At 47.7% G+C, this 72,089-nt stretch overlaps 2 protein-coding genes, 2 long non-coding RNA genes and 1 pseudogene across 4 annotated transcripts in view; 1 reads left to right on the forward strand and 4 right to left on the reverse strand.

The window, feature by feature from the left end:
* LOC120644986 overlaps positions 1-492 on the reverse strand; it is a 1,341-nt gene extending 849 nt beyond the window's left edge. Inside the window, exon 1 of the long non-coding RNA XR_005664035.1 lies at positions 1-492. This exon is cut by the window's left edge and continues 362 nt beyond it. This is a non-coding gene — a long non-coding RNA (uncharacterized LOC120644986).
* Positions 493-18,413: 17,921 nt separating this feature from the next.
* LOC120645871 lies at positions 18,414-21,529 on the reverse strand (annotated as a pseudogene).
* A 612-nt stretch (positions 21,530-22,141) lies between these two features.
* On the reverse strand, positions 22,142-23,180 carry LOC120645002. The gene is made up of 2 exons (XM_039921746.1): positions 22,970-23,180; positions 22,142-22,881 (listed from the first exon to the last, which is right to left on the reverse strand). Exon 2 carries the CDS (start codon positions 22,820-22,822, stop codon positions 22,259-22,261), a length of 564 nt encoding a protein of 187 aa, XP_039777680.1. The 5' UTR covers positions 22,823-22,881; positions 22,970-23,180; the 3' UTR covers positions 22,142-22,258.
* A 1,004-nt stretch (positions 23,181-24,184) lies between these two features.
* On the reverse strand, positions 24,185-26,277 carry LOC120645010. The gene is made up of 3 exons (XR_005664042.1): positions 26,203-26,277; positions 24,688-25,166; positions 24,185-24,607 (listed from the first exon to the last, which is right to left on the reverse strand). It is a non-coding gene; the product is annotated as an uncharacterized LOC120645010 (long non-coding RNA).
* Positions 26,278-30,437: 4,160 nt separating this feature from the next.
* On the forward strand, positions 30,438-31,105 carry LOC120645006 (dirigent protein 23-like). Its single transcript, XM_039921749.1, has one exon. It carries the CDS (start codon positions 30,438-30,440, stop codon positions 31,050-31,052), a length of 615 nt encoding a protein of 204 aa, XP_039777683.1. The 3' UTR covers positions 31,053-31,105.
* Positions 31,106-72,089: the final 40,984 nt, after the last annotated feature.

A 72,089-nucleotide genomic window follows, 5' to 3' on the forward strand; every position in this document is an offset into this window, starting at 1 on the left:
TATGATACTTCGAGCAACTAGATCCAAAACAGCGTATATACTCTTGCCTTTAGTAAATAAAATCTATTATGCAAGTAGCACTATACTTTGCACTTGACTTGTAATTAAACAACAGAGGCAAAAAATTGACAGGCTCCAAGACAAACAGAAAGTTACATCTCTTGTAGGTGGCCAGAATTAATCAAATGAATCTGAAACAATTTTTAGAAACAATTAAATCTTTTGAAACAAAAGAAGCAATTGAATTAAAATAGAAGGAAGTAAATTCCAATAGTTAAATATGTACCTGTGATCTTGCATCTCGTATCCACTATTGCCTGCAAGGAAAGAGAATATAAAAGCAGAACCTCCTTTTGTGAAAATTGCAGTTACAGACATCTAACGTTGATGGCAATATATCAGGCACATCTCAACAGTACTGCAGATGTTTATTCACCTATAGATGTAAACCAGAGGATAAGAATCTGTATAAGGATCACATGCAGAAGAACTTGGGTTGGCCCCGTGGAAAAATCGTGGATAGGGTTAGACACCTTCTCGTGGGTTTCCAAATGGCCCAGGGCCGATTTCCATGTGGGCTTTCAGCACTGGGAAAAGGCCGGGATTCCTGCTTCCGAACTAGAATATTTTTCATGGCACAATTAACAAAATGCACACCCTCTCAAAAAAAAAATTTAACGAAATGCACTATTAGTACAATGAATGGTTGGTCCTTTGCTTTCAATAGGGAGGCTGCAGGAACTATAGAAAGAATTAACCCTAAAAAATAAAGGTAAAAATTAAAGCTAACGAAATACAATCGGCGCATAGTGGTTACGCCGAGGTCAGCACCTCGTTAACAATTTCTTGTACTTTATTATTAATTATATTTCTCATCCCATCTCTAAGTTTTAGAAAGTTCATATCTATCTTTAATATTTCATTTTGGGTTAGATTTTCCCCTTAACTCACATCGAATGGTTAGTGGGTCACACTTACCTTTTAACTAAATATATGTGTACGTGTAGAACCTAGCAGTGCATGTCAATCCCACATAATCAAATGGCAATGGAAGCCACCCCGCATATGGGCTGCGCCGCGCATACTAACTGTGGCAGTACGGCCCTAATTAATCCGGCTCAAGTGCGCTAACCATCATCTTAAAGACAATCCCGGCTAACACGCACTTCAAACGGAGTAATTCGACAGTGCTGTCGGGTAAAGTCCCGAAGAATCCACCTAAGCGTCGATCGAACCCAAAGCTTACATGTAACCCACACGAAGGTGGGTCCAGAGAGTACAACATTTCACAAATATATTACATTACCGGGTCTTAACTTAATTATTACAAACCAAGTTCGAAGTCTTTGAAAGGTACTTGAAATTCGAAATGAAAGTAGTTCAGAGTTCATTGCAGCGGAAAATAAAACGAGTTCTAAACGACGATACATGATGTCATGATGAAGCCCGTTCATGACATCACTCGGCATTGCCATCGTTGGCCGGAGTCGTATCCCACTCCACCGACCAACCAGGGGGCAAGGTACACGGCCAAGTCAAGCTAGCAATCATGTCCTCAAAAGTATTACCTGAAACAAAAATTTAGCCACAAGCAAGGCTGAGTATACTAATACTCCGCAAGGCTTACCCGACTAGGATATAACGAACCCTCTAACTAGACATGCAAGGCTTTTGGCTTGAGGGGTTTGTCTTTGCCAAATAGCAGTGAGTCCTTATTTTCCGATTTTAGCTTTCAAGTTCTATTATGATTAACCATTCTACATTAGCATCTATCCTAAAGCATACATGGTGGAAAACAATTATTTTTCATCAATCAACCAAATTTCTCATCATCATCGTTCCACTTCTTACTCTATGTGGCAAAAGGGTTAAGCAGTCTCAATATCCGTGAGAGACGGACGATTCGAATCGAATTTGTTAACCTGGCCAGGCAGACCTAAACACACGCATGGGAAATGCAGTCCCCACGCGACTTTTCCCCTTTTTCCCCGGGCATGAAACAGGCCCACCGTCCTAGGGTGCCCTGCACCCGTGCGTGACCATAGACCAGACAGTGGGGAGTATGTTCCACGGCCGGTTCCATCAGGTACTTAAGCTTACCGATTACCATATTCTCGGCATGTGGTTAGTACGTTCAAACGCTTAACCACCACTACCACACACCGCGGCCTTATCCATTTTGACTAAACAGACGGGGTATCACCAGTACAACCACCCCGCCCGTAATCCTTATATTGCAGTGTGTAGTAAGCATTCAACTCCTATGAGCTCGCGAGTGACAGGCAATCACTCGACTTCTACCGAACCATTAGCCTAGCCAACTAGCGACCTACACATACTAGTGTTCAAGCATAGGTACCTAGGATCATGCAACTAAGGTTCCAAACAATTCCTGCAACTTAAATGCACAAATAAACAGGAATATAAATAGTGGCATAAACTCAAATAGGTAGAACATGCTCCGGGGCTTGCCTTCCTGAGCGTAGCTAGCTGTGGGCTCTTCCGAAACTCGGTTCGGGTCTTCAGTGACTTCAGTTAGGTTCACTTGAGCTTCACGCGGCTCACTCTCGGACTCCGGCACCAACTCGTACGTACCGTCAGGGAGAGTAGTCGAATCTATATGAAATGCATATGCGTGAGTTAATTTAGTGATACGATTTAATCAATTCTTCACTAAAGAGCCGAAATTCAACGCAACTCAAGATGATTTATAAAATATTATGCTACATTGTTTGGGCAACCATTTATAGAGTAATAATCATTATACTGACTCCCTAAAGTAACTCGGATGGGTTGTCTCTTTTATCCCTATGCAGCAAAAGAAAGATTTTTCTTATTTATTGCTAGGTTAAGCATGTCCTTATCCTAAATAATGTTAAACATAGATTCTGGGGTTGAAATTTTTATGCAAGATACATCTCTGAGTAAATTGCCTACTGTGAAATTTTTAGCCCAATTCATGCAGCCTATTAATCACGAAAAATAAAATAAACAGCTACTGCTAGAAACAAAGATGAATTTTGCAGGTCAAAATATACAAGTACTGGTAATGAAATTTTAACTGAGTGTTTTATACATAAATATGAGCCTTCCATAAATTTTTCACAATTAAATAAGCATTTTACAGGGCATGAAAAATAGCACAAAGTAATGCTGCATGGATCGAAATTAAATTCTATAGGCTGTTATACTAAGTTCCAGAGCCTCATATTTTACCAGCATGGTTATGAACCCAATTTCATCCCCTAGAAAAATTATCAGATTTTTCTATGCAAATAAACTATTTTTCTTGATTTAGTGTAAACATCTATACTATTAATTAGTTGGACAGGTTCCACCCATCTAGAATTTCTCAAAATTTTTGTACAGCAACAAAACATCAAGTTAAGGGTACTGTAAAAGTTTGAGCTCAGTAAACCAAGTTAAACAGTAGGTACAAACAAACTATTTTAAACAAGGCATAAAGCGAGATTTAAATAAACTGATATCTAGGCATGTCAAAAGTCTATGAAACTTTTACACAAGGTTATACATCTAATATGTAACCTACCGACCAAAAATGGCTAGCAACTCATGCTTGTAACTTGAGATCTAATATAAAGTACATTTTCTTTGTATTTTAAATGAAATAAAAACCATTGAGCAAATGAAAAAGTCCATGTAACAAAAGTTGTAGGTCTCTTCTCAAAGATTCCAGAACAGTTGAGTTTGAATTTTTCTGATTTTTCTACGATTTTTAAACGAATTTACAAGTTTACTGGAAAAATTAGAAAACATAAACTCAGATTTGCAAAGGGATCCCTGGACTTCTCACAGAACCCCCTGGAAACCCAAAACTATTTGCGCAGGGGTCCCTGGCCGGAGTTGGGGACAGAGGCGGCGGCGGTGGGGGTTTTCCCGGCGAGGAGGGGCTCGCCGGCGGCTGGGATGGGGCCCAGGGGAGAGAGCTCACCGAGCTCTACCTAAGGATGGGTGATGCGGTCGACGGGGGCGGCCGGAGCAGGGTCGGCGGCGGCGCCCAGGGAGCGGCGGCGGCGGCTGCAGCGGACGACGGCGCTCCGGTGTGGGAGGAGGGGCAAGAGCCGGCCGGGGAGCTTCACGGCGCCATGAGGAAGCTAGCTCCGGGGTCGATTGGAGTCGGGGAAGGGCGGGGAAGGGGCTCCGCGGCGAGGGGGGTGCTCGACGGCGGCAATGGCGTGGGCGGCGGCGTTCCGCGGCACTGGGAGGCTCTGGGTGAAAATGGGCGGGCCTGGGAGTTGCCTGGGGGTGAATCGAAGCTAGCTGGGTGCTCGATAGGGGTGGAGGAGGGCTGAGCCGGGCTCTCCGCGAGAGCCGTGGCTTGGCGGCGGAAAATGGGGGCGCGGCGGCGCTGCGCGGTGGCGCGGCGGCGCTGGCCGTTCTGGGCGAAGGGGTGGGGCTTAGGCGTGGGGAATGGGGCGTGGGCGAGCGGGCACACGCGCGGCGCGAGCTAAAAGGGGGAGTGAGGGCGTGAGGAGGGGCTGGGCGCAGAAGAGGCAGCGGCGGCGGTGCGCGCGGCCTGGCGGTGGCGTGCTCGCCAGGCGGCCTTCAAGGCGGGTCAGGGCGCAGCAAGCGGGCCGGTGGCGTGGGTAGCGACGCAGTGAAGGCGAGGCGATGATGGCGGGGTGGCGTGCGGGCGGCAGGTGCACGGCCGGCCCGTTTGGGCGCTACGGCGGCGAGGGCGGCGCGTCGCCGAGCGCTTGGCGCGGCGCGCGCGTCAACGGGCAGGGCGGTGCGAGGACGGCGTCCAGGCGCGTGCGCACTCGAGCGGGGAGGGGGTCAGCGGCGCGCGCCCAGGCAGCAGGGCAGCGAGCGGGAGCGTGCAGCGGCGCAGCGAGCGGCAGCGGCGCGCTGAGCGCTCGGGGCAGGGGAGGGTCAGCGAGGAAGAGAGAGAGAGGAGAGAGAGATGAGTGGAGAGAGAAATTTAAAAGCCCACGGTTTGACTTAGCAAAAACTCAAATTTTTCAATTGAAACTCAAAAATTTTTGAACACGAAAGTTGTTCAAAATTAAATTTCCTACAACTTTCCTTTCAGGCAAAACTTCATTTGAGCGATGGTTTGGAAGTTCAAAATTTGAATTCAAGTTTAATGATCCCGCTTGTTTTTTGGGGTTAATTCAAATTTTCATGTTAGAACTTGAAAAACTTTGAACACGAAAGTAGTTTGTTTTGTCCAACTCTACGACTTTTGTTTTGGGCAAGAGTTCATTTGAGCAAAAGTGTGAGGGTTGACTTTTTGGCGTGTTTAAACTGAATTTCGGCTTTGCAGTAATTGAGAAATTGGGGGAGGGTTTAACGTGTCATCGCATGTGAATTGCCTGTTTAATATAGTGTTAAACACCGGAGGTGTTACAGCCTACCCCCCTTAAAAGAATCTCGTCCCGAGATTCAGATAAGTAACTAAGCGAGGGAAAAGATGTACCTCCAGTTGAATTCAGAAAACCGGGGAAATTTTGATTTAGGTAGCTTTCAGTTTCCCAGGTAGCTTCCTCTTCGGTATGGTGACTCCATTGAATCTTGTACATTCTAACTGCTTTTCTTCGAGTGGCCCTTTCCTTTTGATCAAGAACCTTGATAGGATGCTCGACATAAGCGAGATCTGGTTCCACCGATATTTCTGTTTGTTCAATGATCTCGGTGGGAACCCGAACACATTTCTTGAGTTGAGAAACATGGAAAACATCATGTACTGCTGCCAGTCGAGGAGGAAGTCGTAATCTATAGGCCACGGGTCCACAAATCTCAGTGATTTCATAAGGGCCAACATATCGGGGAGCTAATTTGCCCTTCACGCCGAATCTCTGTACACCCTTGGTTGGCGAGACTCGAAGATAGACATGATTACCCACTTCGAATTGCAACGGGTCTCTCCTTTTATCAAAATAACTCTTTTGCCTAGACTGGGCGGCCTTTAAATTCTCTTGTATTACCCTTACTTTCTCTTCTGCCTCCGTTACGAGATCGGGTCCGAATGCCACTCGTTCTCCGACTTGCGACCAGCTCAAAGGGGTACGACACCGTCGACCATATAAGGCCTCAAATGGTGCCATTTTCAAACTCTCTTGATAACTATTGTTATATGAGAACTCCGCTAGAGCTAGACATTTGTCCCAACTCTTGTCATAATGAAGGACGCAAGCTCTCAACATGTCTTCTAGGATTTGGTTCACCCTCTCAGTTTGTCCATCAGTTTGGGGGTGATAAGCTGAACTTCGAATCAATTTTGTCCCAAGAGATGCTTGTAACTGTTCCCAAAAGCGTGCAACGAACTGTGTTCCACGATCAGAAATGATTGTCTTGGGTACCCCATGCAAGCAAACAATGCGATCGAGATAGATCTCAGCATACTTCTTGGCAGTGTAAGTAGTATGTACTGGAATAAAATGTGCCGTCTTGGTGAGTCTATCCACGATAACCCAAATGGAATCATGTCTCTGGGATGTGTTGGGTAATCCAACAATGAAGTCCATACTTATATCTTCCCATTTCCACGATGGAATAGGCAGAGGTTGAAGCAAACCGGCTACTCTCAAGTGACTGGCTTTGACTCTCTGGCAGGTGTCACATTCCGAGACATATTTAGCAATTTCCCTTTTCATCCTAGTCCACCAGAAATTTTGCCTAAGATCTTGGTACATCTTGGTACTGCCTGGGTGAATAGAAAATTTGGAAAGATGTGCCTCATCGAGAATTTGCTTCCGAAGATCATGATTTTTCGGAACAACTAAACGACTTTCGAACCATAGGACTCCCTTATGGTCCTGACGAAAACACTTATACTTCCTTTCTCCTTGAGAGAGTTTCTGTTTAATGATCCCAACACCTTTATCATGTAATTGGGCCATAATGATTTGATCATGAAGGGTTGGTTCAACTGAAATGTGATTTAAGGTACCTTGGGGAATCATTTCCAACTGGAGCTTCCTCATCTCATGACAGAGGGTTTCCGAATAGGATTCCACGGATAGGCAATGGCAATGAGCTTTGCGACTGAGTGCATCTGCTACAACATTAGCCTTGCCTGGGTGATAGTGCACCTCAAGATCATAGTCCTTGATTAATTCTAACCACCGTCTTTGTCTCATATTTAGATCAGCTTGAGTGAAGATATATTTGAGACTTTTGTGATCGGTGTAGATATTGCAATGAGCGCCCATAAGATAATGCCTCCATATCTTTAGAGCGTGAATGACAGCTGCTAATTCAAGGTCGTGAGTTGGATAATTCTGCTCATGAGGTCGAAGAGCTCGTGACGCATAAGCGATAACTCTATTGTCTTGCATGAGCACGCAACCAAGACCCGTACCCGACGCGTCACAATACACGTCAAAGGACTTGGTGTTATCGGGTTGAGCTAGGACAGGTGCAGTAGTCAGCTGCTCCCTTAGGGTGTGGAAAGCCTTTTCACATCTTTCATCCCACACAAACTTTACCCCTTTCTTCAATAGTTCAGTCATTGGCTTAGCAATTCTGGAGAAATCTGGAATGAATCGGCGATAATATCCGGCTAAACCAAGGAAACTGCGAATCTGATGAACGGAGGTAGGAGGTTTCCAGTCCATCACTTCTTGCACTTTGCTAGGATCCACGGCTATGCCTTCGCTGGAAATAGTGTGGCCCAAGAATTTCACACTATCTAGCCAGAATTCACATTTGGAGAATTTAGCATAGAGCTGATGGTCCCGAAGACGTTGGAGAACAATGCGCAGGTGCTTAGCATGGTCTTCCTCATTCTTGGAATAAATAAGGATGTCATCAATGAAAACCACGACGAACTTGTCGAGCTCAGGCATGAATACCGAGTTCATGAGATACATGAAATAGGCAGGTGCATTTGTGAGACCAAAAGACATGACTAAATACTCATAGAGTCCATACCGTGTGGAGAATGCGGTTTTAGGAATATCACATGGACGAATTTTAATCTGATGATAGCCGGAGCGAAGATCAATCTTTGAGAAAATCCTAGCTCCAGCCAGTTGATCGAAGAGAACATCAATGCGGGGAAGGGGATATTTGTTTTTGATTGTCACCGCATTGAGAGGTCGGTAGTCCACACACAACCTCAAACTATCATCCTTTTTCTTTACAAAGAGGGCTGGACAACCCCAAGGTGATGCACTGGGGCGAATGAAGCCTTTGTCCAGAAGTTCTTGAAGTTGGATTTTTAACTCGGCCAACTCTTTAGGTGGCATTCTATATGGCCTCTTTGAGATAGGGGCAGTGCCTGGTTGTAGTTCAATAATAAACTCAATCTCTCTATCTGGTGGCATTCCTGGCAAGTCATCCAGGAATACATCGGCGTACTCGCATACCACAGGAATTTCTTCTAGGCTGGATGTGCTCATGGTAAATGCACAAGAATTGACACACTCTCGGAAGGGTAAATAGAGAGTAGTGGTTCCATATTTTGGCGAATTTAATTCGACCGCCCTGGCGGGAATATCTATTATAACCCCATGCTGAGTCATCCAATTCATCCCCAAGATGATATCTATACCCTGAAGTGGTAGGAGTATAAGGTCGGTGTTGATGGTCAGGCTACCCAACTTGATTGGCACAAGCCGTGTTATTTGATTCGAAGCGATTTTACCCCCTGGGGTTGATATCATGTACGACCCTTTTGTGTGAGTAAAATCCAAACCCATTTTCGCACCAAATTTTGCACCAATGAAACTATGCGATGCACCAGAATCAAATAATATAACTGCAGGCTTGTTGTGGATAGGAAATGTACCCGTCATCACTGGTGCGCTCTCAGGAAGTTCTGCAAGAGTGGTGAAATTGATACGCCCTTGCTTGACCTGAACAGTTTGCCTTCTGCCCTTGTTCTTGTTGTTTTGATTTAAGCCTTGGCCCGGGTTTTGTCGCCTGGGTTGCGGGCACTCACGGGCGAAATGAGTTGAGCTCCCACAATTGAAACAACGATTTCCCTCACTTGGACGAGCTGGCGGTGGAGCAGTTGGCCGTGGACCAGTTAACTGAGGAATAGGGAAACGTGCAACACTTTGCTGCAGTGGAGGCCTGATAACCCAACGCCCTGGCTGAGGGGCTTTCTGAGGAATCTGGGGTGCAACATTCTGTACTATGCGATATCTCTGTGGCTGCGCACTAGAGGGTCCAGCTGGCGCTTTCCTCTTTTTCTCAGCACGGTGAGTCATGATACAGTCTTCTTGAGTGAGTGCGAGATTTACCAGCTCATTGTATGTGTCGACCCTAATGGGGTTTAGTCGTTCCTTGAGCTTGGTGTTTAAGCCTCTACGAAAACGATCACGCTTCTTAACATCTGTGTCAGCATGATAGCCCGCGTACTGACAGAGATTGTTGAAAGCTTGGGCATACTGGAGAACTGTACGTGTCCCTTGAGTAAGAGCCAGGAACTCATTCAGCTTCCTGTCCATGAGTCCTTCTGGAATATGGTGGCCCCTGAATGCAGCCTTGAATTCATCCCAAGTGACAACTTGATCAGCTGGGAGCATGCCAAGGTAGTTATCCCACCAAAGACGTGCCGAACCGCGAAGCTGTTGCGCAGCAAAACGGGCCTTGTTTTGCTCTGAGCATGGTGCCAGAAGTAGGGAAAACTTGGACTCAATTGTGCGAATCCAAGCATCCGCATCTAGTGGCTCTTCGGTCTTGTTGAACAGAGGGGGCTGAGTTGCCACGAATTCCGGGTAACCAGCAGCTTGAGGTTGATGAACATTGGGTCCACCCCGTTGCTGTTGCTGTTGTTGCTGCCCCTGGACGAGTTGACGGAGTAACTCGGTTTGGGCGGCCAGATATTCCGCAAAGTTGGGGGGCGGTGGTGGCGGTCGCTGCGAACTGCTACCATTTGCGTCCCCGAAACCCTCAGGGTTGCCACGTGTCGCTCCCACCATCTGGAATGGCAATTTCACTCATTAGTAGGATGACATATGACAAACCCCAAGAACAGAAGGGTAAGCGCGGAAAAGTAGAACTGAAAGGAGCACGTAACAATAGGGACAGCAACGCTGTTTGTTACAAGAGAATTCATAACTTGCACTCTGTTCATCGAAATGCGCCCAAATTTTTACAGCAGATAGATAATTTATCATACTACAACTTTGGTATTCAACTCCAAAGCTGAATCGACAGTTAAGGTGGGCGAAAAATTTAATTTCTACTGCTCTGTCCAGTCTGTTTTTCAGCAGGCCGAGGTGTAATGCTCGGGCCATAAATTTTGACACACAGGTCTAAAAATGCTGAAATTTGGTGAGCACTTAGATCAGGAAATTCCCCACCACTTTGGTATTCAACACATAGCCCAGAAATACAAGGAAACATGGATAAAAATTCAGACAAGTTTCTGCAGCGATAGACTCCACTGCAATTAAACCATTACAATCATGCATCAAGTTCTTAGCTTCCGCCTAAACGATTAAGATACTTTTACATAGGAGTGGTACTCTTTGACAAAAGCGAGGTACTCAACTCTTAGTTAGCCTATTACATCACCATCCAAAGTTAGGCTACCCTACAGAGGAGAATGCGCGAACGACTACTTAAGACATCATCTAAAAGTCGTCTAGGTTGTTGACGGAAGACTCGCTCCTCACTGGAGAGTGAGCTCCCGGAAGTGGTGGCAGGGGCACTCCAGACATAGTGTCAAGTCCTGAGATACCCTGAACCTCCTGGGGCTCCTCCTCCATGGCCTCGGGCTGGGCCTGCTGAGCCTCCAACATCTCAATGTGATCAAAGGCAGCATTCAACTGAACGTGCTGGGCGGTGAACTGCTGCTCCAGAAGTGCAAAGTCAGCATCCCTATTGTCCAAGAGGACATCACGCTCCTCAATCAGACCCTCCAGTTCGCCCACATGGGCATCAAGATCCCTGATCTGCTCATTCTTAGCAATCACTATCTCATGGCTGGTCCGTGCAGAAGCAATGATCTGGGTCATGGCCTTGGCCTGTAAAGTCTGCAAGCGGTAGAGTGCATTCATGCACTTCACTGACATGGAGATAGTCTCTGCAGCTCGGTTCTGCTGGAGGTACCCAGTGTGTCCGACCCGACTAAGCCAGTTAGGGTCATTGGGCTGTTCTGCTGGGAAGAGGCCAATAGGAGCTAGTGTGACAGCTGCGTAATTCTTCTCACAAAACTTGTTGAGTGCTGTCATGGCTGCAACTTCCCAAGTGTCAACCAGACGGTGTCCAACTACCTCCAGCTCCAAGGAAGCCCAGTGATCTGGAAAAGGGTGGGGAGCATGAGTCATGCGCACGCGACAGCGCGCAACTCCCATCTCATGGAACTCCTCGCCCACGTAGCGCGGGGGACTGGGATATCCAGCATCGCGCATCACCTCCCAAAGAATGGAGGGAAAACCCTGCCAGTGTGTGCACTCGGAGTGTGCACGCCCCTCCTCATCAAACACCAGGAGAGCAGGGGCAGCCATCTGTACAGAAGATGTACACAAGTGAGTGATGGCTAAAACAGATTTTTGGTAGTGCACAAAAACGAGTATAACTGAAAGCATGGAGCTCTAAAAATTCTCAAAATTTACAGGGACATTCCTTAGGTTGTTAGAAACAACTTTTCTAGTCAACTCAAGAGCTAGATCAGAGCCTAAGAAGGTCTTATCCTTATAGTTTGCTTTGCTGTCAGCCCAAAATTTTCAGTGACCAGAGAGCTAGTAAACTGAGTGCTGAGGTCAAACCACTAAGCCTAAAATCACCAAATTTTTACAGAAGCTTGGTGAGTAAATTGGGCACAAGTTTTGTGTTGAACACATCTGCAGAAAACATTTCTATGACGGCCTAAAAATTCGTGCAACACAGGTGCTCAAAGCTGACAGAAAAACAGGGTGTCGAAGTTTCTAGTGTACCCTATGGTATACAAGTTGGAAAATTCTCAAATTTAAACAGAAGCTAGTAGACAAGTTTTGGAGCAAAATTATCCACTGGCGCTTCTACCGATAAAGTCATCTACCATGTCAAATAAATTCACCTTCCAGGCTATAGCAGAAAATGACAGATTTCTAGATAGACCTTAAGTGAAAGGAGAGGAACCGTGCTCACGGCAACCTTAACATTCCCGACTAACCCACATCTATTTTCTTTGGCTTTCAATTTTATGAGCATGATGCATGCACGACCTAACCGTCCTTCCAAAGAAAACAATTGCCAATTAGTTTTGGGCTTACGGGGTTAGCACCGGTGGCATGGCACAACTTACGTCTCTCCCTATATACATTTCTAGCCGAGTTCTAACCGTGCTTAACTTACGTAATCGCGGTTAGCGTACCTGCAGAAAATTGACAGATATAAATTTCATTGAACCTTTCATGCCAGCACACATGAAAGCGTCCCCATACATTACCGCTCACTATAGAAGCGGCATCCATGCGTCCCACACTGCATGGACAGTGCTCATACGCTACCGAGGCGACGTATTCACGGTTTTTCTTTTACTCCCAATATAATCGACTCATGGTCGGTATATTGGCAGCAGCTCAAGTAGGCCACTGCTTGAGCACAGTGTTCGGTTCGCATCACCGACGGGAAGGTCAGACTCCCTCAGCTGACTGAGTATACTTTACTCCCAATATAGCCAACTAACAGTTGGTATATTGGCAGCACCTCAAGTAAGCCACTGCTTGAGGGCAGCGTTCGGCTCGCATCACCGACGGGAAGGTCAAACTCTCTCAGTTGACTGAGGATTCTTACCGTCTTACCTTGGCGTAGGTGCGTCGTCACATAATATAAAGTACTGAATTTAAAGTACAGAAAGTAATGTGCTGGAAGTCAGATATAAATAACCATAAGTTAGATAGCCACCTAAAACTCCCATAATATTCCCTAGGGCTTTACGTACTATACACAATCCTTAACGAACCAACGTATTTACCAAATGCGATTACGTGGCTAAGTTTTAAGTAAAACTTTTAAAATCTAGTCGCACTCTCGGGTGTGCGCTTTGTTCGGCTCTGATACCAGCTGTGGCAGTACGGCCCTAATTAATCCGGCTCAAGTGCGCTAACCATCATCTTAAAGACAATCCCGGCTAACACGCACTTCAAACGGAGTAATTCGACAGTGCTGTCGGGTAAAGTCCCGAAGAATCCACCTAAGCGTCGATCGAACCCAAAGCTTACATGTAACCCACACGAAGGTGGGTCCAGAGAGTACAACATTTCACAAATATATTACATTACCGGGTCTTAACTTAATTATTACAAACCAAGTTCGAAGTCTTTGAAAGGTACTTGAAATTCGAAATGAAAGTAGTTCAGAGTTCATTGCAGCGGAAAATAAAACGAGTTCTAAACGACGATACATGATGTCATGATGAAGCCCGTTCATGACATCACTCGGCATTGCCATCGTTGGCCGGAGTCGTATCCCACTCCACCGACCAACCAGGGGGTAAGGTACACGGCCAAGTCAAGCTAGCAATCATGTCCTCAAAAGTATTACCTGAAACAAAAATTTAGCCACAAGCAAGGCTGAGTATACTAATACTCCGCAAGGCTTACCCGACTAGGATATAACGAACCCTCTAACTAGACATGCAAGGCTTTTGGCTTGAGGGGTTTGTCTTTGCCAAATAGCAGTGAGTCCTTATTTTCCGATTTTAGCTTTCAAGTTCTATTATGATTAACCATTCTACATTAGCATCTATCCTAAAGCATACATGGTGGAAAACAATTATTTTTCATCAATCAACCAAATTTCTCATCATCATCGTTCCACTTCTTACTCTATGTGGCAAAAGGGTTAAGCAGTCTCAATATCCGTGAGAGACGGACGATTCGAATCGAATTTGTTAACCTGGCCAGGCAGACCTAAACACACGCATGGGAAATGCAGTCCCCACGCGACTTTTCCCCTTTTTCCCCGGGCATGAAACAGGCCCACCGTCCTAGGGTGCCCTGCACCCGTGCGTGACCATAGACCAGACAGTGGGGAGTATGTTCCACGGCCGGTTCCATCAGGTACTTAAGCTTACCGATTACCATATTCTCGGCATGTGGTTAGTACGTTCAAACGCTTAACCACCACTACCACACACCGCGGCCTTATCCATTTTGACTAAACAGACGGGGTATCACCAGTACAACCACCCCGCCCGTAATCCTTATATTGCAGTGTGTAGTAAGCATTCAACTCCTATGAGCTCGCGAGTGACAGGCAATCACTCGACTTCTACCGAACCATTAGCCTAGCCAACTAGCGACCTACACATACTAGTGTTCAAGCATAGGTACCTAGGATCATGCAACTAAGGTTCCAAACAATTCCTGCAACTTAAATGCACAAATAAACAGGAATATAAATAGTGGCATAAACTCAAATAGGTAGAACATGCTCCGGGGCTTGCCTTCCTGAGCGTAGCTAGCTGTGGGCTCTTCCGAAACTCGGTTCGGGTCTTCAGTGACTTCAGTTAGGTTCACTTGAGCTTCACGCGGCTCACTCTCGGACTCCGGCACCAACTCGTACGTACCGTCAGGGAGAGTAGTCGAATCTATATGAAATGCATATGCGTGAGTTAATTTAGTGATACGATTTAATCAATTCTTCACTAAAGAGCCGAAATTCAACGCAACTCAAGATGATTTATAAAATATTCTGCTACATTGTTTGGGCAACCATTTATAGAGTAATAATCATTATACTGACTCCCTAAAGTAACTCGGATGGGTTGTCTCTTTTATCCCTATGCAGCAAAAGAAAGATTTTTCTTATTTATTGCTAGGTTAAGCATGTCCTTATCCTAAATAATGTTAAACATAGATTCTGGGGTTGAAATTTTTATGCAAGATACATCTCTGAGTAAATTGCCTACTGTGAAATTTTTAGCCCAATTCATGCAGCCTATTAATCACGAAAAATAAAATAAACAGCTACTGCTAGAAACAAAGATGAATTTTGCAGGTCAAAATATACAAGTACTGGTAATGAAATTTTAACTAAGTGTTTTATACATAAATATGAGCCTTCCATAAATTTTTCACAATTAAATAAGCATTTTACAGGGCATGAAAAATAGCACAAAGTAATGCTGCATGGATCGAAATTAAATTCTATAGGCTGTTATACTAAGTTCCAGAGCCTCATATTTTACCAGCATGGTTATGAACCCAATTTCATCCCCTAGAAAAATTATCAGATTTTTCTATGCAAATAAACTATTTTTCTTGATTTAGTGTAAACATCTATACTATTAATTAGTTGGACAGGTTCCACCCATCTAGAATTTCTCAAAATTTTTGTACAGCAACAAAACATCAAGTTAAGGGTACTGTAAAAGTTTGAGCTCAGTAAACCAAGTTAAACAGTAGGTACAAACAAACTATTTTAAACAAGGCATAAAGCGAGATTTAAATAAACTGATATCTAGGCATGTCAAAAGTCTATGAAACTTTTACACAAGGTTATACATCTAATATGTAACCTACCGACCAAAAATGGCTAGCAACTCATGCTTGTAACTTGAGATCTAATATAAAGTACATTTTCTTTGTATTTTAAATGAAATAAAAACCATTGAGCAAATGAAAAAGTCCATGTAACAAAAGTTGTAGGTCTCTTCTCAAAGATTCCAGAACAGTTGAGTTTGAATTTTTCTGATTTTTCTACGATTTTTAAACGAATTTACAAGTTTACTGGAAAAATTAGAAAACATAAACTCAGATTTGCAAAGGGATCCCTGGACTTCTCACAGAACCCCCTGGAAACCCAAAACTATTTGCGCAGGGGTCCCTGGCCGGAGTTGGGGACAGAGGCGGCGGCGGTGGGGGTTTTCCCGGCGAGGAGGGGCTCGCCGGCGGCTGGGATGGGGCCCAGGGGAGAGAGCTCACCGAGCTCTACCTAAGGATGGGTGATGCGGTCGACGGGGGCGGCCGGAGCAGGGTCGGCGGCGGCGCCCAGGGAGCGGCGGCGGCGGCTGCAGCGGACGACGGCGCTCCGGTGTGGGAGGAGGGGCAAGAGCCGGCCGGGGAGCTTCACGGCGCCATGAGGAAGCTAGCTCCGGGGTCGATTGGAGTCGGGGAAGGGCGGGGAAGGGGCTCCGCGGCGAGGGGGGTGCTCGACGGCGGCAATGGCGTGGGCGGCGGCGTTCCGCGGCACTGGGAGGCTCTGGGTGAAAATGGGCGGGCCTGGGAGTTGCCTGGGGGTGAATCGAAGCTAGCTGGGTGCTCGATAGGGGTGGAGGAGGGCTGAGCCGGGCTCTCCGCGAGAGCCGTGGCTTGGCGGCGGAAAATGGGGGCGCGGCGGCGCTGCGCGGTGGCGCGGCGGCGCTGGCCGTTCTGGGCGAAGGGGTGGGGCTTGGGCGTGGGGAATGGGGCGTGGGCGAGCGGGCACACGCGCGGCGCGAGCTAAAAGGGGGAGTGAGGGCGTGAGGAGGGGCTGGGCGCAGAAGAGGCAGCGGCGGCGGTGCGCGCGGCCTGGCGGTGGCGTGCTCGCCAGGCGGCCTTCAAGGCGGGTCAGGGCGCAGCAAGCGGGCCGGTGGCGTGGGTAGCGACGCAGTGAAGGCGAGGCGATGATGGCGGGGTGGCGTGCGGGCGGCAGGTGCACGGCCGGCCCGTTTGGGCGCTACGGCGGCGAGGGCGGCGCGTCGCCGAGCGCTTGGCGCGGCGCGCGCGTCAACGGGCAGGGCGGTGCGAGGACGGCGTCCAGGCGCGTGCGCACTCGAGCGGGGAGGGGGTCAGCGGCGCGCGCCCAGGCAGCAGGGCAGCGAGCGGGAGCGTGCAGCGGCGCAGCGAGCGGCAGCGGCGCGCTGAGCGCTCGGGGCAGGGGAGGGTCAGCGAGGAAGAGAGAGAGAGGAGAGAGAGATGAGTGGAGAGAGAAATTTAAAAGCCCACGGTTTGACTTAGCAAAAACTCAAATTTTTCAATTGAAACTCAAAAATTTTTGAACACGAAAGTTGTTCAAAATTAAATTTCCTACAACTTTCCTTTCAGGCAAAACTTCATTTGAGCGATGGTTTGGAAGTTCAAAATTTGAATTCAAGTTTAATGATCCCGCTTGTTTTTCGGGGTTAATTCAAATTTTCATGTTAGAACTTGAAAAACTTTGAACACGAAAGTAGTTTGTTTTGTCCAACTCTACGACTTTTGTTTTGGGCAAGAGTTCATTTGAGCAAAAGTGTGAGGGTTGACTTTTTGGCGTGTTTAAACTGAATTTCGGCTTTGCAGTAATTGAGAAATTGGGGGAGGGTTTAACGTGTCATCGCATGTGAATTGCCTGTTTAATATAGTGTTAAACACCGGAGGTGTTACACTAACAAGGATGACATAAGCATTAATTTTTAAAACAATTATGACGAACTAGAATTGTCATAAATTTTGTCATAAATGTGGCAATGGAATTGGTTATGATGATTTTTTATTGGTCTTAGTGACACACACTGCATTTTCGTCACTAAAGTGTATTGACTCCTAGGAAACATCACAAACAGAAGTATTCAATGACGAAAAGCTCTATCGTCACCAGAAATTCGTCGCAGAAGGTCATCTATGTTGTAGTGGTAGGAGTCGGCAGTAAAGAGGAGGCGTGGTGAATGGAGGGCCGGGGTAGAAGATGGAGGGTAAATGAGCCGATACCCTATCTGCTACAAAGCGGCCGATTGGTGCCCTTATCGGTCCGATAGACCTGTCAGCTCTTGCGTGGCCGATAGGTCCCCTATCAGGTCCCCTATCACGCCGGCAGGTCTAGCTGGCGTGAGGCCACGCGACTGCTACTGATGTGGTAGCACTAGTCGGCCCTTCTATAGCCGATAAGTACCTATCGGCTTTTGGATAGCTCATAGGTTTCCTGTTGGCTTTTGAAGGGCCGACAGACAACAATATTTGCATTTATTTTTATTCGACATTTATTTCTGCGATTACCTATCAAAATTTTATTATTTAAAAAAAATTCAATGAACGTGGAAGGTTCAAAAGAAACCTCCGAGCTGTTGGCCTTGCCGTTCAAATTTGACTGAAATGGATTTCAACGCTATCCAAGTATGCTTTATTAATAAAGGAAAAAGTTCATTTTTGACACCTCAACTATTGGGTTTGTCTAACTTTGACCTCCAACTACAAAACCGGGTACAATGGACACTCTAAGTTCTAATATCATGCAACTTTGACACCTATGCTCGTTTTAGGTGGCTTAGCGCTGACATGGCGATGGTTTTGACTACATTGACCGTGACGTGGCAGTTCTGCCATGTAGGCCCCACCCTACATCTCTCTCCCTCTTCACTTTCCGGAACGGAAGGAGTAGACTCTTGAAGATAAATACAAACCACCTAGAATCCTAAGTGGACACTCTAAAAAAAATAGAGAAATTCTAGAAATTTTCACAAAATCATAAACATCAAGTCATCCATCCAACAACTCTTATCATAATAGTCATTGGATCTGTTATCTTTTCTAATAAATTACACAACGCTGTCGTTATGAAAATAGACTAAAGTAACCCTCTAAATATGTGTCTAAATTATCCATCTCTGCCATTATAAAAAACGGCCAGAGACCATCATTGCTGCTGGCAATTCCTCTTCCCTCCCGCGCATAAAACAACGGCCAGAGGTAAAGCTCTCTGAGTCTTGGCATGGCTCCTTGTTGAAATACCATTGGCCATACAAATTGCTCGAAGCTACAGGATACAAGGTACGGGAACGAACCAGCACGAACAACGAATCCCTGAAGGATTCCCAGGTTCTTATTGCTCACCATCAGATGTAAAAAGCAGAGAGCTGGCAACCTCCCAAGGATTTCGAGATCGACCTGTTGTAGCTCCCTCACGGTGATGTATAGGCAGGTGAGATCCGGAACGAGCAATGGATTCACCCACGCTGGAAGTGTAGAAAACCAATAGCTGTCTTCTGTACCCAACAAACGGAGGTGTCGAGGAGCGACCCAGGCATCCAATCCACCGATGCTGCGTTGACCAGGAGGGACTACAATAAGTAGTTCCTGAATCTTTTGTAGCTTGTGTAGGCACTCCAACAGCTTTTCGTTCCACTTCTCCAATTTAATCCACAGCCGCTTCAGTTCAGTTAGATGGCCCAACTCCTCTATAATGTTTATGGTGGATTCAACAATGCATAACCGTGACAGCTGCTCAAGGCATCTTAGGTTTCCGATTCCATTTGGCACTCTGGTAGATACATCAATATCTAGGCAAATCAAATTTCTTAGCTGGACAACACTCCAAGGCAAGCTGGAAATAGTATTTGACATTACGTCCAATGTCTGTAGAAATTGCAGGTTTCCTATTTCTTCTGGGAGGTGAGAAACACTTGTCCCACGTAGTCCCAAGTACCTCAAGTGATATAACTTCCCAAGGTCCTTGAGGCTTTTATTCTGTGAAAGATTGCAATGCTCTAAATCTAGTACACGTAAAACTCGGCAGCTGCCAGCAGCCGGCACTTGACCAACAGCAAATGGAAAGATAACAACTGACCTTGCATGTTGCAACAAGTTTCTAGTAACTTGAACCATCATGTCACTTTTCTTGCCAAATTGAAGGGACAACCTCTGAATCGTATTTGATGGAGATGTGCTATCCATATCATTTAGTACAGTAATAAAGTTTTCTTCACTTGACAAGGAACGGATAAGATCAAGGACCATATCATGTATGCGGCAACTATGTAGCATGCCAGTTACTGAGTTATGTATTGGTTGGATCATACTTCTATTTATGAGCTCGTTGAAGTAAAACTCTCCTAGTTCAAATAGACTCTTTCCCTATTTTTCATATTCGATAAAACCTTCAGCTATCCACATTCTTATCAAACGGTCCTTGTCAATTTCAAAATCTTCAGGAAACATGCTAAAATATAACAAGCAAGTTCTTAGATGGCACGACAGCTCATAATAGCTAAAAGACAAAATCTTTCTCATGTTCTGCACGTCCATATTATTTTTCATACCAGTACCAATAGAGTTGTACACCTCGTACCACTCAAGTTTATTTCTTGCTTTGCAAACTAGCAAACTAGCCATTATAATAATTGCTAGGGACACACCAACACATTTCTTTAATATTCTTTCAGACACTTCGGCCAGTTCGTCATCTGGACATTTTTCAATTTCATCATTGTTGTCTTTGTTTTCATTACCAAATATTCTTCTAAAAAATAGTTTCCGAGAGTTGTTCGAAGAAAGGGGTTTCAACTTGTAAGCACCACCGGCTTGTTCAGCAACATCAGAAATACGGGTAGTTGTAACAATTGTGTATCCAACATCATTATCAGGCAAAGTACATCTAATCATTTTCCAAACTGAGATATCCCATATGTCATCAACAACAATGAAATACCTAAACATATCACAGGTTATTAGAAAAAAACTAGTGATTTTAGGATGGAAAAAGGTTATGATATTGTTCATATACCAGCTAGATGCATATTAAGCTAACTACCATGGATCACTATTGATGATTTAATGATTAAACTAAAATAGCTAGGGAGCAGCTGGATTGGCATGTCCGTGAACAAAATAGGTCCACTCAGAATCTTTGCAAGTCCGTGTAATATAGGTGTTGTGTGATTCCTTAGTACCTTTTCATCTGAAGAAATTTTCTGACTTGATCGATGAGCTGCCTCTCATCCAATGTTTCATCATTGACGTTCTTCCCAGTTCATAGAGCAACCCCTTGAAAATTTTTCTCATGTCAGGAGTTTGAGACACCGAAACAAAAGCCCAGCAATCAAATTTTTCCTTGAGATTTTCATATACTGAGGGACCGAAATTGGCGACCAGAGGGGGGTGAATGGGAGCCGATCAAAATTTCTTTCGAAATCGATCCGTCGGCCTATATCCCGAAAATCACCACAAACCCTTAAATCCTATATGAGGTATGGAGTAGCTATAGAAGAGCTAAACCAACACAAATCGCCCCTAGAAACTTGCGAGAGAAAGCACGGAAGCGATCGAGAAAAACTGCAGATCTAGCAGTCAGGGACCGGTCAGACCGCTTGCTCTGGGCGGTCAGACCGGTCGGGCTGGATTTGAAATTCCAGACCGGTCAGACCGGTTGCTTCGACTGGTCAGACCAGTTGCTTCGACCTGTTAGACCGGTTGCTACGACCGGTTAGACCGCTTCTGCTCAAAACAGAATTCCAGCCCGCGAACTCGAGGTGATTTCAAGATTACTCGTTCAAAACATCACCAAATGGTCTCAAAATTTACAGGGAGGTTCCTAGGATAGAGACGAACCTCTCCACAAAAGGAATTAACCCAAAATGCAAAGGATCACGAGAATTCCGTGGGGGAAAGAGGTAAAAGAGGGTTTTCCAAAAACTCTAAAAACCTCAATCCGAGGGACTCGTGATTCTCGGGGGTTTAGCTCTAGGCTAGATGGTCGAGAAGCAAATCACGGAGTCCCTAAACCCACTAAGAGAAAGCTTTAATCTCAAAAATCACCAAAAGAGAGGAAATCAATCCATGAACAAAAGATGAACGGAGACACAAGAGAGCTGCTCAAAAGGGTAATCGATTTCATTCAAATTCATCGTGATTTACAGAGGAATTCACTTATACAAGAGTTAGACCTCACCCATTCATCCACCCTCTCAAATTTGTGAACCTAGCTATAATCTAGACCACGTTTTCCATGGAGACCTCGGCCTAACCCTAGAACAGAGAGAGGAGCAAGGAAAAACAGAAAAGGACTCGTGGCTTGGAGGCTCACCTGTCCAAGGGGGCAGGTGAGATGAATTTATACGACCTCGGGAGCGACCGGTTAGACTGGTCCCTTCCCAGAAATGACCTCCACCCTGACTCGTACACTAAAACACCCGTAGGGGCAAAACCGGAAAGGGTACAAGATCTCATCCGACGGCGGAGTTTCTTTCTTCGACTCGAAGCCTTCTCCGCGATGCCGCCACGTCGATGCAGATCTGATCCGCGGTTTTGAGGGGTCCGCGAAACCCGGTGAGGTGGCCGGTTTTGAGAAAACCACCAAAACTCTACGCGCGGGAATATTCCCGCCTCCACGTCGTGGCCCTGGAAGCCGTTCCCGCCTCGGCCTTCTGACGGCCCTAGACGCCGCCCTACGCCCGTCACCTCCTCGCCCGCAGCGAGGACCTAGACGCCGTCGACGCCCGTCACCTCCGCCAGTCCCGAGACCGACGCCCGTGCCTCCACGACTTGGCGTCTTCAACCGCCGTCCGCCAGCTTGGTTTTGTGGCGCAAACCAAGAAACCCGCAATCCACCGGTGCTTACGCCCTCGATCCAGGAATAGACGTCACAGCTGCCGCCCGACCCGAGCTCCGATCCCGGCTGCCCTTCACCGCCATCCACAAGCTCTGTTGCCTTCCATCAGAATGCTAATCACCTCATCTCTAGCCTCATCAATCCCCACAAGCTCTGTTGCCTTGCTGTAATGAGCCAACAAACGAGGATCGACAGCAGCAGGCCTAGCCACATCGATCCTGTACCTCTCGCACCGCTCGCCGGCCTCTATGACACGCCTCTTGATGTCTCTGATGTCGGTAGCAACCTGACGGCGGATCCGGAGCCTCGTCACCAAATTCAGGCTCCTATGGATGAACCCCCTCATACCAACCGGCCCTGACGGCGCACCACCCGTGCAGTGTACCATGAACATGTCGATGCTGTCCTCGATGTCGTAGCAGAGCTCCAGCATCTCGCTGGCCCAGATCTTGTCCTGCTCAAAGAGCTGGTCCGGAGGAGCAGTGGCAATCTCCTTGAGCGCCCCCTGCATGCTCTCGAGCTCAGGTTGGAGGAACATGATCTCCCCCTTCACCCCGCTCTGCAGCTTGTACTCGCCGACGAGCAGATCCCCAACCTTGTGGATGAGCCTCGACAGCAACCCCATCGCGACCTCCATGAATCCGTCGCTGCGAGAGGGCGAGCAATGGCGTGTGGAGTTGAGTGGTGCTGCTCTCTCTACCAAAAGAAAAAAAATCATGGCTTTATTACGAACTCGAACTTGATTGGCAAAAAGAACGGGAGGAAGATCGAACTAGGAGTTTACCAGCCGCCGCCGGTGCATATCGCGCAGCTGCTCTTCGGCGGAGCGGCCGCCCGCCGCTCGCTTGAATCGAAGCCGGAGCTCGCTGGCTGCCGCCGTTGACTTGGAACAGGACCAAGACTGGAGCACTTGAAGGCTTTGAACTGTGTTTGGAACTGACGACAAAGAAAGGTGCGGCCAAAACATATCCGGAAGGAGCTAGTCGTGGATTTTTTTAAAATCTGCAAACGTTTTAAAAAAATATTCTAGAATAATCATCTATCAACTAAACTTCCAAACCCCTGTAAAACCATGATCCATGATGCAACGACATTTATATTTTGAAGCATTAGTTTTTTCTAACAAAAGTTAACATGTTAAAAATAGGGAAAAAAATCCACTTTACACCCTCAAATCATAAAAGTATGATTCTCAACCAACTATTGAATTGAGTAAATTTAGCCCCTTAGATGGTTCTGAAAGTGCTTTAATATTTTGTGATAATTAGAAGAGTCAGATTTAAACCAAAAATCATAATTAATTCATTTTGAATAAAAAAATTACGAAATAGGTATCAAACGTTTTCTTAAAATGTAACCTATCTATTGGAACAATACTTGTCAGTTATTTCAGATCTATTTTTCTATGTTCATAATATTTGGTTGCTTGCAACTATACCTATTATTTTTTAAATAATTAAGACTCAAATAGAGCAATAATAGATAATTACATTTTTATAAAAATTTTGGTACAACTTTCATATTTTTCTGATTTGAAATAAATTAGTTTTTACTTTTAAATCTAATTAGATTTTTTATTTTTTTTTTAAATACAAAACCATCCTAGGGCCAAATTTGTTTGGTTTCGATAGTTGGATGCTTTTGTTACCTGGTTTTATAGTTGAAGCTTGAAAATTAACCTTTGCGATAGTTTCAATATGCCAGACTTTTCCTTAAAAATAAATCATGAATTCTTGCTGTAAGGATGTAGCCTATACTGCTCCTAATACTGTTATAAAATTTATCATTTGAAATAAATTTTAGAGAACAGTCCCTAAACGATTTTATTAGCATTAGTCAAAATACTAAATCTGACAGGCCCAAGAGACTTCATTTTAGGGAGGCCCAAGAGACTTCACAAATCCGTTCTACGGCTCCACTCATTCATGGTTTTTTAGGGGTAGGAGCAAATTTCCGTTCAAGGCACAATTTTGGTAAAAAGAAAAGGACCACTTGAAGAAAAAGAAGTTAAAGTAGTACTGTAAGCTATATTAATTATTTCTCAAGTATTACAATCTAAAATTACAAATACAACCTTTTCTCGATATACAATCAGAAAAGCTGGAATTTCTTGCATCTGGTTCTTGGTCTAATGTACGTGTTCAATCAAGTAGATTTTTTTATTCTAAATTATGCAGGTATAATCATCCTTATGTCCAGGATTCTTGCTTTACAGGTCAGTTTGTACCCAAAAAAGAAAACATATCAGTTTTGTTATATTGTGATCCAAATTCATTGCACAAAAGGAAAAGATCGACTTCCGACGGAGCGAAGCAGAGGCCCGTCGCCGGGAGGCTTGGGGATATGCATGCTTACAAATATTTTCCTCTGGGCCCTGTCCATTTTCAGCAGTTTCTCCTGTCTTTCATTTTCAGTCCATCAACTGAGGAAAAGTAGAAGAAATTGAGGTCAGATGGAACGTGAAAGATGAAAGTAGGGAAAAAATGACCGGGGATCACGCACCTTCATATTCATCCGCATGTCAAGTTCGATTCATCAGTATATGTGGAGTTTTGGATGATTGGGATTGATTTCAACCGAGTTCCTCAACGCAACCTTCAAATCCTTCACTTCCTCATTGCTAGCGCCTTCACATTTCAAGTAAACCCAGACATCCTGGAGCGATGGCAGGTTCCCCAGGCCCATGCCAAAGCCACCATCGCTGCTGGGGATTACTCTCGCCTCCCTCACGAAGCAGCGTACCAGGCTTGTTAGGCTCCCAATACCATTTGGCAATCTTGTATATGACTCGATGTAGAGACACATCAAATGTCTGAGCTGAACAACGGTTGATGGCAAGCTACAGATGCAGGTGCCCATCAGGTCCAGTGTTTGTAGAAATCGTATGTTCCCTGTTTCTTCAGGGAGCTGAGCAATGCGTGTGTCACCTAATCCCAGGTACCTCAAGTGAAATAACTTCTCAACATACTTGAGCCTGTAACCTTTTGAAAGATCACAACCTTGTAAATCCAGTACACGTAGAACTCGGAAGCTCCTAAGGGTAGGCAATAGACTAATGGCAGAAGGAAGCACAATAACTGTGCAAAAGTTTTTCTAAATTTCACTCTCTAATCACGAGTAATGACAATAATTAGCAGCTACTGCACGTACGACCAAGGACCAGCATCTTTATCTGATTATCCCCATGAGCATATCCGTACCCAAAATGTAGTACCCTGCTGCACTGACATGTCACGTAACTTGCCTGTTGTAGCTGATAATTAATGCAATGGGGCCGATCGTGGTGAACCAAAATATTTGTCTCTATGCAAGTTGCAGCAAAGGCAAGTACTCCTCCTTCCACTTTATACTTTCTCCTTCCACTTTTATAACTTATAGTATAATATGGCACGATCTTTCAAATAATATATTGACTATTGATTTATCATATATTATATCACTTATTGTTATAAACTTATATTAGTAAAATATATCAATCCAATCATATAAAATTTATATTGTAAAAGTAAAAATTAATAGTTAAATTGTTGGTCAAAGATTGCAAAGTTTGAATATTGAATATATGACACTCAAACATACTATTCCCTCTGTTCCAAATTATAAGGCAGTCCAACAATCTTGGAGAGTCAAAATTTTTTATGTTTGACCAAATTTATATAGTAGAATAATGATATTTATTATATAAACTAAGTACTATTAGATTTTTTATTAATTATATTTTCATAGTACAATAATTTGATATCATAAATCTTTATATTTCTCTCTATAATTTTGGTCAAACTTGAGATTGTTTTGACTCTTCAAGATTCTTGGAATGTCTTATAATTTAGAACAAAAGTGTTATTTTAATATATGTTTAGAACAAGAAATAAAAATTTCTTGTTCTAAAAGTCATATATTTGAAAACAGAGGGAGTACATACATTATATATGTACAGATATATGACATTCATTCTTATATTAATAAAAACGAACAGAGTATATATATTGCGACAACACATGATGCACGGTACCTTACTTTATGTCACCTCGCTCCGGCCGGCTGTAAGCAAGGCGGACGATCGAGACACTCCAGCTACCAGCACTCCAACAGATCGATCGCTCTCAGTCCCAAGCTAGCTAGCTCATCCCAGTGTTCGTCGGCGGCGCCATCAGGGGCGGCGGCAGCATCTACAGCTCACTGTTCTACAGCAACATCTCGCGAACGCATGCTGCCGTAAGGTATCAATCTGAAGCCACCATCTATCAAATGACTCCATTTCATTGCAAATTGAAATTCACAGGAGATGACGACCGGTTCGTCGCCGTACCCGAGACAAGTGTTCAGCTCAATTTGGCTAGGAGAAAGAATGCATATAGTTTTTGTTGGTGCAGAACTAGGGCGAACACACCAAAGCGTTAGAACGCGCAGCGAGCGACGGCACAACACAACACCGATTCTCAGACCAGTCGGGTATACCGGTCAGACTGGTTGTCGCCGGGCAGGCCGGCGGCGAAACCAACGAACATCGCTCGGGAAGGACCCATCGGGACAGGCACATGCAAGATTGTTCCAGGGTCGGCAGACCACATAGAACGCCCTCAATCGATGTAGAGACGAAGGATGAACAACAGATAGTAGATGGGAAAAGGCTAGGGCAAAAAGAAAGTAAAAAAATAAAAGTTTTTATATTTGATCGATTGGATACCCTAATCAGCCGTGACCCTTTAATTTATAGGGTGGGGTGAATTTATCCCGCAAGAAATCCTATTACAAGATTTAAATCTATTTAAATCTCTAGTTGTACTCGGATTCCACTTGGACCGGTCAGACCGGTCGGCTGCTGCCGGACCAACTACAGCGTCTGACCGGTCAGACCGCTAGGGCGCACCGGTCAGACCGGTCTGTATTATCTAATGCCAATTTTGGTCGTCAACATATGCCCCCTGTTCTTTGGCAAAGCTGCGTGCCAAAGAACACTCTTCTGGAACAAAATTGTCTAAGGGCGATGAATATATCGGCAATTTTTTATGCTAAGGGCAATAACAATTTATCAGCCATATCTTGCTTCTTCTTCAAGCTGGTGATGAAACAATTTGCTTAGGCCTCCATACCTGCTTCATGGTTGCTGACCTTGCTGGTACAATCTCTGCTTGCTGTTCCATGGACTCCTTCTTGTGCATCTGTTTCAGCCTCCTCTTTTGGGTATGAGACAAGCCTGAGGGACACTACCTCGGCTGTAGATATTTTGAATCTTGTTTTATGCTCTTCTCACACTCTTTGCTGCAATCAATGTTCTTTTTGATCAGATTATCTCTAATCGGTCTTTGTGAAGCAAAACTTGGATATATAGGAGGATAATGAATATAATATGACTGCATATGCATCCTACTATAATCCAAGGGCATATAACAAGGATACCAGCAATACCATGAAACAATCGGTTCATTAAATAAATTACCTTGACTTAAACTCGATTGCTCTTGAGACGATGATGGCTTTGTATCCTTGGTTCTATCTGGCCGTCCCCTCTGTTTCTGGACGACCCCTTTCTTCTCATATTTGGCCAAGAGTTCTTTAAAACTCGACCTTTCTTTTTCTTTACTGTTTCTGGAATTTTTTCCAGAACTCCTAGAGCGACCGATCAGACCGGTCTGAGCAGACCTGGCGCCTTTGTCCTTTTCTTGCCCCCCGAGCGTTGAATTCTTCAATGAATCTTTAGGGACCTTCTTTGCTGGAGCTTCCTGGTAAGATTTCGAAAGCTCAGATCTCTCTTAACCAATAATTATATTCTTTCCTTTTGCCGATTCGGCATGATTTGGCCGAATTAACACTTTAGGATTACTCAATTCAAGCATATGTGTATGTGCAGAAAAGGGATTCTGATCCACCTTCATTTGTGGAACAATTATTCAGCCTTCATTAACAGCCGATTAAATTTTCCTCCGAAGTACATTGCAACCATTAGTCGCATGAGAGAAAGTATTATGAAATTTGCAATAAGCTCGCCGCTTTAATTCTTCAAGCGGCGGTATGCCATGCGACATTTTGATGTATCCATTCTTATATAATTCATTAAATATCCTCTCACATTTGGATACATCAAAAGTAAATCTTTCTTGCCGACCTTTATGAATCGGTTTAAGAGAACCGCAAACGCAAGGTTTATCATTGGAGGGCCAAACAAATTCAGCGGTATAAATATCTTTACCTTCATCGTCCGAACAATTGGAATCACACCCAAGCACATAAACAGGACGATTAGGCTTTTCATTGGACTTTTGTGAATCTCTAGCCTCTTTAGCTCGGCTTTCATTAAAAAGAGCTTTTTGTAAAACTTGACTAACATTTAGAAATTCTTGTCCCTCTAGCTTTGCTTTATGAAAATCAAATAAACCAGCAAAAGCTAGATCAGCTAAATCTCTATCAGAAATTGTCAAACTATAGCATCGATTTCTAGTATCTCTAAATCTTCTAATATACTCAGAAACACCTTCATGTAGTTCTACTATCATCACCAGTGAATTTAACAAATTCAGGAATTTTAAACTCTTGAGGATATGCAACGCAATCGTAATTCTCAGGGTATGGTCTTTGATAAGATCGGCATTTTGCTTTAGGCTCTATGCCAAAAGTTTGCCGAAATATCTTAATCACCTCCTCTTTAATACTACATGATCCAATATCATCGGCGTTAAGCCGATTAGTGATCGGTGTATTATTAGGTTGATCAAAGTTCAGCGGTGTAGAATGTCGCAACGAATTTGCTGTCCCATATGGCACATTGGCATTAGGTGATGCATTATAATTAATTCAGTTTCGCTGATTAGCCAAATTAGTCACAATAACATTATTAGTTAGAATTGCCGAACCATGCATTGTCTTATCGGTATTAGATGTACATGCATTATTACCGATAGACTTCATACCAAGATTTATTTCAATTCGGCTAAAGCGATCATCAAACATATCATGCATATTTTGACCAATAAATTTCAACTTATTATTCATATGAGAAGAAATAGCATTATCTATAGCATTAGCTACTTCAGAATTAAGGACATGATGTTCGTTCTCATCGAATTTTACCTAAAATTGTGAAGCATCGAAGGCGGCATCCGTCGTGACCTTTCCTTGTCGGTCGATGGCGAAGTGCGAGATGTACTGGTTCATGGCTTCTTCTTCTAGCCTCTGGATCTCCTTTTCCTTCTCTTCTCTTATCTTCTTCTGGATGTCATTAAGAATCTTCTGATGCTCGGCCAGAAGTTGCTGAACATTCGGTCTCCAAATATTGGCAGCATCAACTTCACCTGGTTTAGGAATACCGGTCATGGCAACCGATTTATTTTTTCTTTTCTCTAGTGGAGTCGCCAAAAAGTATGTTGGCGCAAAATTAGGGCCAACACACCAAAGCGTTAGAACGCGCAGCGAGCGACGGCACAACACAGCACCGATGCTCAGACTAGTCAGACCGGTCGAGTATACCGGTCAGACCGGTTGTCGCCGGGCAGGCCGGCGGCGAAACCAACGAACGTCGCCTGGGAAGGACCCGTCGGGGCAGGTGCACGCAGGGTTGTTCTAGGGTCAGCAGGCCACCTAGAACGCCCTCAATCGACGTAGAGACGAATAAGGAACAACATATAGTAGATGAGAAAAAAGCTTGGGCAAAAAGAAAGTAAAAAAGATAAAAGTTTTTGTATTTGATCGATTGGATACCCTAATTGGTCGTGGCCCTTTATATTTATAGGGTGGGGTGGATTTATCCCGTAAGAAATCCTATTAGAAGATTTAAATATATTAAAATCCCTAGTTGTACTTGAATTCCACTTGGACCGGTCAGACCGGTCGACCCTACCGGTCAGACGCTGTAGTCAGTCCGCCAGCAGCCAACCAGTCTGACCGGTCAAACCGGTAGGGCGCACCTGTCAGACCGGTCTGTATTGTCTAATGCCAATTTTAATCGTCCACAGTTTTGTTCTTAATTACACCTGTTGCATTGAATTTGTATCGATAATATTTATCATGGTACATATTTTGAAATTTATTTTCAATATTACTTTAATTATTTAAATAAATATATTTTAAGTTAAAATCTAATTAGATTTTTTAATTTATGTGCCTGTCGCATGTGCATCTAAACTAGTTAATAAGAAACAGCCAGAGTATGACAACACGTGATGCACGTTGTCTTACTTTATGTCTCCTCGATAGCTCCGGCCGGCTATAAGCAAGACGGTCGATCGAGACAGCTCGCTGAGTCCCAAGCTCTCACAATGGCCCCCAGCTCCTCCGCAAAGCAGCTCATCGCCGTCGCCGGCGCGGCTTTCCTGCTTGCCACCGCCGTGGCTTTCCTGCTCGCCGCCGACTCCGGCCGCCCGCAGCCGGTGCACCTGCGGCTGTATATGCACGACGTGATGCGCGGGCCGGGGACGACGGCCATCCACCTCATCCACGGCGTCAGGCCGCCGCACGACGTCGAGCGGAGCGCCTACTTCGGCGACACGGCGGCGATCGACGATGTGGTGACGGAGGAGCCCGACGCCGGCGCGCGGGCCGTCGGCCGGGTGCAGGGCACCTACATGCTGGCCTCCCAGCACGAGGAGGTGCTTGCCGTCGCCGTCACCGTCGTGCTCACCGCGGGGCCGTACAGCAGCAGCACCTTCTCCGTGGCCGGCCGCGTCGGGGTCTACGACGACAAGGCGGAGCCCGCGGTGTTCGGCGGCACGGGCCGGCTCCGGCGCGCCGCCGGCTACCTGACGTGGAGGATGGTCGAGCTGGTGGTGTCCGAGGGGTACGTGATGGTGGAGCTCGACGTGCACATGTCCGTGCCGCCGGTGAGCGCCGCCGGCGGCAACTGGTGGTCATCTCTGTTGCGATCGATTAACTAATAATATATAGCACAATTAAATTAAATATGCTCGATCGTGGCAACTATCTTTAATTTTGCGATCCGTCGAATAACACAGCACAGATTGCAACCTTGGCTGAATTATATTGCTGATCAATCTTGGCTCCTCCAAGCTATTAATTGGCTTGATGCATGTGTTCTCCACATCATATACATCCCTTGACTTCGCCGGCCGGCGGTGGAGGGAACCGAAAGAAGAAGACCAGGGAGTAGAGGTGGGTGATGACAGGTGGGACCCACATGTAAGTGAGAGAGGAGCTAATCAGCAAGGATGATAATACAGGAAGAAGAAGAGCAGAGAGCAGAGGTGGGTGATGATAGGTGGGACCCACATGTAAGTGAGAGAGAAGCTAATCAGCAAGGATGATAATACAGGCAGTTCGCTCCTGACGAGTGTTGCCGGCAGCCGGTTGGTCGGAGCAGAGATATGCACACGGAAAGAGAGCATAGGGGGTCATCAAATTATTCATGCAATGCATCAATAATGTCGGGTACCACAATTAGGGGCACCCTAATTGGGGTACTAAGACCGCCTTTTTTAAAAAAAACACAAACACCTGATAAGACGGCTAAGCCAACGAAGGCCCACGGCCTGCTTCTCATTCAGAGGAAAGGGAAGGACTCAAAAAAGCCTAGCGTGCGGCCCATTTACATCCCCATCGAACCCGCGGAACGATCTCCGCCTCGCTCGAGGGTCCCTCTCAGGCCCGCCCGGCAATCTCCGCCTCGCTCGAGGGTAGCGGATCTACCCTCGAGCAGGTGACCAATCTCCGCCTCGCTCGAGGGTAGCGGATCTACCCTCGAGCAGGTGACCGATCTCCGCCTCGCTCGAGGGTAGCGGATCTACCCTCGAGCAGGTGACCGATCTCCGCCTCGCTTGAGGGTAGCAGATCTACCCTCGAGCAGGTGACTCATCTCCGCCTCGCTCGAGGCCACCCCTCGGCACAAGGGGACAAACAGCCCCGCCGCCCAACCACTCGCCGTACGAGGGCATTAAAAGCCAGCCACTCCACCACGGCTCAAAGGACAGGCGGTGCCAGGCCGCCACTCCCACAGTAGATGTGACCGGGGTCCCATCCGCTGACTTTGGTCACCACTCCGCCATCCCGAACGCTGTAGCAGTGCCTTGGGACCTGCGACGCGGGATAAGACAGGCTCGGTACTGCTCCCGCCGACCTTCCGGACCCGCCTCCCACTGAGGAAGGGGTCCGGCGACGTCACGTGTCCGACCGAGAGAAGCGCCCAGCTCACACGGACGGAGATCGGGACCTCCCCCCTTTAGGAGCCTGGGACCTCCACGTGTCCCCCGGACCTTCTGGAGTGCACGCCTGCACTCCGACCAGGGGTCCGGGGCCGACCCGCGCCATTACTACCGTCGGGACACTGCAGGACGACCGGCGCCATCTCCGCTGTAGGATCAAGAACACCGACTAGAGGGGGGGTGAATAGGCGGTTTAAAATCTAAAACCAACAACACTAGAGAAATTTAATTAGTAACAAAGGAAAGCCCTATGTCAAGCTATTACAATCTCTAGATAGGTTTGCAACCTAGGGTGACAAGACACGAATCAAGCTCTAGTAAAGTAAATTGCTCAAAGTAAAGACAAGAATAAAAGAGAGCAAGAGTAGTAACCGAGCTTGACACAAGAATATATCCCGTGGTGTCGATGACTTGCCGGTCACCCCTAATCCACGTTGAGGTGGATTCCAAGAATCAACCGCTCCTCTATCAAGAACCTCTTGATCTTGAGCCGGCTTGAATCAAGGAACCGCTCCACACCTCGATTCCACTAGAGTTGCTCTTCACCACTCCGGTGAGGTGAGCACAAGACCTCTCACAACCGAAATCGGGGCTCCTCAACAATCTCCTTGGAGGTGCTCCACGAAATCCACTTCTCCAAGCCGTCTAGGGAGCGGCAACTCCCAAGAGTAACAAGTTGATGACGCTTGCTTGAAGTTTCCCTAATGCCACAAAGCTCAAACTCTTGATGCAATGCACTAGGAAGCTCTCACACTCTTAAAAATGCAATCTCTAAGCAAGTGTGTGTGAGAGAGGGATGCCTTAGCTCTAATGTGTCAAGAATGCTATCCAAATGGCCAAGAGAGTCACCCAATGGCCGGGCATTGGGTATATATAGACATCCCTCCAAAAACTAGCCGTTACACTCTTTTCTGCGAAGTCGCGGACCGTCCGCGGTTCAAAAACCGGACTGTCCGCCGTTATAAACCAGTGAGTCAGAGTGCATTTAATGCATGTCAGAACTAGCCGTTAAGCCCTGGCGGACCGTCCGCGCCCCAGTGGCGGACCGTCCGCGCCCCAGTGGCGGACCGTCCGCAGTTAAGAGTTCCAACCCACCAGAGACTAACATCGTCTCTGGAACAACTTTGAGATTAGCCTGCGGACCGTCCGCGCCTCAGGAGCGGACCGTCCGCAGTTTAACTTTTCAGCCCAAACCAGAGAAACAACGTCTCTGGTACAAATTTGAAATTAGCCGGCGGACCGTCCGCGCCCCATGGCCGGACTGTCCGCCGTTCAACTTTGAAGCCCACACCAGAGAGACACCCTTTCTGGTACAAAAAAGAAATACAGTAGCGGACCGTCCGCCCACCTGGGCCGGACTGTCCGCCAGCCCACCAGAGCCTCTGCAAGCTCTCTGGAACGAGCGCGGACTGTCCGCCCCTCAGGTGCGGACTGTCCGCCGTTACTCAGTGAGCTCTCGAACTTAGTCTATTTCAAATCTTTTCAAAATGCCGTTAGCCCTCATGCATGCAACTAGACATTTTGAGCAAAATGGCACTAAAGACCCGTCAAGCATGAGTACACAACCCCTCTTGATAGAACGGCTAACTATCCAACAAATCCGGTCACTTTTCAACCACTAAACGCCTTGTGACCGGTAAAATACAAAGGCCCTATTTTATACCTTTGCCTTGAGCCCGAGCTTTGCTCATCATCTCCAAAATTCCATACGTACACAACCGAATCTCTTTCATCCGTGGATCAACCTATACTCATTATCTCAAATGAAATCGTTAATCCACAAACCGTTGTCATTAATTACCAAAACTCGAATTAGGGGCCTAGATGCTTTCAATCTCCCCCTTTTTGGTAATTGATGACAACACTAAATTTTGGAGTGATAGTTGTTTTCAAGTCAACTTTATACACTAGGCATAAGGTGGACTTGGAATTGAACTTTGGAAGAACTTACTCATTTTCTTGAAAAATTTCAGAATATGGTATGAATAAATTTCCCAAGTTCGAAGAGTAGAGAGAACTCCCCCTTGATATGTGCATATAAATTTTCATGAATACCAAGCACACATATATATATTTGAAACTTTTGACGGAGTTTTCCCTACAAGTGGAAATCGAGGCATACAAGATACGAGATATATATGATATGAACTTTAACATGGTTAGCACAACCTCACAACCACAAGATGAACATAAATAGGTAAGAGTAGCACAAACCAACATAGTTCATCACACAATACAACCCAAAAGTTCAAATCCAAACACAAGTCTTAAATAGAGATCAAGCAAGACACAAATAGGCATGAGTAGCAAGCGGAAGCCAAAAGCGAATGATCTCCATGAGATGTCCATGAGCTCCCCCTAGATCCAAGCACTCCAAAGCTTCTTCTCCCCCTTTGGCATCAATTGCCAAGAAAGTCAAACGGCTGGTGGAGGAGGTGGCGGTGGGTAGAACGGCTGGTGCGGGTAGAACTCTGGAGGCGGCACTGGAGCTGGAAACACTGAGTAGAAATGATCAGAAAACCCTGTGAAGGCTGTGCTGAAAGCATCAAAGCGCTGCTCTAGCTGCTCCTGTCTCTGCTCAAGCTGCTCAAACTGCTCAGAGGAGGGCAAATCCTCAAAACGTGAGTCAAGGGCTGCTATATCTGAGTGTAAGCTCTCATGAAACCCCTGCATCTGAGTCATCATGGGCTGGAACATCTGCTGCTGCATGTTCTGAAAGTTGAGGTTCATTTGATTCTGCATCTGACTAGCCAACCCCGCAATCTGAGAGGACATGCTCTCCTGCATGGATGCAAAGTATGGATCAAAGTAGCCAGCTGGAGGAGCCCACTGCTGCTGTGCTGGAGGATGCGGTGGTGGCATGGCATGCTGAGCTGCAGCTGCTCCCATATGAGCATCATCATCACTATCATCTTGCCCCTGTGCTTCGGCATCCATATCATCTCCAGGGAAGGGAGTCAAAGGCCTCAAGAGAAAAGCATTGTCATTCTTGAATGGCCTGAAAGGAGTGTGCTTGCTTTCACATAACCCTCTGAAGCTAGTCTTAACCTTGATGATGGACATAATGTATGGAGCAAAGTACAAGTTCATCTCCATGTTAAGCCTCAAGTCTGCAAGCTGATCCATGATAAGAGCAATGACATTGATTCTATTTCCATTCATGACATGAGATATCACATTCCAATAGTGTCCTCTAATCTTGTCCTTGTTGCCACTCTTAGGCATGAATGTGACTCTAGCAATCTTATTGATCACTGCAGGATGATGCCTCAGACCCTGAGTGCCCCCAAAAGTTCTAGCAATTCCAAGATGTGCAGGCTCATAGAACATGGGGTAGTCATTTTCATCTAGTGGGTTTTCTAACACAACATTCATGCTTTGCTCACTATTGATGAAATTATAATCCAATTGATTTGCCTCAGCAAACTGTGCAAATGTAGCACCATAGGTTCTTTTCCCAGTTGTCCACCTAAAAGTTTCCTCAACCATGTTGATCTCTAGGGTGGCATAGAACTGGCGTATCACGGTTTCATTCCAATCACACCTATGCTGCAGAAAATTAGCTAACCCCATTTGCTGAAATCTATTTACTAGATCAGTCATGACTTGTTGTTGTCTCATGTAGCCTATGTCAATGGTCTGATGTTTGAATACATTTTTCTTAACTAGATGACCAAAGTAAACATCTTTTTGTACCTCGGTTTTGAAGAAAAGAATGTTGGTGTCACGAGGTAAGCTGAATTGATCCACTGCTCTTGCATTGGCATAGCTCTCTGCAGTCCACTGACGGCTAGGTAGATCTAGCCCCATTAAATCTGTAATATCATCATCAACCCCTTCAGTCTCTTCCTCTGAAGACTCATCACCTGCATCTCCTACTGAAGAAGCTGCAGCCATCTCACTGACATTTGGAGCATAGTCCACATCATCCGAGTCATCACTGTCTCTTTGTCTTTTGGAAGACATAGCCTTCTTGATTTTAGAAGCTACCTTGATGATCTTCCGGGGTGGCCTGAGATCAAGATTTAACCATAAGAACAATTACTAAAGCAATAGAATGAATCCTTAATGATATAACTCAATTCAGCACTGATCTGAAAAATCTGATACTAGCGGACCGTCCGCACTTCTGAACGCGGACCGTCCGCGGTTCATGAACTACCACGGCGGACCGTCCGCGTCCAGCAGGCGGACTGTCCGCGACCCATCTGTTCTGCGCAGGAACACAAAATCGCCCTCATCTTTGATTCATCCACATTTTGAGTTTCGATTCAAATTCACCAACCAAAATTAAACTATAGCATCTCCTCATCACTAGGAATAAGATCCCCCAAGTATTTTCAAGAGTCCTTGGCCAAAAAATAGATCGGAGCATCTAACCCTAACTCTTTCCAATAAAGAAATCCAAGAACAAGAGTTAGGGATTCATTGAAATACCGCGAGGACATGATGCACTATCTTGAGAAGAGTCCGGGGATGTGCTCGGACCGTCCGGGAACCACTCCAAAAGGGCTTGACCTTGTCGTCTTCCCCACGTGCTTGAGAGAGAAAGAGAGAGACACTTTTGGAGTATGTGTTCGGTTTGGTGGGGGAGGTGAGGGGGACATCCAATATAAGTCAAGTCTGGCCGACCCCACAATTCTGTCCAGTCGCGGACTGTCCGCGGTCCTTTGGCGGACCGTCCGCCTTTGAAATTTTTTACACTGCAACTGACTGAACTTCCTCTGCCAATCATGCGCGGACCGTCCGCGGTCCTTTGGCGGACTGTCCGCAATGAATTTCTGCGGTTGACAACTTTTCTGCAGAGCCTCTGGTGAACAAGTCCAATTAACGGCGGACTGTCCGCCCATTACCCGCGGACCGTCCGCGCTACCAAAAATCTGACAAGTCTGAATTCTGCCAATTTTCTCAATTCCAACTCCAATTTGGGATCATTGCTCATATAAAAATCCAAAAATCTCAAATATTGCATGAAAACCTTCAGACGACTTATATGAGCAAGTTTCAACAAGAATTCAAAAATAAATCGAGTAGAATCATGAAAACTCATAAATGGCTCAAAATACCTCAAAAAATCATAAAAATGAAACAAGAAGTGCATGAAAGAACCATATGCCACATGTGCTAGTTTTCAAGCCACATTTGAGAAGTCAATGATATTTAACTCATTTCTCAACTTGCAAAACCGAGATTCATCCAAAGGCTTGGTAAAGATATCGGCTAATTGATCATCCGTGCCAATACCATCAATCTTGATATCACCCTTGTTCACATGATCTCTAAGAAAATGATGGCGGATATCAATATGCTTGGTTCTTGAATGTTGAACCGGATTAGAGGCAATCTTCACGGCACTTTCATTATCACACAACAAGAGAATTTCATCAAATTTCACACCATAATCTAGAAGAGTTTGCTTCATCCATAATAATTGAGCACAACAACTTCCGGCCGAGATATATTCCGCTTCGGCGGTTGAAAGAGCTACGGAATTTTGCTTCTTTGATGACCATGATACAAGAGATCTTCCAAGAAATTGACAACCACCGGAAGTGCTCTTCCTATCAACCTTGCACCCCGCATAATCCGAATCCGAGAATCCAACCAAATAAAAATGAGCACCCTTGGGATACCATAAGCCAATATTAGGAGAATATTTCAAGTATCTCAAGATCCTCTTGACGGCGGTCAAATGACATTCTCTAGGTGCGGCTTGAAATCGTGCACACATGCAAACACTAAACATGATGTCGGGCCTAGATGCGGTCAAATAAAGCAAACTACCAATCATAGAACGGTAAAGCTTTTGGTCAACCGGGTTACCTCCCTCATCTAGGTCGAGATGCCCATTTGTGGCCATAGGAGTCTTGATTGGTTTTGCATCTTCCATTCCAAATTTCTTCAAGATATCCTTCACATATTTTGATTGACACACAAAGGTGCCTTCCTTGAGTTGCTTGATTTGAAGTCCAAGAAAGAAACTCAATTCACCAATCATGGACATCTCAAATTCCCTAGACATCATTTCACCAAATTCCTCACAAAAACTTGGGTTAGTTGAACCAAAGATAATATCATCGACGTAAATTTGACAAACAAACAAGTCTTTACCAATATCTTTAGTGAACAAGGTAGTATCAACCTTACCCATTTTGAAGCCCTTAGAGATAAGAAAATCCCTCAATCTTTCATACCAAGCTCGTGGAGCTTGCTTAAGACCATAAAGAGCTTTAGAGAGCTTGTATACATGATTTGGCTTCTTGGGATCTTCAAAACCGGGAGGTTGCTCAACAAAAACAAGTTCACTAATTTTGCCATTCAAGAAAGCACTTTTCACATCCATTTGAAAAAGTTTAATGTTGTGAGAGCAAGCATAAGCTAATAAAATTCTAATAGCTTCTAATCTAGCAACGGGAGCAAAAGTTTCACCGAAATCCAAACCTTCGACTTGAGTGAAGCCTTGAGCGACCAATCTTGCCTTGTTCCTCACAACCATTCCATCTTCATTTTGCTTGTTTCTAAAGATCCATTTAGTGCCAATAACATTATAATTCTTGGGCCTCTCAACTAAATCCCAAACTTGATTCCGGGTGAAATTATTTAATTCTTCATGCATAGCATTCACCCAATCCGGATCTCTCAATGCTTCATCTACACGGTTAGGTTCAAGAAAAGATACAAAAGAATAATGTTCACAAAATGAAGCAATGCGAGATCGAGTTTGGACACCCTTACTAATATCACCCATGATTTGATCCACCGGATGATCCTTTGCAAGAACATGATGAATTCTTTGAGGAATAATGGGTTCTTGAGTTGATGAAGAAGGTGCACTAGATGAACCAACTTGATCTTGTACTTGAGAATCATCATTACTTGAATCTTGTATATTTTGTTGTGCTTGATCATTTGAGATAGAAGTTGAAGGATTAACTCTAATAGAGATAGAAGGACCAACTTCATCTTCATCTTCTTCTCTTGGTCTAACATCACCAATTGACATATTTTTCATTGCATTTCTCAAACCATCACTTCTCACATCATCAAGATTTTCTTGTTCATTGTGAGACCCATTGGTTTCATCAAACTCAACATCATATGCTTCTTCAACAATGCCATGTGTTTTGTTGTAGACCCGATAAGCCTTGCTACTAGATGAATATCCAAGAAGAAAACCCTCATCACATTTGCTTTGAAACTTTGATAACCGAGTTCCCTTCTTGAGAATATAGCATTTGCAACCAAACACTCTAAAATATGATATATTTGGCTTCCTTCCAATGAGCAACTCATATGGGGTCTTGTTATGAAATCTATGGCAATACAATCTATTTGAGGCATGACAAGCCGTGTTGATTGCTTCGGCCCAAAAACTATCCGAAACATTATACTCGGAGAGCATTGATCTTGCCATATCAATCAAGGTTCTATTTTTCCTCTCGACAAGACCATTTTGTTCCGGAGTGTATTTGGTTGAGAATTCATGCTTGATTCCTTTCTCATCACACCATTCCTCAACTCTTGTGTTTCTAAACTCACTTCCATTGTCACTCCTCACTTTCTTCACTTTGAGCTCAAATTCATTTTCGGCCCTTGTAAAGAATTTCTTGAATGTGTCATATGTATCGGCCTTGTCATGAAGAAAGAAAACCCATGTGTATCTTGAGTAATCATCAACTACCACAAGACAATAGCAATTTCCACCAATACTTCTATAAGTTGTAGGACCAAATAAATCCATGTGCAATAATTCCAAATGTCTCTCGGTTGACATGACACTCTTAGTGGGATGAGTATTTGCAACTTGCTTTCCGGCTTGACATGCACTACAAAGCTTATCTTTATCAAACTTCACATTCTTCAAGCCAACTACTAAATCATGCTTCAAAAGTCGGTTGAGTTGTTTCATGCCAACATGACCAAGCCTTCTATGCCATAACCAACCCAAAGATGATTGAGTGAATAAGCAAGTGGACAAATTTGCCTCTTTAGTTGCAAAATCCACAAGATATACATCCTCATGTCTAAATCCCGTAAAGATGTGATCTTTTCCATCCAAGCTAGTCACTACAACATCATCTTTAGTGAAACTACACTTATATCCAAAATCACAAAGTTGAGTGACCGCTAAGAGATTAAACTTAAGAGAATCAACTAACAATACATTTGAGAGAGAATGATTGCTTGAGATAGGAATTGTACCAACTCCTTTGACTTTGCCCCGGCTATTGTCACCAAAGATAATGTCACTATAGCCACCAACATTCTCATCTAGAGAGGAAAACATCATTTGATCTCCGGTCATGTGTTGAGTGCATCCACTATCAAGCACCCAATGTCTTCCCCCGGACTTGTAATTCACCTACAAAGAGGAAGTAACATTTTTAGGTACCCAAACTTTCTTGGGTCCTTGAACGTTAGTAACCACATTAGTGACCAAGACTTTTGGCACCCAAATGACATTCTTTTTAGCACCATTTATAGGTATCCCAACAAATTTTGCACTAACATTGCCATTTGAATTTTTCATAAGCATGTAACTTGAATCAAAGGATATGACTTTCTTGTTGGTGCAATTCTTCTCAACATGTCCAACCTTCTTGCATTTTTCACAATATGGCTTGCCACTACTCTTCACAAAGGTAGTTTTGGTTTGCACAAAAGCCTTCTTCCCTTTCTTAGGAATATATCCAAACCCTTGCTTGTTCAAGGTGAACTTTTGGCTTGCCCAACAATGATTAAACTTTGCTCTACTATCATAGCATTTTCTCAAATCATTTGTCAAGCAAGTAACATCTTTTTTTAATAAATCATTTTCCATAATGAGAGATTCATTGCAAGATGAGTTATCAATTTTAGTGCACAAAGAACTAGTAGAGCTAGAGCCACAAGATTTATCATCAATTAAATCACAACTAACACCAATGCTCAATGTTGCTTTTCTTTCATGACTAAGCAAGGTATTGTGAGCTTCCTCAAGCTTCTCATGAGTTTCTTTGAGATTCTCATGAGAAGTCTTTAGCTCCTCATAGGAATCTTGAAGAGAAGTAAACTTCAACTTCAAGTCCCTCAACTTAGCCTTTTCCTTTGTCATGAATTCATCGGCATCATTAAGCATTTGAACAAGATCATCATATGAAAGTTCATCAAGTTCATCATCTTGTTGTACCTTTGCATCACCCTTTGCCATAAGACAATGTGGTGTAGAGAAGAGTGATGGAGCCTCCTTGATGGCGATCCCGGCAACTCCCTTGGATGGCTTGTCATCATCATCATCATCATCATCGGAGCTTGCATCGGAATCCCATTCAACAAAATAAGCTTGGCCATTCTTTTTCTTCTTGATGAACTTCTTCTTCTTCTTTTCATCATTTTTCTTGTCCTTTTTCTTGTTTGGACAATTGACAATGATATGACCTACTTCACCACAATTAAAGCAAGTCTTGTCCACAAAAGGATTTTTTCTTGATGATTGACCTCTCTTGCCAAAGCTCTTCTTGCTCATCATTCTATTGAATCTCTTGACAAAAAGAGCCATCTCCTCATCCGATTCTTCTTCTTGGTATCCACTTTCTTCTTCATTTTTGCTATCTTGAGCTTTGAATGCCACACTTTTCTTTTTCATATCAATTTCTCCACCATGAGCTTCATCTTGAGATTTCTTGAACATGTCATGGGTGAGAATTTCTCCCAATATTTGTGTGGGAGTTGCGGTCTTCACATTTGACCTTACAAGTAAGGTCACAATTGTGTCATATCTTTCCGGAAGACATCTAAGAAACTTGTGGTTGAAATCCCCATCCGGTACCTCAAATCCAAGTCCCTTGAGATCATTTACAATGTCATTTAGCCGGTTGAACATCTCGGCTATGCTCTCATCCTTCTTCATGGTGAATTCACTAAAATTTCCTTTAAGCAAGTATAGCTTGGCCTCCTTCACCGTTGATGTACCCTCATGAATTTCCATGAGCTTCTTCCATATGTCATTTGCATTTGTGAGGCTCTTGACTCTATTGAATTCATTTACATCAAGAGCACTAAAGAGCACATTAACCCCTTGATCATTTAGTGTCTCATTTTCCTCATCTAGGGGTGTCAAACTCTTTGGATCCAAAATGACATATCCATCATTTACTACTCTCCATAGCTTTCTACTCATGGCTTTGAGATGAGCCGACATCCTAGTCTTCCAATAATCATAATTGTTCCCATCAAAGAACGGTGGCTTCCCAACATGAATCCCATGATCACTAGTCATTGTTCTACTCCAAGATGGTTAAATCCTTAATTAATGGAGTACTTAGCTCTGGTACCACTTGTAGGATCAAGAACACCGACTAGAGGGGGGGTGAATAGGCGGTTTAAAATCTAAAACCAACAACACTAGAGAAATTTAATTAGTAACAAAGGAAAGCCCTATGTCAAGCTATTACAATCTCTAGATAGGTTTGCAACCTAGGGTGACAAGACACGAATCAAGCTCTAGTAAAGTAAATTGCTCAAAGTAAAGACAAGAATAAAAGAGAGCAAGAGTAGTAACCGAGCTTGACACAAGAATATATCCCGTGGTGTCGATGACTTGCCGGTCACCCCTAATCCACGTTGAGGTGGATTCCAAGAATCAACCGCTCCTCTATCAAGAACCTCTTGATCTTGAGCCGGCTTGAATCAAGGAACCGCTCCACACCTCGATTCCACTAGAGTTGCTCTTCACCACTCCGGTGAGGTGAGCACAAGACCTCTCACAACCGAAATCGGGGCTCCTCAACAATCTCCTTGGAGGTGCTCCACAAAATCCACTTCTCCAAGCCGTCTAGGGAGCGGCAACTCCCAAGAGTAACAAGTTGATGACGCTTGCTTGAAGTTTCCCTAATGCCACAAAGCTCAAACTCTTGATGCAATGCACTAGGAAGCTCTCACACTCTTAAAAATGCAATCTCTAAGCAAGTGTGTGTGAGAGAGGGATGCCTTAGCTCTAATGTGTCAAGAATGCTATCCAAATGGCCAAGAGAGTCACCCAATGGCCGGGCATTGGGTATATATAGACATCCCTCCAAAAACTAGCCGTTACACTCTTTTCTGCGAAGTCGCGGACCGTCCGCGGTTCAAAAACCGGACTGTCCGCCGTTATAAACCAGTGAGTCAGAGTGCATTTAATGCATGTCAGAACTAGCCGTTAAGCCCTGGCGGACCGTCCGCGCCCCAGTGGCGGACCGTCCGCAGTTAAGAGTTCCAACCCACCAGAGACTAACATCGTCTCTGGAACAACTTTGAGATTAGCCTGCGGACCGTCCGCGCCTCAGGAGCGGACCGTCCGCAGTTTAACTTTTCAGCCCAAACCAGAGAAACAACGTCTCTGGTACAAATTTGAAATTAGCCGGCGGACCGTCCGCGCCCCATGGCCGGACTGTCCGCCGTTCAACTTTGAAGCCCACACCAGAGAGACACCCTTTCTGGTACAAAAAAGAAATACAGTAGCGGACCGTCCGCCCACCTGGGCCGGACTGTCCGCCAGCCCACCAGAGCCTCTGCAAGCTCTCTGGAACGAGCGCGGACTGTCCGCCCCTCAGGTGCGGACTGTCCGCCGTTACTCAGTGAGCTCTCGAACTTAGTCTATTTCAAATCTTTTCAAAACGCCGTTAGCCCTCATGCATGCAACTAGACATTTTGAGCAAAATGGCACTAAAGACCCGTCAAGCATGAGTACACAACCCCTCTTGATAGAACGGCTAACTATCCAACAAATCCGGTCACTTTTCAACCACTAAACGCCTTGTGACCGGTAAAATACAAAGGCCCTATTTTATACCTTTGCCTTGAGCCCGAGCTTTGCTCATCATCTCCAAAATTCCATACGTACACAACCGAATCTCTTTCATCCGTGGATCAACCTATACTCATTATCTCAAATGAAATCGTTAATCCACAAACCGTTGTCATTAATTACCAAAACTCGAATTAGGGGCCTAGATGCTTTCATCCGCGGGACCAAGGACGAAATCCAGGATGACAGCGACGCGCGCCGCCTTCCCATAGTGTACTTCCTACAGTATCCGATCACTGTACCCCCGCGATTTAGGGGAAAACGACGACTTCCGTGCCCCCACTCTTGTACACCGCCCCTCCTTACAAATTATAAAAGGAGGAGGTGGGCTTCCTTTAGCAGGGGGCTGTCTCTCTAGCTGACAAAAAGGCTGGCTGGCTAGTCTCTCTGGTCTCGCTGCTCTCCCTCACTCTCTGGCTTCTTTCTTCCAAGAGGACGTTCAGGGATTGCTGAGCGCTCACCCCAACCAACTCCACTTCTAGCAGAGACTTGGGAGCTTTCCTCCCTCTCTCACCTCGCTTGTAACCCCTACTACAAGCACTCCGGGTGCAAGATAATACAGTGCCCTCGCACACCCCCTTTGCTGGACGTACGGCCCCGCGGCCGGAACCAGGATAAACCATGCATTACTGTGTTGCCTCTTTGCATCATCATCTGGGACGAGGAAACACGCAGCATTTACTAGTTGGGATCCGGACCCCCGGGTCGGGACACCGACAGTTGGCGTGCCAGGTAGGGGGCCGCTGCGTGACATTTTCTCTTTTTTCCATTTGATCTCCAGGGATGGCGGGCAGATCCAACCCATACCTCATGGGTGTTTCGGATCCGCTTCCAGCAGGACGCGTGATCTCGTTCGGGAGTCTCGAGTTCAGAGCAACCGGCAATGGTTACCTCATGCAGCTCCTCTCGCCCGGACGCAACCCCGTCACCCCGACCTCACCAGCCCGGCGCAACGGGCGCTCGGGCCAATGTTTGCGACAGGCACGGGCGGAGCGGCGTCACGCGGCACGCCACAACGCCCCCACGTGGGTCGAGGCTGGCATGTCGCAACTCAGCATCACGGCCAACGGGGCCACCACTTCGTCGTCACGTGCCTCGATGTCATCTACACCGGCATCGTCACTTGCTGCGGCATTACTGCCTCCCAGAGGGGGCTCCACTTCGGCGTCGCCCTTCCCCTTCGGGATGCGCAACGCTGCCGCCCACGCCTTGTCAACCGGCGCTAACTTCATCGAGCATGAGGATCTGTCGGGTCATCATCTTCAGTTGATCCGCAGCCTCATCGCGTCATCTCCTGACGAACCCTACCCCGAGACGGCGACCTCGATCGCCGATGACGTCAATTTCTTCATGAACAACTTCACAGCCGAGGAGGCCGAGGACTACTCCGGGGTTCACGACCCCGACGCTCTTCACTCATTCCAGCTGGCGACGGCTTACTGCCTCACCTGCTCTGAAGACTCCAGCGAGGGGGACTTCGATCCCTCCCGGGAGTGCTTCATGGCGGACCTTGCGGACGAGCAGAACGACAACGCCCCAAGCAATGACGGGGATGGCGGGGCGGACACACAGGCAAAGCAACCGGTGGACCTGCCTGCAGCCCCTTCCTCATCAAACTCAGTGGCGCAGCAAGTTCAGCTGGCGCAGCTCAACGAGCTTCAAGTCAAGCTTGACGAGCAACGTCGACAAACCCAAGAGCTGCGCGCCACACTCGAGCAGCATCGTACCGCGTGTGGTGCACACGCCCAGGCGGCGGGACGTGTTGCCCGGGAGCGCATCCTGGCCGACGACAACGTCGACAAATCTCCGGAACTGCAAACAGCTGGCGAGAAACTCGTCGCTGCGGCCTATCTACTTCAAGCCATGCCTGAGCCATCGACGCCTTCGGGCCGCAACCTGCGCCGCAAGGCACAGGAGCCCATCAAGCAAGCTGCCGTGCAGCAGGCCGAGAGTTCTGCGTCTCGCATGCACTCGAGGGCCCCGGAGCAGCCTGGAGGGACTGCGCACCGGGACCGCGAGGTTTTTGTGCACACACCACCAGCAGGGAGGGGCAAAGTAGCCGTAGTGCTCGGTGCGAGGGCACCCTCGGTGCACGAGCGCATCAGGAGAGTTCCCATAAGGGAGCGAATCCATGACACTCGCGGGCACGCTGGCGACGGCGACGCCCGCAACGTCATCGACGGCAGGAGGTACACCCCTCGGCGGGGTGGGCGCTTCGACCCCGAGCACGACAGGGGTGAGTCACTGGAGCCTCCGGGCACCCGGGTGTTCAGCCGGGAGATTCGAACCGCGCCTTTTCCCCCGCGCTTCCGACAACCCAACACCCCTCGTCAAATACTCGGGCGAGACTGATCCTGCAGTCTGGCTCAACGACTACCGCCTAGCATGCCAGCTAGGCGGCGCGATGGAGGACGCGGTCATCATCCGCAACCTTCCTCTCCATCTTGCTGATGCCACACGAACGTGGCTCGAGCACCTGCCTGCGGGCCAGATCCACGACTGGGCCGACTTGGTCCACATCTTCGTGGGCAATTTCCAGGGCACGTACGTGCGCCCTGGAAACTCCTGGGACCTCAAAGGGTGTCGTCAGAAGCCTCGTGAGTCCCTGCGTGACTACGTGCGATGCTTCCCCAAGCAGTGCACCGAGCTCCCCAGCGTCACCCATGTCGAGGTCATTAACGCTTTCCTCGAGGGCACGACGTGCAGGAATCTGGTGCATGAGCTCGCGAGAAGCCGACCCGTTAACACCAACGAGTTGTTCAACGCTGCCACCAACTTCGCCGCCGGCGAAGAAGCGGTTGGTGCCATCTTCGACGACAAGCCGAGTAAGCGCAAGGACGACGCGCCCGCGGAGGGCAGCAACGTCAGGCCCAACGCCCCCGCCAAGAAACATAAGCGGGGGAGGAAGGGAAAGAAGCCGGTCCCACCGAACCAGCGCGGGTCGGGGCAGGCAGAGGACTCCAAGGAGGCCTTCGCAGCCGCCTCAGACCGCAAGGGACCTCGAGGCCCCCCTCGAGGCGGTGGTGGCCAGTTAGACGACATGCTTAAGAAGCCGTGCCCTTACCACAAGGGCCCGGTCAATCATACCCTCAAGCAGTGCGAGATGCTCAAGAAGTACTACAACCGCATCGCGCATCGCGACGAAGACAAGAAGAAGGACGCTGGTGACAAAGGTGGAGATGATGAGTTTCCCCCAGTGGAGAACGCCTTCTTCATCTTTGGAGGAGCAATGACGAATATGACTTCTCGGCAGCGCAAGCGTGAGCGCCGCGAAGTCTTTTCCGTCACCAAAGCCACGCCATCCTACCTCGACTGGTCGAAGGATACCATCACCTTTGGCTGCGAGGACCACCCCGACTACGTCCCACATCCGGGACGGTATCCGCTCGTTGTCGACCCCATCATCGGCAACACCCGCTTCTCCAAGGTGCTCATGGACGGAGGCAGCAGCCTCAACATCATGTACGCCCACACCCTGGAGCTCATGGGAATCGGGCTGGACAAGCTTCGCCCCATCAAGTCGCCATTCCATGGCGTTGCGCCGGGGAAGCAAGTTCAACCCCTCGGCCAGATCGATCTGCCTGTCTGCTTCGGCACGGCAGCTAACTTCCGCAAGGAGGTACTCACTTTTGAGGTGGTGGGGTTTCGAGGGTCCTACCATGCCATCCTTGGTCGGCCTTGCTACGCCAAGTTCATGGCCGTCCCCAACTACACCTACCTCAAGTTCAAGATGCCGGGTCCGAAAGGCGTCATCACCATCGGCTGTTCGTTCGAGCACGCCTACGAGTGCGACGTTGAGTGCGTTGAGCGCGCGAAAGCTCAAGCGGAGGACGAGGCCCTCGCAGCCACCCTCAACAAAATGGCAATCGAGGCCTTGGACTCCACGTACCGACACGCCGGGAGCTTCGAACCCGCCGAGGGTATCAAGAAGGTGCCCCTCGACCCAAGCCACTCCGACAATAAGGCGTTGCAGATCAGCGCCGCCCTCGATGGCAAATAGGAAGTGGTGCTCGTCGATTTCCTCTGCGCCAACGCAGATATCTTTGCGTGGAGCCCCTCGGATATGCCTAGCATACCGAGGGAAGTCGCCGAGCACTCCCTTGATGTCCGACCCAACTCCAAGCCGGTGAAGCAACGCCTGCGACGCTTCGACGAGCTCAAGCGCCGAGCGATCGGCGAGGAGTTGCAGAAACTTCTGGCGGCCGAATTCATCAAAGAGGTATTGCATCCCGAGTGGCTAGCTAATCCAGTATTAGTGAAGAAGAAGAGTGGAAATAGGAGGATGTGTGTAGATTACACTAGTTTAAATAAGACATGTCCGAAGGTTCCCTTTCCTTTGCCACGAATCGATCAGATTGTAGACACTACTGCGGGATGCGAACTCCTATCCTTTCTTGATGCTTATTCCGGTTACCACCAAATCAAGATGAAAGAGTCCGACCAGCTCGCGACTTCTTTTATCACACCCTTCGGCATGTACTGCTACGTTACGATGCCCTTTGGCCTCAGAAACACCGGAGCTACCTATCAACGGTGCATGCTCCACGTCTTCGGAGACCATCTCGGGCGCAGCGTAGAGGCATATGTCGATGACATTGTTGTCAAATCCAGGAAGGCGGACGACCTGGTTGCCGATCTCAGGATCGCATTCGATTGCCTACGAGCCAAAGGGGTAAAACTTAACCCCGAGAAGTGCGTGTTCGGGGTGCCTCGAGGCATGCTCTTGGGCTTCATTGTCTCCCAGCGGGGCATCGTACCCAACCCTGACAAAGTCTCGGCCGTCACTCGGATGGGGCCGATCCGAGACCTAAAGGGGGTACAGAGGGTCATGGGATGCCTAGCGTCCCTTAGCCGTTTTATCTCGCGTCTCGGCGAGAAAGGCTTACCCCTGTATCGACTCTTGAGGAAAACCGAGCGCTTCACGTGGACCCCCGAAGCTCAAGAAGCCCTCGAAAGGGCGAAGGCATCGCTCACTCGTACTCCCATTCTTACGCCACCTACGGATGGCAAACCCCTCTATCTGTACGTAGCTGCGACGACCCAAGTGGTCAGCGCGGTGATCGTGGTCGAAAGACAAAAGGAAGGCCATGCTCTGCCCGTCCAACGGCCGGTGTACTACATCAGTGAGGTGCTGTCTAAAACTAAGACACGCTATCCGCAAATTCAGAAGTTGCTTTACGCAGTGGTTTTGGCTCGGCGCAAGCTGCGCCACTACTTCGAGGCCCACCCCGTCACCGTGGTCTCGTCTTTCCCCTTGGGAGAGATAGCCCGCAACCGGGAAGCCGGGGTAGAATTGCCGAATGGTCTGTGGAGCTGATGGGAGAGACACTCACCTACGCCCCCGCAAGGCAATCAAGTCCCAAATCTTGGCTGACTTCGTGGCGGAGTGGACGGACACTCAGCTTCCCCCATCGCAAATCCAGGGCGAATGCTGGACTATGTACTTCGACGGGTCGGTGATGAAAACCAGCGCCGGTGCCGGCCTCCTCTTCATCTCACCCCTCGGAGAACACATGCGGTACGTGATCCGCTTGCATTTCCCTGCTTCAAACAACATGGCGGAGTATGAGGCCCTCCTCGGTGGCCTCCGCATCGCCGTCGAACTTGGCATCAAGCGCCTCGACATACGCGGGGACTCTCAACTCGTCGTCGATCAAGTCATGAAGGAGTCTAGCTGTCATGACCCGAGGATGGAGGCGTACTGCAATGCAGTACGCCGCCTCAAGGACAAATTCGACGGCCTCGAGCTCAATCATGTCCCGCGTAAGTACAATGAGGACGCCGACGAACTGGCCAAGATAGCCTCGGGGCGGACCACCGCCCCCCCGAATATCTTCGCTCGCGACATCTCCAAGCCCTCCGTCGATTTCAAGCAACCGACGGAGCCAGGCCCCTCGTCCTCCGGGCCCTCCGGCGGGAACCCCCCGGCGGACGGGGTCGAGCCCATGGACACTGACTTCGGGACAACCTCCGCGGACGAGGCCGAAGCGATGGAAGTCGACGAGGCCCCCACTTTGCGAGACTGGCGCATCCAGTACCTTGACTGGATAATTCGAGGGATCTTACCCTCAAACCGTGCTCAGGCGCGGCGCCTCGCTAGGAGGGCCAAGTCCTTCGTTCTAATCGACGACGCACTATATAAGCGCAGTTGTGAGGATTATCTTGTTTATTATCATCTTCCTTGACCACAACCCAATTGTGAGGATACATTCTGTTTCTGCACATGATTTGTATAAAACATAACTTTAGGATGAAGAAAGGAAGGAGTGTTCAAAAGATGGACCGAATCCGACCTGGGAAAGCCCCAGGCCGGCCGGCCTATACCTCTTGAGCCGGCCAGCCTAGGCCTCTCTGGTCTCAGTTCGGGCTCTAAAAATTTAGAGAGACACTTCGGAGAATGGCCTATCTATGTTTTATAGAAAGTGTCCTATGAAAAGGTTCGGAGAAGAGAAAGAAAATTCGGGAGAAAGAAAGAAAGAAAAAAAATGTATGAGAAGAAAAAAAATGAAGGGATTCTATGGTTAGAGAAGTGCAAAGAGATATTACCTTGTTGTTTGAGAACAATATCCTCAATTCCAACCATGTGCAATCCGACAACGAGGACGATGCTTGTGCCTTGAAGTCAATCTTTTTGTATGCCTTTGCACATGTCCACCATTCTAAATCTTCTTACCCATGAACCCTTTACATTATGGAGAAACTCTCATGATCATTGGCTCGGAAGGTAAGCAATCATTAGAAGGTTTTCTTAATTTGACAATATATGTATATACTTTGCTAAGCCTCACCTATAGCCCCACTTTATACTTGAGAGACTTTTGGGAGATGAGAGCTTGCAAATAAAAAAAATAGGATAGCCACTTATATTGAGAGACATGAAAGGGCTTGTGCAAGAATTTTTGGTCTAACCTTTGTTATAGGGTATTTTGCTTCTAAAAAAAAGAGAAAAACCTCCAAGGATGGCAAGAAAAGTAAGTGTTGTCGATATTCGAGTTGCCGGCTAAAGGTAAGAGTTGTGGAGTAATATTGGATGAGTTTTTAAACGCCCATGATATGATTATCCTCGCTGCTCCTCTGACCTTTGTTTGAAGAAATATTGTTAGACTTGTTTGCATAAGTAAATTTTGCAGTTCAAGAACTCTTGAGCAACCCTTGGAAGGATTTGGATGATTTGATTGGCTCGAGGACGAGCAAAAGCTAAGCATGGGGGGAATGTTGGCACTCCTTAAGTATCCATTTTATTATTCAATTAGGAGTTGTTTTGGTAAATTCTTCGGGATGATTCATGTACTAACCCGCCACTTGGCACCCGAACTTGACCATTTTCGATTTTGTCCTGGATTTTGGAGCATGTTGCATTTTGACAGGAATTTGGATATTTTCGGAGATGTTTTGACGCATGGTTACAACTGGGCTAAGATGAGGAATAAAAGGAAGAATCAACACGCAAAAGATGGGACCGAAAGGGGCTAGAAAAGGCCCAGGCCGGCCGGCCTGGAGTCCTTGGGCCGGCCGGCCTAGCCCTTTTCGGAGTCCAATTGATCTCGGTTTTCTTCAGCGCGAAGTATGCGTCAACCCTAATCTATGTTTTACCAAAACCGCCGACTATATCTGCCTATAAATACCCCGAAGCCGCCGTCAAAGAGGGGGATCGCAGGGAGGACCGCAGAGGAGATCGCGGAGATCGCAGAGAAGAGCATCTAGAGATACATTCGAGTTAGACACAAGAGAAAGGCGACACCGGAGGCCTCATCGTCCCTCGGTGCCACTGCAAGTTGGAGGACAGCAAGGGATCCATCCCTTGCCGGAGATTTCGTCACCATGATCGACTACGCTTCGCTTAGCTTCATGGGGTAAAGTCCTCGTTTGTTCATGGGGTTGTAAGGAGATCTTGAGTTGTAATTGCCGAATCCTTTATGAGATTGATCTATCACGATTCTTGTTGATGATGCTTTGATGCCTAATAGTTCGCGACTTGGCTTTGAGTTTGCTTTGCTCTTGCATGGTTTACTTAGATTACATCAACTATCGTGTTCTTGTTGATTCGTTACCGATTATCCTCGTGTAGTGACAGTATGCGGGAGGGAAAGGTTTTGATCTTGGAACACACCTTTGGTAGATTAGATCCGTTCTTCGTTGCTTGGCGATTACATCTCTAGTGATCCTAGACCCTATGGACAAATGCTCTTCATATCTTGTGCACACATCTATCATTGCTCACTAGTCTAGATTAGATTAGATTGGTTAGATTAGATCTATTTCACACTCATACACTCAATATAGATCTTTTACCAACATCATTAGTGCTTAGTTAAGCATAGTAATACACTTGTTCCGTGGATTGATAAACCTTGGGGGAATACTCTAAGGGAAAAGCTATACACGATTCGTGCGCTTGCGGTACGTAAATTGGCGCTTTAAGAAGCGTCAACAAGCTTTTCTGACGCCGTTGCCGGGGAACAAGCGATTTTGCTACGTTTAACTTTGTATTAATTTTGTTGGTTACTAACACCTAACCTTTTTCTCTAGAAAAATTTTTGTTTTTGTTTTTGTTTTGATTGTCTAGATGGGCCATCTCATTCAACACGTGGAGGAAGGAGAAAAATCACTAAGGGACTATGCAAGCCCGCGATCGGAGGACTTCGACATGCAAAAATCAGATTCGGTGTTGCGAGCCACCGAGTACGAGATCAAGCCTCAAATCATCAAGATGGCGGCGGTAAACCCCTTTAGAGGAGATGAGACGGACAATCCATATAGACATATCAAGTGGTTCACAATGCTATGCAACACAGTACAACAAGACGGAGTTCCGCTAGCTTGGTTTAGATGGAATCTTTTCCCATACTCACTTGCAGAAGAAGCGAGAAGATGGTTTGCACTTGCATCCTTCGAGGTAAAAGGAAATTGGGATGACTTGATGAAGAAATTTTGCGAGCGGTTCTTTCCGTTAAGCAAGGTTCAACATATTCGGAAACAAGTGATCAACTTCGCGCAAGGAGAAGAAGGGATAGATCAAGCATGGGATAGATTCAATGGATTGATTGAACAAGGACCGAAGCTCAGATTTTCCGGTGAAGTACTCTTGCATACCTTTTACTTTTCCCTAACCCCCGAGTGCATGCAGTTTGTCCAAATGTGTGCAGGAGGAGATCTCATGGAGAAAACACTCACGGAAGCCACCCAACTCCTACAAAAAATCAGCAAGGGGGCGGCCATGCGAAGAGATTGGGAAAAACAAAGTTCGGCAAGCTCCGAGGAAGAATCTCAAGTGCGGGTGCTTGCTGGAATTTTCAGAAAAGAGGCATCGGAAGTGAGGGAAGAACAACCGAAGCATGGGAAAGTCATAGAGACAAACCACGATGAAGAAGCATCAATCCGGAGTAGAACGAAAGACGACCCGGAAAATAAAGGAAGAACCATGGGAACCGCCAAATCGCTAAGGGAATTCGAGCAAATGGATTGGATACCAATTGACTTCGGAAGATTATTCGACAAAGCAAGACCGCATCCAAATCAGCGAGGAATGGCGAAGGTGATAGCTGAAGACTTCCCGCCGGATAATCACACGGGATACACATTTGGCAAGGAATCAGCCGGTGATATTATTCGGAAACTTTTTGAAGAAAAAGAGGAAGAGACTGACTTGGACGAAGTGCTGGAGATCAAAAGGACCCTGGGAGTGAACTCGGAATCGTCACCTTACGCGCACATAGCCCAAGTATATGCGATTGGAAGCGATCAAGGCGAAGGTAATCCATCACCCACACCTCGTGTTGATTGCATGATTGAAGGAATAGAATGTTGTAATGTTCTATGTGACGTTGGCGCCCATGTTAGTGTGATGAGTTCCAAGTTTTATGTTGAGCTTTTTAACAAAACATCAAACCTAGATGCCACAATCATTAAATTGATCATGAGAGATGGTAGATTAATCAAACCGCTAGGAGTGCTTAGAAATCTAAATGTTGCTATAGCGGGTAAAAAAATTCCTACCGAGTTTTTTGTGATTAATGCTAGTGATGATGAGCATGAAGGCATAATCCTTGGAAAACCCTTTCTCAAATTAGTAAATGATGTTCTAGATGTTGGAAAAGGGATTGTCACTTTTGATCTAGATGGAGAGAAGTGCTCATTCGAATTTCATTCAAAACCGTCGTTTGCTTCACCTCTACCTCTTGATAACGAAGAGGTAGAGAGCGTTCGTTCCATTGATTCTTTCAGGGATCCTCTCCAACGCGCTTTGGAGAATGAAGACGCTCAAGATGATCAAGACGAAGAACTAGTGGAAACAATGGAAGAGTTGAAGCCGCAACACGGGAATTTGGAGGAAGAAAAATTTGAAGACATTGGAGAGTTAGATCAAGAAGAGGATGGTGCGCCCGATGTTGAGATGAAACCACTCCCCAAGGGGTTGAAATATGAATTTTTGGGAGATGGCAAGACTTTTCCGGTGATTATTAGCGACGAATTGAGCCCGGAAGAGAAGGAGAAGTTGCTGAATTTATTGAAGAAGCACAAAAAAGTGATCGGCTACTCGATTAACGACTTGAAAGGTATTAGCCTCGCTTTTTGCACACATCGTATACAGCTCGAGGAGCAATACAAGCCGGTCATAGAGCATCAAAGAAGGTTGAGCCATGCGATGCGTGATGTGGTGAAGAAGGAGGTTATCAAATTGTTGAATGCCGGAATAATATACCCCGTGCCTTATAGTGAATGGGTAAGCCCCGTTCATTGCGTTCCAAAGAAAGGAGGACTCACGGTTGTGAAAAATGAGAAGGAGCAATTGATACCACAAAGAACCATCACGGGATGGAGGATGTGCATCGATTACAGAAAATTGAATAAGGCAACGAAGAAGGATCATTTTCCACTACCATTCATTGACGAGATGCTAGAAAGGTTGGCAAAGCATTCGCACTTTTGTTACCTTGATGGATATTCGGGATTCTTCCAAATACCTATTCATCCGGATGATCAACATAAGATCACATTTACTTGCCCGTATGGAACTTTTGCATATCGGAGGATGCCTTTTGGGTTGTGCAATGCGCCCGCTTCTTTTCAAAGGTGCATGATGGCTATATTTTCAGATTTCATAGAAGAGATTATGGAGGTATTCATGGATGATTTCTCGGTGCATGGTACTAGCTTTGATAATTGCTTGGCAAATTTGGAGAAAGTTCTTGAAAGATGTGGAGAGGTAGATCTTGTGCTTAATTGGGAGAAGTGTCATTTCATGGTGAAAGAAGGAATTGTTCTCGGTCATGTTATCTCCGAGAGAGGGATAGAGGTGGACAGAGCAAAGATAGAAACCGTTGAGAAGTTGCCACCACCTACGGACATCAAGTCTTTGAGGAGCTTCCTCGGTCATGTCGGATTCTATAGGAGGTTCATAAAGGATTTTTCAAAAATCACCAAGCCATTGACACAACTTCTCCAAAAAGATGTGGAATACATCTTCGATAGTGATTGTCTTCACGCATTTCGAACACTCAAGCAATCCCTCATAAGTGCTCCTATCATGCAGCCTCCGGATTGGAATCTACCTTTTGAAGTCATGTGTGATGCAAGCGACTACGCCGTAGGAGCCGTTCTTGGACAAAGGAAAGAGGGGAAGGTAAATGCTATTTACTACGCAAGCAAGACTCTCAATGAAGCCCAAGTTAATTATGCAACAACGGAGAAAGAATTGCTTGCCGTGGTATTCGCCTTCGAAAAATTAAGATCATACATAGTAAACTCTAAGGTGATAGTTTATACCGACCATGCGGCAATCAAGTATCTCTTGTCCAAGAAAGATGCTAAACCACGCTTGATTCGATGGATCCTATTGCTACAAGAATTCGATGTGGAGATAAGGGACAAGAAAGGGGCAGAAAATGTTGTGGCCGACCACCTATCAAGGATGAACCATGGTGATGATGGAAAAGAACCGATCGAGGATCAAATGAGAGATGATCTCCTATATAGAATTCTCGACAAAGATAGTTGGATGAATGAAATAATAAGGGCAATAAAAGGGATGCCCTTGGATCACTTGGACAAGAATGCAAAGAGAAGAGTGATCACGGAAAGAAGAAAATACTATTGGGATCCACCATACTTATATAGATATGGAGAAGATGGAGTCCTAAGAAGATGCATACCGAGAGAGGAACGTGAAGAAGTTCTAAGAAAGTGTCACTCGTCGGGATATGGAGGACATTATGGGCACTTTAGAACTCAAGCTAAGGTATGGGCTAGTGGATTCTATTGGCCCGAGATGCATGAAGACGCGAAAAGATTCGTTTCGACTTGTCCGGAATGCCAAAGGACGGGGAATATCTCGCAAAGGAATGCCATGCCATTGAACTACAATTTGCAAATAGATCTATTTGATGTCTGGGGAATCGATTTCATGGGACCATTTGTGAACTCACATGGATTTGAGCATATATTGGTGATGGTGGACTATGTTTCGAAATGGGTTGAAGCTATGCCATGTCGGAAGGCATCAACGGAGGAGTCCATACACATGATTAAATCGGTAATCTTCCCTTGATATGGCGTACCGAGAATCTTGATAAGCGATGGAGGAACACACTTCACGGGCAAAGACTTTGGTAAATGCTTGAAGAAATTGGGAATTGAACATAGAGTGTCCACGGCTTATCACCCCCAAACAAACGGACAAGCGGAAACTTCGAACAAGCAATTGAAGGATATTTTAAAGAAGACCGTGGTAAAAGGGGGAAAAGATTGGTCGAAGAGACTAGATGATGCACTATGGGCATATCGTACGGCACATAAAACCCCGATTGGTATGACTCCTTATCAATTTGTTTATGGAAAAACATGCCAATTGCTGGTAGAGCTAGAACATAAGGCGTATTGGGCAATGAAGGAAATGAACTTTGATGCGGAAGCCGCTGGAATTAAAAGGAGAATCCAAATAAGCGAATTGGAGGAGTTAAGATTGAAAGCGTACAATAGTGCATCAATTTACAAAGAAAGAATGAAGAGATGGTACGACAAACGATTACAAAACAAGGAATTCAAAGAAGGAGACAAGTTCCTACTCTACAATTCAAGATTCAAACTTTTTGGCAAAGGAAAATTACAAAGCAAATGGGATGGACCATACGTCGTACACTCGGTTTCACCCACGGGAGCGGTGACAATCATGGATGCGAAAGGCGACCAATATGTGGTGAATGGACAGCGACTAAAGGTATTCTTGGAGCCCGACGTCGTGCCCCTTCATTACATCGACATATACACCATGGAGGAGGAACCGGAACGTCAAGCCTAACGACGTTAAGCAAGGTAAGTTTGTAAATATTCTCTTTTAGATTTTATTTTCATAGATTTATTTCTATTCTGGACGAACTTTGAGTAAAACATAGGCTTCTAATTTATTGGTGTGCACCTCGGAGAAAGTTGGAGTCCAGGGGGCTGAAAAACCCCCTGGGCCGGCCGGCCCAACACCCCTAGGCCGGCCGGCCTAAGCCTCCTCGTGTGCGAATCGGTCTCAATTTTTGGTAGGTGCAAGATAAGGAAATTTCAAACCTGTGCCTTATAGATTTCGCATGCCAAAACCGAAGAGATTTTGGACTTCTCGTCCAAGTCTTTTCGGGACATAAATAGAGGGGCAGGGTAGATCTATTCTCTCATACTTTTCAATCTACACCACCACCTCGAGAGAGACGTCGACAATGGCCGGTCCAGCGAGCGCAAGAGCCATGATTGCAGCAATGGAGATCGAGGAGAGGGGTTGGACGCCCGACACCCCCACGCCAAAGACGCCTAGCCCCATCTCAGCAACCGGTGCGCAGCCCCTCCTTGTTGAAGCAAAGCGATGTTAAGCGAAGGCCCCTCCGAAGAAATTCAATACCCAAGCACGGATGAGCGTCGGAGGGAAGGGCCGTCAATGGAACAATGAGAGGCTAGCTCAAGCCCAAAGGGTGGTCGCCGTCATCAGCAGCGACGAAGACGAAGGCGAGAAGTGACAAGACAAAAAGCCACCAGCGCCTAGGCGTTCCTTGCGCCTCCTCGAAGTCAAAAGAAAGAACTACATCGAGCACACCCCGGAGCCGAAGGATTATGCGGGGGACAGCGATTGGGAGAGCATCATGAGCCCTGGTTCATGGGGCGCCACCGGTCGTGACTACGATAATGATTGGCCGGGGTGGGCCGAAGAGGAGAGAAAAGAGGAAGACGACCCCTCCGGAGGTGATAGCGGCAAGAAGAAGAAGGACGACAACGAGCCCAAGGACGACAGCCCCAACCGCAGCGGGCATTACTCCGGTTGCTGTTTCAAGTGCCGCAATGAAATCGCCACCATTGATAGGTTCCATGATCGAATCGTGGCAATGGATCAAAGGATGGACGACATTGAGAGCTTGGCCGACAAAGACTACAACTTCCTTGTCCGCAACATAAGGAAGTTATTCGGTATGGTCGGAGATCTACAAAAGCAAGGAGGAGGGCGCCCAAGATGCAATTGCCCGAGGTGCTATTGAGACCACCAACGAGCGTCACACCCGTCTTTTATATCATTGCGACGAGGACGCCGCATAATCTAAGCATGGGGGGGAGGTGTGACGACTCCTAGATTGAATTTTGGTCTTTGTTTACTCGAAAGTTCGTCGTGTGAGTGTGCTTTAATTCCGTATGTGTGAGAGTCATAGTTTAGCATTGTGTGCTTTATTTTTCGCATGTGTGAGAGTGAGTCTTAATTAGTGTTGAGTCATGAAAACAAAATAAAAAGAGTCTTTGTTTTTGTTGGATCGTGCAATTTTATTTATGCATTCAGTTTTACTTTATTTTCTTTAAAGCAATTGTTCATGAGCGTTGTCTTGAAATTTATTTCGTATTTGTGGAGCTTAGTAGATTATTCGTCCATGTTAATACCCACACTTGAGCTTTGATCTAGCACTTGGTTTTGATTACGCTTGCGAGTAAGGCATGATTTGGAGGACTTTAATTTCATAAAAATAATAAAACCCCTACAAACATAAGGTTGATCAAGTCCTTGACAAGTCGAGAGTAAAAATCCTATCATCCAAAAGCTTTATTCGTTCCACCATAAGTATTGGATGTACACTGAGTTGAGTTAGGATTTCTTTCTCTTGGGAGTTTTAATTTCGAGCAATGATCATGTCCGTATTTTTCATCTCTGAATTGCTAGCCACGTCAATATTCGGTAATGAGAATTCCTCATTGGAACAACTCATGACATCTACCGGATTCCAAAACCCGAACCCGAGATTATCTTGTTTATTATCATCTTCCTTGACCACAACCCAATTGTGAGGATACATTCTGTTTCTGCACATGATTTGTATAAAACATAAATTAAGGATGAAGAAAGGAAGGAGTGTTCAAAAGATGGACCGAATCCGACCTGGGAAAGCCCCAGGCCGGCCGGCCTATACCTCTTGAGCCGGCCGGCCTAGGCCTCTCTGGTCTCGGTTCGGGCTCTAAAAATTTAGAGAGACACTTCGGAGAATGGCCTATCTATGTTTTATAGAAAGTGTCCTATGAAAAGGTTCGGAGAAGAGAAAGAAAATTCGGGAGAAAGAAAGAAAGAAAGAAAATGTATGAGAAGAAAAAAAATGAAGGGATTCTATGGTTAGAGAAGTGCAAAGAGATATTACCTTGTTGTTTGAGAACAATATCCTCAATTCCAACCATGTGCAATCCGACAACGAGGACGATGCTTGTGCCTTGAAGTCAATCTTTTTGTATGCCTTTGCACATGTCCACCATTCTAAATCTTCTTACCCTTGAACCCTTTACATTATGGAGAAACTCTCATGATCATTGGCTCGGAAGGTAAGCAATCATTAGAAGGTTTTCTTAATTTGACAATATATGTATATACTTTGCTAAGCCTCACCTATAGCCCCACTTTATACTTGAGAGACTTTTGGGAGATGAGAGCTTGCAAATAAAAAAATAGGATAGCCACTTATATTGAGAGATATGAAAGGGCTTGTGCAAGAATTTTTGGTCTAACCTTTGTTACAGGGTATTTTGCTTCTAAAAAAAAGAGAAAAACCTCCAAGGATGGCAAGAAAAGTAAGTGTTGTCGATATTCGAGTTGCCGGCTAAAGGTAAGAGTTGTGGAGTAATATTGGATGAGTTTTTAAACGCCCATGATATGATTATCCTTGCTGCTCCTCTGACCTTTGTTTGAAGAAATATTGTTAGACTTGTTTGCATAAGTAAATTTTGCAGTTCAAGAACTCTTGAGCAACCCTTGGAAGGATTTGGATGATTTGATTTGCTCGAGGACGAGCAAAAGCTAAGCATGGGGGGAATGTTGGCGCTCCTTAAGTATCCATTTTATTATTCAATTAGGAGTTGTTTTGGTAAATTCTTCGAGATGATTCATGTACTAACCCGCCACTTGGCACCCGAACTTGACCATTTTCGATTTTGTCCTGGATTTTGGAGTATGTTGCATTTTGACAGGAATTTGGACATTTTCGGAGATGTTTTGACGCATGGTTACAACTGGGCTAAGATGAGGAATAAAAGGAAAAATCAACACGCAAAAGATGGGACCGAAAGAGGCCAGAAAAGGCCCAGGCCGGCCGGCCTAGCCCTTTTCGGAGTCCAATTGATCTCGGTTTTCTTCAGCGCGAAGTATGCGTCAACCCTAATCTATGTTTTACCAAAACCGCCGACTATATCTGCCTATAAATACCCCGAAGCCACCGTCAAAGATGGGGATCGCAGGGAGGACCACAGAGGAGATCGCGGAGATCGCAGAGAAGAGCATCTAGAGATACATTCGAGTTAGACACAAGAGAAAGGCGACACCGGAGGCCTCATCGTCCCTCGGTGCCGCTGCAAGTTGGAGGACAGCAAGGGATCCATCCCTTGCCGGAGATTTCATCACCATGATCGACTACGCTTCGCTTAGCTTCATGGGGTAAAGTCCTCGTTTGTTCATGGGGTTGTAAGGAGATCTTGAGTTGTAATTGCCGAATCCTTTATGAGATTGATCTATCACGATTCTTGTTGATGATGCTTTGATGCCTAATAGTTCGCGACTTGGCTTTGAGTTTGCTTTGATCTTGCATGGTTTACTTAGATTACATCAACTATCGTGTTCTTGTTGATTCGTTACCGATTATCCTCGTGTAGTGACAGTATGCGGGAGGAAAAGGTTTTGATCTTGGAACACACCTTTGGTAGATTAGATCCGTTCTTCGTTGCTTGGCGATTACATCTCTAGTGATCCTAGACCCTATGGACAAATGCTCTTCATATCTTGTGCACACATCTATCATTGCTCACTAGTCTAGATTAGATTAGATTGGTTAGATTAGATCTATTTCACACTCATACACTCAATATAGATCTTTTACCAACATCATTAGTGCTTAGTTAAGCATAGTAATACACTTGTTCCGTGGATTGATAAACCTTGGGGGAATACTCTAAGGGAAAAGCTATACACGATCCGTGCGCTTGCGGTACGTAAATTGGCGCTTTAAGAAGCGTCAACAGGCTTATCAAGAGCAACGAAACCAGCGAGCTCGCGAAGACTCGCTGGACCAAGTGGACGAGGCTCGAGACGTGGCGCTCCTCCACTCCGCGTGCTACCAGCAGTCCTTACGAAGGTATCAAGCGCAGAGGGTCCGGCGCTGAGACCTCAACGAAGGGGACTTGGTGCTAAGGCTTCAACAGGACAACAGGGGCCGCCACAAGCTCTCACCTCCATGGGAAGGACCGTACATAATCGCCGAGGTGCTCAAACCCGGCACGTACAAGTTGGCCAACGAAAAAGGCAAAGTCCTCACCAACGCTTGGAATATACAACAGCTACGTCATTTCTATCCCTAGAATTTCAAGTTTTTTGTGCATTTGTTCGTACTCGCATTTTCAGTTTCCCGAAATAACAAGGAAGTATGCTTTACTTATTGCGTTTTGGGAACCATCCGGGCCCTCGAGGGCTCGGATGCGCACGAACACTAAGGTACGCTTGGCTTTGCCCTCGGCAAAGCCAAGCCTCCCTCGGGGGCTACTACGGGGGGAACAACCGAACATCCCCAAAAAGTTGCCAATGTTTTTCGAAATATTTCCGTCTCGACCTTAAGCTTCTCGTATCCTTGGAAAAAACGGACGCGAGGCGTAAGCAACTACGATACGGGGCCGGTCGAGTCGTGGGGCCGCCTACGCCTCCGGAATACAGCACCCCCCTCACCACCCTACGCCTACGTTGATTATGAACGCGAACTTCCTCGCAGATATTTATCTAAGTCGCATACGAAGAATACGGAAATAAAGTAAAGAAACACAGGCTCGAACACACAAGGCCTCGACGGGCCACACATTCAAATTACGAAATAAAATCTCTTATATTTATAGGATGTGATTACAAAGCGCGACTATGATATAAACACTAATCTATTTACATGGGCTTCGAGGCCCAACTGTCCTACAGGCTACCATCCCCCCCTTGCGGGTCTTCAGGGGCGTCGAAATCGGCGATGGGAGGGATGTCTGCCTCGAGCTTCTCGGCGAGGACGGTGGCGAACTCCTTCGCGGCCGCGTCGGCTTCATCCATGATGGCCGATGCAGCGTCCGCGTCAGCATCATCGGGAACGACGTACCCCGACGACACCCTCTGGAGATCCATGAGGTAATGCATCGAGGCCACGGCGACAGCCCGCAGGACACCGAGGCGGAAGGTACTCTTGGCGTGTTCGGCAATCCGGCCGCCTAGCGCGCGCAGGCGGCTGATCACCGAACTGCCCGAGACGGCACCCTCCCCCTCGAGCTCTTGACACACGCTCACAGCGGTCTGCTCCAGCTCAGCAAACTCCATCTATGCTGCCGTGAGTGCGGTGTGGACCGCTTCCTTCGCCGCGGTCTCGTCCGCCACCTTTTGCCTCAGCTCTGAGCAAAGGAAATCAACATCAGCTACGAAAAGAAGCAAATCAACGAAAAATCGAAGGTACTCACCCGTGATGTTCTTCTGTGCTTCCTCCCTCTGGGTCCGGGCGGCCTCTTCGAGCGAGGACAAGGAGGCTTCCTTCTCCCTAAGGGCGACCCCCATGTTCTGAAGAGCCACCTCCTTCCCCTCGAGGGCCTCGCCCTTTTCCTGGAGGGTCCCGGTGAGCGCAACCACGGCCCTCTTTATGGAGGAGCTCGGCCTTCTGCTGCTCAAACATCGTGCTGAGGCACTGTAGCTCAGCGCTCTGCACCTCCGCCTCGCGAGCTCTCTCCTCGAGTGCCGTCCGAAGGTGCTGCAGCTCGGCAGCTTGCGCCTCGGTCTCCCGGGCTTTCTGCTCCGCTGCCGCCCTTTGGACGTCCCGCTCACCAGCAACCCGCGCCAGCTCCTCTTCCAGCGTCTGCTGACGCGCCCCCAGATCGGCCATTTTTGTGTTGGCATCGATATTTTTGAGCACCAGCTCGGCATTGTGTTGCCCGAGTTGGCTCATCTGGGAGTACAGCTGGTTCATCTCGGCGCTCTTTTCGCGCGAGATTTCCCTCAGCTGCTGCAAAGGGGGAGGACGTGGGTGAAGACGCGTAAAAACTAAAACCGAATCTGAGCAATCTTCGGGGGGGAAGTATTTACTTGGCTGACCTGGTAGTCCGCATTTTGGTGGAGCTGGAAGGCGCGGTCGAGGGCTTGCAAAATCTCCCGACCCACGCCCATCTGTTTGTTCCAAGCCTCCTCCTCCTCTTGCTCCTTGCGGAGGAACTCCGAGGGGACCCCGGACGGGACAATCACCCCGACGTGGCCCCCCTCGGACGTCCCCGCCTCGAGCATGCCCGCGCAGCTGACGCGAACTCGGCAATGTGCGCGGCGGCGCTTGCCGTAGCAGCGAGGTCGATGTCCATCGAGTCCCCGTACTCCTCACTGCTGTCCGGCAGCTCCACCACCGCCGTCGCACCCTCCCGCGCCGACGGCACGGGCACCACCGCGACGGTGCCCTCGTCCCGGGCCTCGGCGGTCTCCGAGATGGGGGCTCCTCCCACCCCTGGCTCCTCTTGCGCCGTCTCTTCCTCTGCGACACCCTCGCCCTTGGCCCTCGGGGGCTCGTGGACGAGGGTATCCTCCTCTGCTTGACCGGCAGGGCGCTCCCGCGCGTCCCTGCCGGTTTCCCCTTCCATATCCGGTCGGGCGGCACTGGTCGCATTGCCCTGACCGGCCTCAACTTCAATGGCCGCCTGGGCGGCGCCACCGGCACCGCCTCAACCGATCTCCTCGGCGTCGTCAGCCCAAGTGGCCGCTTCGGCACCGCTCTGGCCGGCGTCGCCCTCCTTCTGTGCCCGAGCTTGCTGCGCCGCCTGGGTCCCTCGAGCCATGGCCTCCCGTAGCCTCGCGGCCGCCGCCTCGAGATCCACAGCAGGCAGGGGTCATGGCGCCGTGTGCGGCGTGCCCCGGTCTTGAGAGCCTTGGCCGGGGCAAGCTACACCACATCTTTGGGAACGGCCCCGGGACTGGAAATCAAGAGACACGAGTTGAGGACAACGGCATCGAGAAACCCACCAAACACGTAACAAAAACAAAATCCAAATTACTTACCCAGATCGAGCACTCATGCTCCGCTTCCTCGAGGCGCTTCTTCGAGCCCGAGCCACCGTGCCGCCCATCGAAGACTGCCCCGAGGGCGCCCCCCTCGTGTCGGCCTGGAGGCTCGAAGCTGCCAGCACGGACGATTCCTCGCCCGCCGCAGCCTCGTCGCCGCGAATCAGCACCTAGGGCGCGGGCGTCTGCTCGCCGGCCGCAGGCGGGGATGACTCCCGCTCCGCCCCCTCGAGGGTTGGGCGCGCCGAGGCCGCGGCCCTTGTCTCTTCCGCCACCGCCGGCTCCCCCTCGTCCTCGTCCCACAGGTAGAACGGTGGGGGGCTTGCGCGCGCACCTTCCCGGTCGCCCCTCAGAGCGTGGTCCTCGGCATCCGAGGCCTCCTCCTCATCCTCTTCCGAGGACTCGGGCGTGGCGGGCTGCGGCTTCCCCTCCGCACGAGCAAGCTTGCGCACTTTGTCGTGCTCCGCCTTCCTCTTCCTCTTCCTCTCGGCCTTGGCCTCCGCCGCATCCTTCCGCCTTTTCATCTTCTCCGTGTGAAGGCGATTAATTAGGCGTTGTTCCGGGGCCGGGGGCCTCGAGATGCCGCTTCTCAACCCCTGCAAAGCACGTCCGAGAGGGAGTCAGGAGAAGAGAACTACACAACACACGCCGAATTTGCGGTCAAAACTTACCAGAGAAATGTACCCCGGATCGGGGCGCATCTTGATCCTCCAGAGATCCTCGGGATTTTGAGGGAACTCCGCCACCGCATACCTCGCCCTCCGGGCGGCGGCGGTGCGGGAGAGCAACTTGTTCGACATCCTCGAGCCCTCCACCTGGCTCCCGAGGGTGAGCTGGTAAATCGGCAGGGCCCTCTCCACGAGAGGGATCACCCTCTGCCGGTGGAAGTTCGCAATGACAGCCGCCGCTGTCAACCCCTTCCTCGCCAAACACGCCAGCGCGTCGGTGAGGCCCTCGAGATTGGCTTGTTGCGCCGGGGGTGACACCCCCCAGTCCCACTTCGGCGGACGCTCCCGAAGAACTTTGTTAGTAAACGCCGGGAGCGCGCCACTGAAGTTTCGAAGGTAGAACCACCCTCGGCTCCACTCGACATTGTTCGTCGTCATCTTGCTTGAGATGTAAAAGTTCTTCCGGGTCGGGCGGACATGGAGTGTCAGGCCACCGGCGCGCGCGAACTGCCTCGGCTGGTTCCGCGCGTTCTCGACGAAAAGCTCGCCGCGGAACAGATGGATCTAGAGGTCCCAGTGGACGTCGATGCCGAGGTACCCCTCGCAGACGGTGACGAAGACCGCCGCCTGCGAGATGGAGTTGGGGCTGAAATTGTGCAGCTCCACTCCGTAGTACTCGCACAGGGCCCTCATGAACTTGCTGATGGGGACGCCGAAGCCTCGTTCATGGAGGCGCACGAAGCCTACGACATAGCCCTGCGGAGGCTTCGGCTCGATCTCGTCCGGGTGTGGGGAAATCCACGCCGGCGCCCCCGCATCGGAGTTCCGCGGCAGCAGCCGGTCGGCGACCCGCTGCTCCAGAACAGCGACGGTGGCAGAGGACTTTCCCCCACGGCAAGGGCTCCTGGATGTCCGCCATCTCTGCGAGTCGAGGGGGGATGCGGGATTGAAGGCTCTGAAACGGCTAAGTCTCTCTCTTCCTCTCTCTTTCTCCTTCTTCCTCCTCCTTCTCGCTCTTGGCTACGGATTCAGGATGCAACGGAGGCGGAGAAGGCGAAGCAGGATGGAGGCAAATGGCTAGGTGAACCCAAACATCCCCTTTCTCATCACCTTTATTCACCACGGTGGGCGCATCCGCAGTCACGGCCCAAATCTACCACGACCGCGGAGTCTCCCACGCGCGCACGCAGCAATAAATACGGCACGGTAATCAGCGGGTGTGACGCGACTATTGTGTTATCCCATCCGTCAGCCGCTGCCCACGCCGCTTTGTCTGCCCGAGGCTGTCGCCTGAAAAGGCGTGCCCACACCGCACCGCACGAATCGGGCCACGTCGCCCACCACTAGCGGAAGACCCGCGCGCATGACTCGCGACTCGGCATCATTTCAAACCAAGACGGAATATTCCTTCAGGGGTCCCTTTACCCTCAAAGGAATCGCATTCCGAGGCCTTACTGATAAGGGGTTTGAAGCCTGGCCCTTCAGGGGGTTCGACAGGCGCCTCAGATCGCCAGAGTCAGGAACTGCAGGGATGTGCCGTACAAGCTACCCTCGAACACGAAGTTCAAGACATCCTACGCAGTGTTCAAGGCCGGTCGAGGGTGCCTAGAAGGGGGATCCCATCGAGGGAGAGCATCGAGCCCTCGAACTCTACCGAATGGGTTCGAGCCCCACCTAGTGAACCCTTGCGAGCGCTTTATGAGACGTGTCTATGGACCACGAGCCGACCCCTATCGAACAGGGCACGGACGTCCGCTTGAACAATCCGCTAATAGCTCACTGAAGCAGCCATAGCTCGCGGCCCGGGCATGGGTAGCATGGTGCGCTTCTCCCCTCCTCCCTGCAGAAGGGCGACGAGGGTCGTAATCGAAGTCGAGGGTTCCCCTGAATGCCTTCATACGGGCCTGGGCTCGGGGGGCTCCTCGCACACCACGGTTCAAACCGCACCCTCGAATAAGCCGACAACCGTCAATTGTGAAGCTCCACGTGTCTAACCAAACCCTCCGCTGTAGACATACGCCCTCCTGATAGTTAAGCTGAACGCTGGGCCGCTGTACCAGCACTGAGAACGCCGAGGCCAGCTGAAAGAGTGCCGATGCCGGCTGAAAAAGACGCTGGACGGCCACCCTAGTAAAGCTACCCAGTGGGGCAACGTTTATAGCCCTTGGACGAGCACAAACTCTCCTCCAAGGCCTCAGGGGCTACACCCGCAGGTGCGCTGGCGCGCCCCCGCGAAGGTGACTTCACACGTATTCGAGGGTCGTAACTCTATGTACACCCCTATACCCTCGGTAATCCTCCCCGTAGAGGGGAAAGGGGACTTTATTGCTCAAATACAAATAAAGATTACAAACGGTTACCGGCGCGAAGCCATCGAAAGATACAAACACGTTGCCACCTATGTGGCAATTTTCTCTGTCTTGGGGAGAAGCTAGCAGCGAAGAAAGGCACCGAGCCCCTAGCTGATGCAACAACGAGGCTGCTAGGGATGCGAGGAGCAGCCCCCAGACCACACGGGTCCCGCGGGATGCTTTCCTCGCAAGCCTTCTTCTAGCGTCTTCTCCACCGAAGACCACGCGGGGGGTCGAGCTGGCGGACAGCGCCCTCCGCACCGTCTCCCCGAGAGCAACCTTGTCGCCGGGGGGGACGATGCGAAAAACGGCCGCCGGACCTGGCGCCAGCGCCACGGTCAGGCGTCTCTGCCCCCCTTCAGGCTAGGGGACATCGCAGGAGCAGGACCCCACGGGCCCAATGCTCTTCTGCTGATCCCACTTGACCTGAGGGATGGAGCGCACGCCCACTCCGGTCTTCTCCTACCGCTCGCAAGCATCCTTCTAGCGCCAAAAGCCTAAAAAAGCCAGGCCACCCCATCTGGGGGCCGGTCCCAAAAAGGCAAAGGAAACATTATGAGAGTCGGGCAATGCTGGGAGGAAGAGCTGGGAGGGTGGAGAACAAAGGGAAACTCACGACCTCTATTTATAGCTGCGCCGGGCGCCAAGCTTCAAGCTTGTCAAAGAGCGGAGGCTTGTATCGCTCGTGATGACGCGGCACTCCACAAGCAAAAGATACCCTCGGTTACCACGCCGAGACACTACCGAACGAAATAAAGCAAAAATGAGCCCCTGGACGCTAAGCAGCGCAGCATCGGCTCAGGGTGGCCACCCTCGAACGGCGCGCCACAAAGCAACCAGGGAAGCCAGGGCCAAGGCCCTGAAGCGCGGGACAACGCGACGAAAGCACCAGCTGCCGAGCAGCAGGCACCATCGTCGCCCTAGCCCCCCCCTCAGCGCGCAGACACGTCTTGTCCTTCAAACAAACAAAGATGGCTAAGCCCACGAAGGCCCTGACGAGTGTTGCCGGCAGCCGGTTGGTCGGAGCAGAGATATGCACACGAAAAGAGAGCATAGGGGGTCATCAAATTATCCATGCAATGCATCAATAATGTCGGGTACCACAATTAGGGGCACCCTAATTGGGGTACTAAGACCGCCCTTTTAAAAAAAACACAAACACCTGATAAGACGGCTAAGCCCACGAAGGCCCACGGCCTGCTTCTCATTCAGAGGAAAGGGAAGGACTCAAAAAAGCCCAGCGTGCGGCCCATTTACATCCCCCTCGAACCCGCGGAACGATCTCCGCCTCGCTCGAGGGTCCCTCTCAGGCCCGCCCGGCAATCTCCGCCTCGCTCGAGGGTAGCGGATCTACCCTCGAGCAGGTGACCAATCTCCGCCTCGCTCGAGGGTAGCGGATCTACCCTCGAGCAGGTGACCGATCTCCGCCTCGCTCGAGGGTAGCGGATCTACCCTCGAGCAGGTGACCGATCTCCGCCTCGCTTGAGGGTAGCGGATCTACCCTCGAGCGGGTGACTCATCTCCGCCTCGCTCGAGGCCACCCCTCGGCACATGGGGACAAACAGCCCCGCTGCCCAACCACTCGCCGTACGAGGGCATTAAAAGCCAGCCACTCCACCACGGCTCAAAGGACAAGTGGTGCCAGGCCGCCACTCCCACAGTAGATGTGACCGGGGTCCCATCCGCTGACTTTGGTCACCACTCCGCCATCCCGGACGCTGTAGCAGCGGCTTGGGACCTGCGACGCGGGATAAGACAGGCTCGGTACTGCTCCCGCCAACCTTCCGGACCCGCCTCCCACCGAGGAAGGGGTCCGGCAATGTCACGTGTACGACCGAGAGAAGCGCCCAGCTCACACGGACAGAGATCGGGACCTCCACCCTTTAGGAGCCCGGGACCTCCACGTGTCCCCCGGACCTTCTGGAGTGCACGCCTGCACTCCGACCAGGGGGTCCGGGGCCAACCCGCGCCATTACTACCGCCGGGACACTGCAGGACGACCGGCGCCATCTCCGCGGGACCAAGGACGAAATCCAGGACGACAGCGACGCGCGTCGCCTTCCCACAGTGTACTTCCTACAGTATCCGACCATTGTACCCCCGCGATTTAGGGGAAAACGACGACTTCCGTGTCCCCACTCATGTACACCACCCCTCCTTACAAACTATAAAAGGAGGAGGTGGGCTTCCTTTAGCAAGGGGCTGTCTCTCTAGCTGACAAAAAGGCTGGCTGGCTGGTCTCTCTGGTCTCGCTGCTCTCCGTCACTCTCTGGCTTCTTTCTTCCAAGAGGACGTTCAGGGATTGCTAAGCGCTCACCCCAACCAACTCCACTTCTAGCAGAGACTTGGGAGCTTTCCTCCCTCTCTCACCTCGCTTGTAACCCCTACTACAAGCACTCCGGGTGCAAGATAATATAGTGCCCTCGCACACCCCCTTTGCTGGACGTACGGCCCCGCGGCCGGAACCAGGATAAACCGTGCGTTACTGTGTTGCCTCTTGCATCATCATCTGGGACGAGAAAACACGCAGCATTTACTAGTTGAGATCCGGACCCCCGGGTCGGGACACCGACAAATAATAACAGATGAGATGAGATGAACAGAGCACAATGCAGAAAATAAGCAATGGGCGATCTTTGCTAGAACTAGAAGGTGACCGCACACCTGGCACCGCTGACCTGACATTCATGTTTCGGCACCATGTTCTGCAGTCTAGAGAAATCCTCAGAACAGAGCACAACGAAACAGAGCATGGGAACCACTACTATCTAGTGATCTCATATTCTCGTCGCGCACCAAAACAGAGCAGAGCAGGCGTCTTAGTTGCACTTAGTTGCAATGAAATGCTACATCAGTTGCCCTGTATTAGAAAGAAACAGAGCGATCGGCCATGCATTCAGGCACTCATAATAGTGAATAAAATAACTTCTCGACCTTTTTCGTCCCATAAGCAACGCCTTTTGCTACGGTACACCGAAATGACTGTGGACCGTTGATCTTATACACTATTACCTCTTAGGAGGTAATAGTTTTAATATTTATTCTATGTATTTTAAATACAAAAAGTATGGATTAGATCTAATTTGCATGCATGTTTAGTTGAGATTAGATCTAACTTGCATGCAGATTAGTTGAGATGTGCCGGCTATGGGATTTTTTTGAGATCTCAGATTTGTTTCTTAACGAGAATAAAAGCAAACATGCGGTGTTTGATTACTTCGAAAAAAATATGTTCATGGCAATAACGTGTATACGCGACAAACTTGGCTAGAAAAATATTTTTAGAATCATATCATGACCGGTGTCTATGAGATCTGTACCATCTAATGTGCCATGGCGTGACATTTGGCAGATGTATTTTTTTGCCCCTCCATGCCATGCACGGCACATACTGGTAGAAAATTGGGTGTAACGTTTTTTTTTAGCCATGAAGTGACATTTGCCAGCCAAATTTTTATTTGTACCAAAGGTTGTGCCAGCCATTAAATTGAGACAAGAAATATTTTTTGTCCCCTCGAAGCGTTAGATGTGACATCAAATTATCTCTTAGAAGGATTTGAAACAGCATATAATTTTTTAATTCATTATCATAGACATGATTCATACATCAAAAATTTATCTTGTGAGTCCAAGAAAATAGCACAGAGATGGTACAGAATACAAGGTAAATCCAAATTTTGTGACATGTTATGAATTCTCTAAAACTAATTAAAACATGTGTTGCAATAGGAGGTAGGACTACAATTTGATGACATGTTAATGTTTATCAAATCTATCTATAAAAAGTTGAAATAATTGAAATTCTTTTTCACCAAGATTAGGCCCATCTTACCTCTCACGACGGGTCCACTTGTCAGGCCAAAAGGTTTCACGAAAGGAAGTGAGAGATTGGTTTCACTACCGGAAACGGCTTATTTGCCGTGTGTTGGTGGAGGACACCCTTCGGGACGATGGAGTGTCACAACAGCTCGGGATGGGATGAGGACCCCTTCGGAAGTGGAACGGACCGCGGAATGAGAAGACACAATGAACGCACAGTAACAGAGCAACAATTACTCTTGTATTAAATGTAATCTTACAACGATCATGGATTACAGCTTGCATTCATCCGTGGTCCCACGTTGAGCCCACATGCTATTCGCTTGCTTGATGCTCGACCTCTTTGCTTGGTGGGCTTCGGCCCAGGTCGTCTGAGTGGACCTGAAGGAACCCTCCCGCCCGAGGTCTTCGCTAAGGTGGCTTCCCCAATACCGTGTGCTTACATCTTTGTCGTATGCCTTATATCGACCACATGACAAAGATTCTGTTTGCATGAGACAACTATTAAATACACATCAAATAAGGCACACATGGCATATATGTTCTTTGCTCGTT

This window comes from Panicum virgatum, chromosome 8K (genome assembly GCF_016808335.1).
Source record: "Panicum virgatum strain AP13 chromosome 8K, P.virgatum_v5, whole genome shotgun sequence".
Lineage (NCBI taxonomy): Eukaryota > Viridiplantae > Streptophyta > Magnoliopsida > Poales > Poaceae > Panicum > Panicum virgatum.

Bases quoted from the DNA above. Each gene is read 5' to 3' on its own strand.
- LOC120645002 (XM_039921746.1), bottom strand. From the start codon at position 22,822: ATGGAGGTCGCGATGGGGTTGCTGTCGAGGCTCATCCACAAGGTTGGG.
- LOC120645006 (XM_039921749.1), top strand. From the start codon at position 30,438: ATGGCCCCCAGCTCCTCCGCAAAGCAGCTCATCGCCGTCGCCGGCGCG.